This window comes from Papaver somniferum, chromosome 5 (genome assembly GCF_003573695.1).
Source record: "Papaver somniferum cultivar HN1 chromosome 5, ASM357369v1, whole genome shotgun sequence".
In the NCBI taxonomy this organism is placed as follows: domain Eukaryota; kingdom Viridiplantae; phylum Streptophyta; class Magnoliopsida; order Ranunculales; family Papaveraceae; genus Papaver; species Papaver somniferum.
In genome coordinates, this window is record NC_039362.1 from 200,196,118 (window position 1) to 200,268,206 (window position 72,089).

At 36.1% G+C, this 72,089-nt stretch overlaps 5 protein-coding genes across 8 annotated transcripts; 1 reads left to right on the forward strand and 4 right to left on the reverse strand.

The window, feature by feature from the left end:
• Positions 1-15,661: 15,661 nt before the first annotated feature.
• LOC113280555 lies at positions 15,662-16,823 on the reverse strand. The gene is made up of 2 exons (XM_026529168.1): positions 16,141-16,823; positions 15,662-15,982 (listed from the first exon to the last, which is right to left on the reverse strand). Exons 1-2 carry the CDS (start codon positions 16,821-16,823, stop codon positions 15,772-15,774), a joined length of 894 nt encoding a protein of 297 aa, XP_026384953.1. The 3' UTR covers positions 15,662-15,771.
• A 53-nt stretch (positions 16,824-16,876) lies between these two features.
• Positions 16,877-19,859, reverse strand: LOC113280556 (F-box/LRR-repeat protein At4g14103-like). Its single transcript, XM_026529170.1, has 5 exons — positions 19,147-19,859; positions 18,697-18,880; positions 18,401-18,556; positions 17,217-17,331; positions 16,877-17,013 (listed from the first exon to the last, which is right to left on the reverse strand). Exons 1-5 carry the CDS (start codon positions 19,857-19,859, stop codon positions 16,877-16,879), a joined length of 1,305 nt encoding a protein of 434 aa, XP_026384955.1.
• A 1,415-nt stretch (positions 19,860-21,274) lies between these two features.
• Positions 21,275-24,214, forward strand: LOC113280557. Its single transcript, XM_026529171.1, has one exon. The coding sequence runs from the start codon at positions 21,275-21,277 to the stop codon at positions 24,212-24,214; it is 2,940 nt and encodes a 979-aa protein (XP_026384956.1).
• Positions 24,215-28,061: 3,847 nt separating this feature from the next.
• Positions 28,062-32,277, reverse strand: LOC113284265 (U-box domain-containing protein 15-like). Its single transcript, XM_026533682.1, has 3 exons — positions 31,266-32,277; positions 30,050-30,988; positions 28,062-28,303 (listed from the first exon to the last, which is right to left on the reverse strand). The coding sequence occupies exons 1-2, from the start codon at positions 32,024-32,026 to the stop codon at positions 30,064-30,066; spliced, it is 1,686 nt and encodes a 561-aa protein (XP_026389467.1). The 5' UTR covers positions 32,027-32,277; the 3' UTR covers positions 28,062-28,303; positions 30,050-30,063.
• A 3,877-nt stretch (positions 32,278-36,154) lies between these two features.
• On the reverse strand, positions 36,155-40,912 carry LOC113284266. 4 transcript variants are annotated; one of them, XM_026533685.1, is made up of 8 exons: positions 40,863-40,912; positions 40,623-40,703; positions 40,266-40,528; positions 39,071-39,278; positions 38,265-38,842; positions 37,216-37,423; positions 36,724-36,935; positions 36,155-36,449 (listed from the first exon to the last, which is right to left on the reverse strand). In XM_026533685.1, the coding sequence occupies exons 2-7, from the start codon at positions 40,654-40,656 to the stop codon at positions 36,733-36,735; spliced, it is 1,494 nt and encodes a 497-aa protein (XP_026389470.1). In that variant the 5' UTR covers positions 40,657-40,703; positions 40,863-40,912; the 3' UTR covers positions 36,155-36,449; positions 36,724-36,732. The 4 variants fall into 4 exon arrangements, with proteins under 4 accessions (XP_026389470.1, XP_026389469.1, XP_026389471.1 ...); XM_026533684.1 differs by having other exon boundaries at positions 40,623-40,710; positions 40,863-40,908; XM_026533686.1 differs by lacking the exon at positions 40,863-40,912 and having other exon boundaries at positions 40,266-40,359; positions 40,523-40,528; positions 40,623-40,846.
• Positions 40,913-72,089: the final 31,177 nt, after the last annotated feature.

A 72,089-nucleotide genomic window follows, 5' to 3' on the forward strand; every position in this document is an offset into this window, starting at 1 on the left:
TAAGGGTAATTTTGGCGAAGAAAGTCTTCCAGGTGGTAGTAGAGGTGCATGTAGCTCTCGAAGCAAGTTACTAAAGTTACTCTTTTGTTTTTTTGATAAAATTGATGTTATCTATTATATCTTATCCGAAAATGTGTGGAGAAAATGTTTAATATAAAATTATAGTCTCTAAATCTAGAACCGATATTATACCGATATTTCAACGATAATATCCCCGATATAAAATCATACCAGTGTATCGGTCCCGGCCGAGATGAACCGATATCCGATATTAACTACATTGTGTATGACCATTTTACATGGACACAAATCAACGGATGGCTATATTTTACTTGGTAATATTTCACCCAAGATTCATTAGACCGATGACACACTACGTGAGAATGGTTATTAACTTTACGATAATTACCAACGCTTTTTACAAACTCAGTCTTAGTGTCTAATTCTCATTCTCCACCCCTCCCCCTTTGTTGCTCTGACAACTAATTTTCTTATCTTTCTGCTAACAATAACTTGACAGTTCACATGCATCAAGAAATCGAAGGAAGAAATGACCCAACAACAACTTTGCAGCATTGTTTAAGCCGATAAGGCCATATTCTTAGACGTTGATGAAGATGACTATTGCTGATGTTTCCTTTTATTAGAACAAATAGTTGATTTATAATTTAGCATAAGTGTTAGATTCGATTAATAATTTAGCTGTTGATGTCAATGGGTTTTTGATTGAATGGGTGAATTTATATGAATTTTGTAGTTTAATAAGTACCAGATCCAAGAATTCTAATTTTATTTTATTATTTTTTTTTTTTTTCAAAATTGACATGAATTGATTTTGGAGGAGGTTGAGGTAGGTGGTGGTGAAATCAAAATTGGTATGAACGAATCGAAGGTTTTTTTCTTTTTTCTGAAAAAGAATGAACCGAAGGGTGGTGTTGGTGGTCATGGTAATGGTGGTGGCGGTGGAGGAGGGTGGTGGTGCTGACATTCAGGAGAGAGGTGAAACTGAAAGAGGTGGAGGTCGGTGTGATTGAGAATCTTGGGTATAGATTTTTGTTACGGTTTGAAGAAAAAATGGATTCGAGATTTATTGAAATCGAAGAAATGAACACGGAGGGGGTATTTCGTGTCAGTGGTTGTTTGTGTGTGAAACCGGAGGAGGTGAAGGTGGAGGGGAGTGGTGGTGATAACAATCGAAGAAGAAATCCCTGGACAGACAACAAACCTAGAAATAATCTGTATAATGGTGCTGGTTATGGTGGTGATGATGGTGCTGTCGTGACCAGAGGCGGTGGTGAAGGAAGACGTTTTCTGGAGACGAAGAAAGAGATACTTAATATCGAAGGAGATGTTTCTGTGAAGTAAAAGTGTTGTATTTACCCCTGAATTTGTTACAAATTACGAAATTTTAAGTGATGATAGGGAGGGGCAATCTGGTCCTTCCATCGTTGAACCAAAAAAAGTTTGGGACACCAAATAAATCATTTTTTGTTATAGTACGAAGGCTATTATTGGGGCGTCACCCTCCAATAGAGGGGCTTCACTTGGATTCTTAATGTCCAAAACAGTGGTTATGGGATATCCTAACACAAATACAAAATGTCTAAATTACCCTTTAACTAAAAGTGATTTTACGTCCAGGTTTGGATTAATTCCAACCGTAGAATTTTATTTGCATGTAATTTTACGTCCATGTTTGGATTAGTTCCAACCGTAGAAGCTCATTCTACGTCCAGGTTTCTTTTAATTCCAACCGTAGAATCCGATTTTACGTCCAATTTTCTTTTAATTCCAACCGTAGAAGTGATTTTAAGTCCAGGTTTGGATTATTTCCAACCGTAGAAGTGATTTTACGTCTAGGTTTGGATTGATTCCAACTGTAGAATTTTATATGCCCAGGTTTGAATTAGTTCCAACAGTAGAAGCTCATTTTACGTCGAGGTTCCTTTTAATTCCAACCGTATAAGTGATTTTACGTCCAGGTTTGAAATATTTCCAACCGTAGAAGTGATTTTACGTCCAAATTTGGATTATTTCCAACTGTAAAAGTTTATTTTACGGCCAGTTTTTCTTCCCACAAAAACTTTGTCCCAGAATTCACCAAGCATACAACAAAATTCATTAATTTAATTTTTATCTAATTAAATTAAATTAAATTAAAATTAACTAAAAAGGGTTGTTTAGTCATTACAAAATTATTTGAGATAAGGGGTTTTTGATATTACTTATGGATGACCCGTTTTTGTCCTATTAGGTGACGCCCCTCTAATGGAATGTGACGCCCCAATAATAGCCTTCAATAGTATAGATTATCATTTGATCTATAAGTGTTAAGATGAACATAGTTAAGAGAAAAGTGTTCATATGACTAACTTCGGTTAACTGTTATTGAGTCAACTCAATATACACGTTTATGTACGGTTACCCATATGTAAATGAAGGTATATTTCATCTGTGTGTAACAAGCTGAAACCATCCAACGGTAGAAAGATATTAGCTTGAATCTTAAATCAGATTTTCATCCAACGGTGAATATTGATTGTTTTGTTCCAAAGTTATCAAACCCTTATTTGAAGACTATATAAGGGAGAACTCTAGCAACTGGGAAACCTAATCCCTACACCTCCTATGTGATACTAGTTGCGACTAGAGTCAATTCTCCTTTAACCTAGGTTTTTCCTAAAACCGTTATAGGTTAACGACTTAAATACTTCAGTGGGATTCTGATGCCAGACCCAACTATTTTCTCTGTAGTTGCGTGTTCTGATCTTACTTGTTCTATCGTATTGAGTACTATCTTCTCTAAGATTTGCTCGATATTTATCTCTAATAGGTAAGATATAAAAAGTAATCACAAACATCTTCGTCTCATTCTTTTTTATTCCACGATAACTTGTTCTACTACCATATAGTTAAGTTATTATGAGATGATTGATATTTCTAGGTTGTTCTTCGGGAATATAAGACCGGATTATCAATTGGTTCCTGTTCACCTTGATTTATCAAAAGATGGAACAAAAACTTTGTAGGTTTTTCTGTGGGAGACAGATTTATCTATCAGAATGGACTTTTCTGTGAGAGACAGATTTGTTTATCAAGTCTTCGACTTTGGGTCGTAGCAACTCTTAGTTGTGGGTGAGATAAGCTAAGGGAATCAAGTGCGTAGAGTCCTGTTGGGATTCAGATGCGTAAGGAACGCGATTGTACCTTAATCAGTGTGAGATTGGTTAGGGCTCAACTACATTCCAGTTTGAAGTTAACTTGTAGTATGCTAGAGTCTGTAGCGGCTTAATACAGTGTGGTGTTCAAATCTGGACTAGGTCCCGAGGTTTTTCTTCATTTGCGGTTTCCTCGTTAACAAAACTTCTGGTGTCTGTGTTATTTCTTTTCCGCATTATATTTGTTTATATAATTGAAATATCACAGGTTGTGCGTAGTTCAATCAAATCCAACATTTGGTTGTTGATTGAAATTGATTGACACTTGAACATTGGTCTTTGGTACCATTCAAGTTGTTTCTCATAATAATCAAGCTCACGGATTCTATATGTTTAATTTGCTGATTACATTGAGAAACAGAGATATAACTCTTGGATATATTTCCTTGATTGAGTATGACTGTCTAGTTGATCCCCTTGGAATTATATTGGAGTTAGTCCATACAGATTGCCTAACGAAATATTGGGTGTTGTTGTTAGACCCCCGCTTTTTCACAAGCACTAATTTTAAACAGAATGTGAGTATCAAAAAGCAATTAACCCTAAAATTAATATTAGTTTTCTCCTTAATGTTATTCCCAAAATTAATCTGAAGCATATACATTGTCTATTAGTTCGAATATATGCATTTTAATCATTAACGAACCAGATCTATTTGAAACTATAATTTTTAAAAACCCAAATTATGCATGCAAATAGTTGAAAATTTAGTGAAAATGGTAAAACTTATTCAAACATTGTTTATATACCTTTTATGATCTCGACCTAATAGTTCTATAACCGGACGATCATCTTCATCTTCATCAGATTTTCCATGATTAGGGTTTTAGGTTCAAGAACATTCGGGTTTGTAGAAAATTCGGCAATACCTATTTGGGGATCATCATGTGTGGATTTGTAGGAATGACAGTTCAAATCGATATTTGGTTTTTCTGGTTCCTTAAACGAGATGAAAATGAAGCAATGAGAAAGAGCATGTATTAAAGGAAAGTGAATAGTTTTTTAACCTAAGGATAAAGTTGTACAATTTTCGGTAAAAATAAAAATGTAATATTACCAACACAAGGTTAAATCCGGAATTTGGCTTTTTCATGAAACATCCCTTAGCATAAACTTTGTATGGGATTAGTAGGTTTAAGCGCAAACAGGTTTTCATGTAACCCAAACCAATTAAACTCATGAAAAAGAAACTTTCTCTCTTCTCTCTCACTTCTCAAAAATTAGAGAAAAACACATCAACTTCTTCTTCTTCCTTTGCTCAGATCTAGTCCTTTTGGGGTTGGATCTGAGCAAAGTTTTTTTGTTTTTAGTTATTTTTGTTGTTTCCAAAAATTTCTTCGCTATTAGAGCGACTTTAATTTTCGCTATTTGGGCGATTTTATCTACATTTTTATAGTGTTTCTTTCTACCGAGTTGTTCGTGTTTGGTTTTGTTGATAAAAGAATATCGGCGATTTGGCACTGGCGAAAACAGATTTAGGATTTGGGTTAATCGCTGCACATGAAGAATTTTTGGGCATATCACTCCTCTGTCATAGGAGCATCTCTTTTCCAAGAAAAAAATCTATCAAAATGGTCGAATTATAATTTCGAATACCATTTCTCCTCCAATCTCAGAGTACAAGATTTGGGTGCTATCGTGGTAGATCCCTCTTTCTCTTCGCGATTTATTTACGTTTTGTATCTTTTTTTGTATTTGTTTCATGTTATGATGTACTTGTTTTTCTTTAAACCATCATGTAAACATTTTTTGTGGAATGAAATACTTATGGTTTGATGATCAAAAAAAATAAATAAAACCCAAACCAATTGTCTCGGTTTTGACCCAATATAAATAAACACGACTAGCCAGGGTCCAGGACTACAACCCAACTTCTGCAGTTTACCGACTTTACTCTTCAGCTTCTTCTTCTTTTCTTCAACAGAGCAACAATGCTGATTCGTTGTCTTCGCAATGCTGCATTCCAAACAAGAAACATCAATGGAGATCCTTCAAAAAGCACTTCATTTTTGCAGTATTAGTCAATCCCCTCTTCTTCTCATTAGGGTAAGTTTCTTTTTCATCATCTTCTTCTTCAGAAAATAGAGCTATTTCTCTATCCAAAAAATGTAAATTTTTGAAACATCATCTAATCCAAATTATGTTGTAACCTTATTTTCGAATTACGGATTCACAGAAAACCCACATCTCCAAAATCATTGCCAAGTATCCATTACTACTCACATTATCAAATTTTAGAACCTAAATTAGATTTTTTGTGAAGTTTCTGAACAAGTACGAAAATGGATGTTTACAAGAGATGGGGTTGGAGTGAAGAACAAGTTCTTACTCTGTGATGGCTTCTGAGAAGAAGATAATGGCAATAATCGAACATCCTTGTTGACAAAATGGGTTTTAATCCAAGTATTGTCAAACCCCAAAAGAGAATTATTCCTAGGTGTTATGTTATCAACCTTTTATTCTCCAAGGGGTTGAATAAGTATCATATGAATTCACTTTAAACAATGGCAGAGAGGAGTATTTTTCTGAAGAATAAGGAAGAAGTTCCTGAATTGTTGAAGGTATATGAAGGCCAACTGAATCATTGACAACTTCCTATTAAGTAATACATCTGAAAGACTCGGTAAGATAAGTATTTGATTTTACAACTGTAGTTTACATGGTTTCCCCCTTATGTTAAGCTATTTATTTGCATCCTGATAGCATTTTAGCTGACTATTAAAATCGATTATAACCAAACATCTCAAAAAAAAAGAGAAGCATTTCAACTTGTATTCTTTATCTTTGGTTGTGGAAGTGTATTGGTTATCTGAATTTCAGTTATATAGGTAAAAGACCTTTGTTTTAGATTGCAATGTATTCGCATAAATCAACATAAAACTGGGGATCTGATTGTTTGCTCATTTGATCGGTTAAGTACCTACATTCTCTTTTTTGAGAAAGCTTATACTTTTTCAACATCGTTTATAATCAAAACTAGGTATCACCCCGACCTTTTTGTTTGTCTAGCATGTAGGTTTTCTTTAGAAAAAAAATAATTAAACATCATGATTTTTTATTTTTCCCATGGTATATGAAAATTAGTATGCTATGTTTTGTTTAGATAAAACAAATTAAACATCTCAACTTTTAATTTTTTCGGTATGGTGTACGAAGATTAGTACATTTGGGTAAATATAACATTGGACCCCATAAAAATAAGAACATATAGAGTTTCACTTGGAAAAGTAACGGTTAGTTTTAATACATTTGGATAAAAAAAACACATGTAAATAATATGATAAACAAATATTTATTTGGAGATGTTCATAGTATTCATAAGATTTCTACTTCTTTTGTTATGTGTGTAAAAGTAAGGCATGTTTGGTACAATTTGTTGGATAAAATGAGTTTATTGTTTTGTTATATAGTCTTGGTGGGAATGGAACTTAGGACCTTGGGTCTCTAAGGGCACTTACTCATTTTCATATGAGTGAATGAAAGTACCACATTGGGTATAACAAGATAGTTAGTCCACTATATAATTATGTCGACATCTAAGGGTACTTACTCATCACTAAGGCTCGGGCTCGTGCCTCCGTCGCTGACTGGTCAACCAAGACTTATCATTTTTTTGGACGTAATTATTTTGAATTATTTCCTAAAACGTTTTGAAAATCAAATTAAATTCTTTCTTAAATGTGGTGGGGCGTGTGACCCGGGCGGATTTATTCTCTTAATGAAAACAAATTTTCTAACGGATTTATTTGCATGGATGTCGACATTTCTTACCATTTTTTGACTGTTTGAGGACAGAATTATGTCGACATCTTGACAGCATTACTTCGCATGCAGAATTATTTCGCACATTAATGTGCATTGATTTCACCTCCTTGTTCGCCTATAAAAAGAACTCTTCTTCTTCATTTCACTTTGTGTCCAGGAGAGCTACTATCCTCTTCTTTTCGTCTCTCTCCCTCTGTGTGGTATTTTTCATTTCTTCTGTGTCATTGTTGTTAAGTTCGTATGAGTGGGCAAGTATTGTAGTGCTAACAATACTTGCAACGGGCAGTTTTATCCTGGATACAACTTGACCACAGGGTATAGGCATCACTCATTCTTGAGGCGTACCGGTCAACTATTGTGTTAGGGACATCGTGTTGAACACGTGACTCTGTCCTCTGTTTACTATCAATTGAGTGTTTATTTACCTTTCTGAAATTTTATTTCTAACTTCTTCACATCTTCTTTTAGTGTTTTATTGTTACAGTTGCAACACAATTTTCAAAAACAACTTTCAAAAATCATTTATATTGTTTTTCATAACATATCAAATTTTTTTGTTTTCATTTTCCATTAGATTTGAAAATGGTTTTTGGTGTGAAAATTCAAAAAAAAAAATTGAAAAATATATTTTCTAAGAACAAAATTTAATTATAAATTATGATTTTTGTTATAGGGAAAGCTAATTTGTTCAGGGGGGAAAGCTAATATTATTGACATGTGTATAGGGGGAAATATTATAGGGAAAGATAATATTATAGGGAAAGCTTTATAAGGGAAAAGCTAATATTATTGACATGTGTATAGGGGGCTATGTAGTCAATTTCGGCCATCTCGGCCGAAATTCCGTCGAATTTTTCCTTTTCGGCTCATAACATAGCGAAACAATGAATTTCGGCAAGACGGAAAGTTACCGAAATTCCACCGAAATTCTGCAGAGGTTACATGAATTTCCATCCAATTTCCATCTTGAATTGTACTAGCACAGTACATGACCGTTGTGAATTGCCAACGACATTGCAGCTTGAAGGTGCTAAATTCACCCAATGTTCTGTTTTCACTTTGTTCCATCATTTACTAATTATAGATATGGCCCTCCTAAATATAGTGCTAGCTGATACAAAACGTGAGGATTTCCTCCAAAAATTGCTCCATCATTCAATAAAGCAGGGCGTTACTTCCGTCTCTCGTACCTATTGATTTGTCTAAATTTAAAGATGGTTCAACCTAAATCAGAGTGTCAGACCTAGTAAGGCTGGACAGTTAATTCTCTGCCTCCATCTTGAAATCCAATGAAGATGAACTCGATGCCTTTGTTTTTTCTTAATGAATATTTGTTTCGTTTGGATATTATTTCATTATATCTTAACATATCTAGAAAGTATATATATAAAAGTTGGAACCGAAATTACATCGAAATTTGAAAACGGAATTTTCCCGAAACAACGTTGTACCAGTGTCTCGTTCGGGAACGAGATGAACCGGAATCCGAAATTAACTACCTTGATAGGGGGAAATATATACTAAATTGACTTTTACAAATTATTTTGTAATAGCAGATTACCCTTTGATCAAACCCATATCCACTGAGTCGCATTGACCATGAGCTTCACTAGAAGAGCCGACAAAAGATTCTTTTCACCCAAAGAGGGGAAAAAAATACTGGTATTTAGATATTTTTCCTTCAATTCTTCTCATGTTTTTAGATGGCTTAAATTTTTTGTTCTTTGATCAACAAGTTCATTTCATGTTCTATAGCAAGTGCAGCCAAATAATTTTTTAATTCTGATCTATTTCACGAGGTACTAAAACCAACTCCATTTCAAAATTTTACTCTGATTTAATCCATCCAGTAACATATTTTGAAGTTTGGGTTTGAAGGAGATTTGGTTTGTGGAATTTCATTTATATGTATGCACGATGTTTGTTTGACAAAATGTATCACGGATTATAATGGGTGAATTTTTGCAAGACATGTCAGATTACCTACATATCTCTAAAATTAGATCTTACAGTTTGCAACATGTAGAAATCATGGGTGAATAGGGACACTTGGATTATTGTTAATAGATGGTAAAGCATATTAGTTCTTGCAAGGGTTGATTAGAAGTTGTAGAATAAATAAGGCTGGTAGTTGTCCTCTCTTTTGCACAATTTTTATTCTAGTATTTATTGAACTTAATTCAATTTCATATTTAGGTGTCATGACATACTTTAACATATAACACCTACGTTTTTGAAAGAGGAAGTACTTAGGCTGGTGAAGTTCCAGCATTTTCTGCCGATACATGGAGAACTTTTTTTTTTGAAGTGCATCACAAGTCTAAGGATGAACATGTAATAATTGTTAAGGATGAACAACACCTACATGTTAAGGATGAACATGTAATAATTTTCTGGAACAACACCTACATGTTAAGGATGAACATGTAATAATTGTGTTACCGTTACCTCCAATTTTTATTGCAATGACCACATATCATTACATTTTAGGTCCCTGCTAGATCATCAAAATAACAAGGAAAATGCAGTAGTCTATGACAGAATATGAATTGAGCTTACGTGAACTTTTTCATAACAGGTGATAAAATATGAATTGAGCTTACGTGAACTTTCCCAGTTGAGATGCGATATGATTGTATCACGGTGCCTAAGGGAGATGCTTGGAGTCTCAACGAACTGAAGAGTCTTGTCTCAAGGATAAGTGAATGGGCTTATTCTTTTGGAAAAGGAAAATTTGCAGGTCAGTGACATTCTTTGAGGAAGTCTTCTTATTCTTTGTGCAAGATGCTAATACAATCCTATGTGCTGATAGAAACATTAAGAGGCTACTCCTTTGTTCTGTAACTTCTGTTTATAGGAACCTTGGTGACTCCTAACACCAGGTTAAAGAAATCTATATACTAAGAATGGAAAAGGAAGACTCCTAATTGAAATGGCTTAGTCTCTGTATGTCTAATCTTTACTGCTTTTAAGCATTTGTGATTAGAAATATAGATACTAACCCAACTTCATTTAGAAAACTTCGCAGTGTTCGTCAAGGTTTCGATTACACAAATACTCTAACTGCACTGGAGCTCTTCTCATGTGATTGATGTATACTCGCTCCAATTGGCATCTTCGTTATTCATGTTTTTTTTTGTGAAAACTTTATGGATGGAAGAAGGATTAGGGTTTAACCATGAAAATGGTTTAAGGTTTAACCATGAAAATGGTTTAGAGTTAGTAACTCAAATATGGGATTAAGTTAAATTAACTTGAGGACAGAAAGGTAAAGTTCAGTGTTTTGTTAGGGGGAAAGACAATCTTTTACTCCTCCCCTTTAATAACCCAAAGTCAAAAGAGATATATCTTGGTCAAACAATTTTAGCTTTCCCCCTAAACAAATCAGCTTTCCCTATAACAAAAATCTAAATTATAACCAACAACAGTTCATACTTGTTAACTCCATCAAATACTTCAAAACTAATTATAGATTCTGTATAATTAGTGGATCTAATGCAAGATGAATTTTTTTTATAACTATTAATTTTCAATATCCTTTCAGTAATTTTACCAAACAGTTCATGAGCATTACAAATATTCAATTTATTTGATCAGAAAAGTGATTGTTATAATATTATGATCGTAATGTCTCTTAAAAATCTCACAAAACAAATAAAACTCATAATCAATTTGACTTAATTCGTAACAACAACTGAGCAATATCTTATAGGAAACGATTCTGGGTTTAATTCTCTTATCAGTTTCATCCTCTTATATAACATGAAAACAAAGGAACAACATCTTATGTTGGAAATTGAAGTGAATAGAAGATTGAATGTTTGAATAGAGAAATTAACCATGCACCAGAGTTTTGAAGAGATCATACCTCCGGCTCTTTTACCATAGTTCATACCTTTCATTTGAAAGAAGGAAAAAAAAAACACAAAGAAAACGATAATACGTTGTTTTCATTTTTTTCGTTTTTAAAACCTGAAAATATGGATAAAAGTTTCCAGGAAACATGTTTATCAAACGTGTTTCATTCTGTTTTCCGTTTTAAAAACATAAAACGGTTTTTAAAAGTCATATCAAACATGGCCTTAGGTTTTGTTTGTCACAGTTCTTATAAATCATGTTAGTTATAAATGTTGACTAATAAACAAACTTCAACATTTTGGTTCTCAGTTTGATAAATGTTCGAAAAAATTGTATCAACTTTATTAAACCAACTTGTACCACTATACGTCATGAACATTCTAAAGGGAACCAAAAAAAGCTACGCCATGTCATTAGAAAATAACACCAAACTAAGCCATAAAGCAACTACAAAAACACAATGAGAACAAAAGATAGTAATTGGGAGGATGTCTTCTGATATCAGTAAAATACACTTATAGATCCATTTCTTCGTAAATTTAAAATACAAATGTAATTATTGTTAGTGATACAAATATTTTGCATCAAACATGATTGACTTATCAAAAATAGTACACCTTCTATTTCGCCTAGACATAGCTAACGATGCTTGATTGAAATCAAGTTGATTTGTGATGCGTAGGTCATTAACTAGAGCTCACTTCCCAAAAGGTTAAATCAAGTTGACATAACTTAAAACTGTTCACTCAAAGTACAAACACTTGCGTGAAACCAAGATAGTCTTAGTTATACATTAATATTTAAATCTAAGAAGCAAACTACACAAATCAAGAAATAAAATTGGTTTAGCACCCCACATTGAGATAATACTGGGTTGCATGAAATTTTTTGATAAAGAATGCCCAATCACCCTGAGTGATTAAGATGTCACTGTCTCCAACATCATAGTTCGGTTATCATCAATAGTCCAAATCAATACGGGTTCAAGGCAATCATTGGAATAATTTACAGGGAACATGTTCCCATGATACATTAATTAGTCAAATGTAAATATCCTAACAAATCCAATCTAAGGATTATATTTTAAAAGTCAAACAAACATAATCATTATGGTGATACAAGGATCATCATTGTATAACTTTTACATGTCAGAAAGTTATCTTGAAAAGGTATTGAAAGTCAAGTTCCATTAGGTGAGATTATGGTCTGAAAGAAGTTGCTTACACGATATTTATCTCAAAAAATATCTCCATTATAAATCAAACACAATTTCTAACATTTATCTCCATAAAAAGTGTCCATCATGATCTTAATGTTTGGTTATGTTTTAAATTATAAGTTTGAAAAGAGAACTACAAAAGTTACCTTTATAATGGAACTTCATAATCAAATCAATCACCTTATTCGTTTCCCTAATGCTATAAAATCGGTGATACCCCCAACTAACTTCAACTAAATCCCCTAAAATTCAATTAACAGTGAAGTTGTACCTTAACCTCTACTTCGATCTCCTCAATTTTAGCTGGTGAAAGTGCTTTGACGCTTCTACAGGTCTCAAAAGTTAGGGTTTCTTTTAGCGGAGAAAGAATAATGGTCAAAGGAGAAAGAATAGAAGATGAGTGAGAGAGAAGGCAGAGGTTTGAGAGAAAGATTTAATAATTATACAATATCAATGGCATATTTGTATTCAATAACGATTACTGATGATCATGCTTGAAAAAGTAAATATTTTACTAAATATCAATTTAGGAAGAGAACTAGTTTTCAACATTTGGATACATGAGGTCGGAATGGATAGTTGAATAATGCGGACCGAGAGTCCGAGACTAAAGTATAAGGGTCTAGCCGTCCTTCGCCTGAGCATAAGTAGATATGGTTGGGTTGAGTTATCTGGGCTGAGGCATAATCCTGACCGTCCTCCTTGAAAAACCAATTCGGCCAATCTCGACCGTCCTTGTTCGTTGAACACATAGACACCACTTCTTCTTATAATGTAGTCAATTTAGGAAGAGAATTAGTTTTCAACATTTGGATACATGTAGTTGAATAATGCGGATCGAAAGTCCGAGACAATAGTATAACGGTCTAGCCGTCCTTCGCCTGAGCATAAGTAGATATGGTTGGGTTGAGTTGAGTTATCTGGGCTGAGGCATAATCCTGACCGTCCTCCTCAAAAAACCAATTCGGGCAATCTTGACCTCCTTGTTCCCTGGACACATAGACACCACTTCTTCTTATAATTGCTTGTATAATCAAATGCTTAAAATGAATATCATGTAAATCGTGTAGATGCATTGTTCAATATCAATTGGTTGATGTTGCAGTTGAGATTACAGATTAAAGTGAAAGGAAAGGTGCAGTGATGAGAATGGGTGGTGGTGGTAGTAGTGCCTTTCACCGAGTTTAGAAGAGCGAGGAATGGACCAAAGTGCAATCCGAATTTAGATTTTGAAGAGGAATATCTTAACGGCCCTAGTCGACCCCGAGCATCACTGTCCAGTATTTTCTTTCATCCAAAATTCACAACTTAACATTTACTGAAATTTCTTAGCCGTCCAAATCAAAAACTCCATCTGGATGACATAGACTGCCGGATGGACCTTTCGGATCAATCCTGACCGTTCTATGACTTTTTGATCTCAAAGTGAAATGCTAGAAAGTTCGATTTTTTTATTTTTTTTGGAACGTAAAGGCAGGCGCCGGGCGTGCATCTAGACTAGTTATTTAAATAATGTGGATATATAAATAATGCTCTCCTTTTTTCTTTCTTTTCTCCCCAAGTATTTTGGCAGAATTCTTGCCAATGAGCAAGGAGATATGTCACAAACAGACCTGGATCAACTTTTGCATATCATTGACCTTCCAGCTCATGCAGTCATCGATTCAGTCCTTAACTGTTGCCTGATTCCTTTTTTTTCCGGTTAATATCCCACAGTAGTTTCTTTGACATAGTTACGTGTTTGCAGGGTCTACTGGAAGGTGTTGGTCATATTTTACCAAAAAATTTCATTTTATTGACTCGCTTAAAAGTGTATCTTTCTTGTGCTTTGTTGCGGGCATCGGTTTCTCCATCTCCAATTATATTTCAGGTATCTGTATTCATCTTAGTCTTCTATGTTTCCTTCTTGACGTGAACTAACAAAGTTTTCCTTAATGATTTTACGTTCTTTATTTGGCAGTATGCAACTGGAATCGTCGTGGTACTCTTGCTGCGATTCAGGGGAAGTCTTAAAGCATGTATCTTATTTTTTCTTCTTACTCTATCCCCCCAAATTTTCTTATAATTTTTTTCTGCTTTTCTGGTTCCTTACTACATTTTCAGCTATCTCTGCAGGATGAAATAGGTGTCTTCTTCCCTTTGATAGTCTTAAGATCGTTGGAGAGCTCCGATAATCCTCTTAACCAAAGAACCAGTGTTCTCCGGTACAATATGCTTCCCTGGTAAATTTGAATAGTGTTTTTCCTACATGTTCATCCTTACCGTTTCTAATGTAGCCAATTACATTTACAGGATGCTTGAGAAAGTATGCAAGGACCCACAGATGGTTGTTGACATCTCCGTTAACTATGATTGTGATCTTGAGACACCAAGCTTGTTCAGATCCGAATAATGCATCTCAAACAACATCTATTGAAGACTCATCTCTTCAGGTAATCTTTTTTTTTTTTTTTTTTTTTTTTTTTTTTTTTTTGATACAACACAAATAACTTACGTTAGTTGGATAGCTAGTTGTGTATACAGTTGTTTTAATGTTAAATTTTCTATCCAGTGCCTTGTTAGCGTTTTAAAATCACTGATCGATTGGGAGAAGTCGTGTAAAGAAAGCAAAAGGCAAAGTACAAGCTCTGAATCTATGGAAGAAGAAGTTTTGGCAGGGCCGGTCCGAGTCAAGAAGTAGGGAAGATGTACCCAGTATCTAAAGCTCATAAGTGCACCACGGAAGCTGCAATATCTGAGGTGACTGTTCAGAATCCCATGACACAGCTTTTTGTGCCAAGTTATGATGCAAAAAAGTTTATGATTGTTAGAATCGTCATCTCACCTTATTTGAAAGCTGTATTTGTTCTTGTTCGAAAGAAATGCTACTTTCTGAGTATATTTTTTCCTTCTTTGTATAGTTTAATAGATAGACACCCAGGAAACGGAATAGAGTTTTAATTGCCAGTAATCTGGTGGAGAGGACACCCGCGATTCCTTAGGAATACAACAGTTTGGATAAGGTGGATGTTTTGTTCATAAATAAACAAGGGACCAATTTCAAGTGGGGTGATTTTTTTTCCTTCTTACAAAATATTACAACGGTAGGAGTTGGGTTCATGAATATGTCGTTTCTAAGTCTATTGCTATTGCTCTTCCAACTGTAAAGAAAAAGAAAGAAAGAAACAACAAATTCGCACAAGCTTCATAACTTGCCTAAGCTTCAGCACCTTTCGCAGAGTTTTTTACCCTGACTCAGTCCTTAAGAAATGCGAAATCAATCCAAAACCAGCATAAAGGTCTTTTATCAACCCAAGATGTAGTTTCAGTACATACTTGCTTATACAAAATCTTCGGCATTGCTAAGTTAAATGTAATCAACGTCTAGCGCACATAATATGCGCAGTTACCTGCACTTGCTACAGAGTCTATGAACGAGTCAGATACTGCCAAGACATAACACAAAATCATCTACAAATGGAAGGTAATGTTTGTCTATACTATTGTCAAGACATATATACATAATCGGGGAAAGAGTTCCTACAAGATATTACAAAAAGACATTTTCTTTCTTTTCAAATTCACTTCAATAGATTTAGTGAACGACAAAGACTTGGGGACTTTCCCACTCAAAAAGTGCATGACGCCTCGCCATGCATCTCCCTTCTGTGCAGTAGTTTGTTAGAGACACCAACAGCTTAAAGGTAGAACTGTTATCAGTTAGCAATCACCTCAACAGCTTGAGCTCGCAGTTGAAGTAGGAAGAAAAAAAGGATCCTGTTTGTCCTTGTAGATACTGAATAACTGCTCGGAGTAGCAACTAGCTAGCCTCTTGCAGACTTCTAGCTCTGCATCGGTGAACTTCCCCACAAATTCCTCCACAGACTTCTTTAGATCACCTTTTGGGTCCTCTTCCGTCAGAATCTCTGCCAAATTCTTAATCCTGTCGATATAGATACCCGTCATACAAAATGTAAGTAATAATGAAAGAAACATGAGAAGATAATATAATGTAATCTAATAGAGTAGCTTATATGTGTGCATCCAGTTTTCAATTGTAACGAAATGAAGGAGAAGTGCAGTGCATTTTTTAACTCTTACCAATATTGATCCGAGTCATGGAACAAGCCATTTGCAGATTTTTCTTTGAAGGTCGGCTGTCGATAGAGAGCACAAACAGCTTTCATGCAGAGCTCAGGGTCCTCTTCAAAAGAAGAAAGCATATCAGCCTCACTCTCCCACTGCATTCCTTCCTCTTTGATCCTATTATTCCTACGTTTCATCGCCAACTTATCCATAACATCACCACCAAGAGAAATTTTTAAATCAGCATCTTCTAAAAGCCATTTTCCAACATTTTCACCATCTCTATTCTTAGATAATTCAAGTTCAACAACACTATCATCATCACTGTCCACATAAATAACATCAGGTGGGTTCACTGCAGCACTTGTGTTGCCAACCCTGGAAACTTCATCTTCCACTTGACGATGTGTGTCAACTGCATCCTCGTTAGAGACATGGTGCCTCCCTCCACTGAATTCAGCGGCACCATTTTCCTTTTCCCCATTGTTAACACTCTCCATCCTCAACACTCTGGCCTCCAAATCATTGAACTTGTTTCTCCAAAATTCAACCTCATCCTCCTGCGCAATCCTTTTCTCACGTTCCATATCCTTTCCCATCTCTTTCAATTCCCCGCGGTTCTTGAGCTTTTCTAAAACATCTTCAGCAGCAAGCTTCAGAGCTTCCAATTCAGCTAACTTTTCCTGTATCCCTTCCATTGTCTTCTTCTCAAGTTCCACAAGCAATTCAACACACTTTATTTTACAGACCCCTAAAATTTTCTCCAATGATTCCTGGGTTTCTTCTTCCAACAACAATCCCCTTCTTCAAAACTACAATTCCTCAATTGATCATCAGTGTTATCTTTGTTTTCTACTCTTTGCCTCTCACCCTGAACTTCATCAGCGGCTGAAAAACAAAGGCCCCATAGATATTAAGTTTAAGATGGAACTACCAACTCATTTTGTTGATTTCAGGATACACAACTAAAAGAAAAAATCAAACAGAGAAAATGTAGTGAGGGTAATTACTTACAGGAATTGAGTATGTCTGTCAATTTTCTACATTTTTGTTTCTTTATGTTGCCTTTATCTTTTCGATTTCTTTGATACCATCTTTGATACCAAGATGTGTGCTGATCACAGTAATGGCTAGGATCATGAGAATTACTGATGATATTCTTGCATCTCCATTTCTTTCCGTCTGCTCTTCTGCATCTTTTTTCATCTGGAAGAAGAACATCTTCTGATTGATTCTCCATTTCAAAATCAACAAATGCCTAACCCTAACCCTAACTAATAGAAGTGGGTTGGTTGGGGAATTGAGGGCAGAAGTGGGAGATGAGATTGATGGAAACTTCAAGACGCTTTGATGAATACTCTGTATATAGGACGAGTCTGGTCAACTGCTAAAGGGGGGGCCTAATTTTTACTCTCAAATTTTACTTTTTTAATGTTGCATTTTTTTACTTTTTACCCCAAGTCACATACTGCTTGTCTTCTGTAAAACCAATATCACCATACTTGGATATTTTTGTTGTCATGTACTATGGCAATCTCGAATAAGGAAAATAGAAACAAGACGCAACAAAAATGACATGATTACAAAAAGATGAAGAACATGCATAATTACTTGGTATCACTGGATTTGATTGTTAAGAACACACAGTAACTTGGCATCACCCATAACAAAAACTTGCCTGTAGTTAGTTAAAGCATTCATTGGCACTAAAAAATCTTAATAAAAAGCTGTATATTATGAGACCTCAATAACACAACTAGAGGAGCCTATAGGAAATTTTACCAAGTGCTTCGTTACTTTGTTCTGCTTATCTGTTGATAAATTTGAACAGAACTTGATAATCATCTTCTCTAGAACTCTTGCATTCTTCAAAAATGACTTTACAGTTTTGAGCTCTCCCAAGAACCCAGCAAACTCACAAAACTTGACCGACTCGAGGTGCAATAACATACACTGAGGCACCGGTGCGGAACCACTATCAGTGCAGGATAAATGTCCAACAAAGCCCGCAGACAGAATTAAAAATTTAGCGAAATGTCAAAGAGAGAATGAATTGTCATTAAATACAAAATAACTATGTATCTGGTGAAAAGCTAGAAGATTCATGATTCAAGTAAGCTATTTCTTTGGGTAAGAAACAAGTGTTTATTTATACTTGGATGGTTAGGAGTCTGTCATCAGCCTAAGTACGCCTAATAACCACAATCCACACTAATTTCTGAAGATTGATTATGAAATTATTGAACCCGAGAGAAGGTCTAACTTATACACTTACCTTAGCAATAACAATTGTTTCTAAATTGGGCGTGATTCTGAGAAAGTTCAAGAATGATTTATCCTTCACAAAAGAGATCTTCGAGGTCACTTCCAAATGGACCAAGTTATGGAACACGGGCCAATTTGTGAAGAGATCGTCTGGAAATGCGACTGCCTACGATCAAAAGAGCATAAGTTTGTAAAGGTACTGTAATGAAGTAATTACTTCGGAAAACATTGCATTAGTAAGTGAAGACATATATGCCATTAAGGTTGCAGCAGTCATCAGCTAAGTTGGAAAATAAGCAAGCATACCTCAAAAGTTTTACCAGATATCTTTAAAAGTTTTACATTAGAAAGCTTTTCAAGAACTTTGGCTGCAATTGGATCTTTTTCTTGCATATCAAAAGGCATATCAAATCGGTGAAGGTCAATCTCCGCATCAACTAGTGACTCAAAGCGATGCAAAATATAGTCCTCTGCTGGAACGTCGGTGTACCTTGTTCATAATGTAATTCAAAGTTGTAAGATAACAATTTTTTAGAGTTGTATACAATTATATTGAAAGAAGATACAGCTTAATCATGTAATACGGATATTGAGTTTCCTATGCATAGGCATTTGTATTATCCTTTGCAGAACCAAGCAAGTTCAGTTGATTAGTAAAGTTAAGTAAAATTGCCTCTAGCTAGCATCGAGACATATACCGTATCCCCTTAAAAATTCTGCAATAGATTATAAAGCACTTCTAGATTTTCAACATACCTGAGGGACTGTAGATTTGGTGCGAAAATGTTAATCTTAAATTCATAAGAGGGGGAGGAGTCATCGGTATCATCAAAATATTGGCCTGCATTAGGACCAGAAATGAGCAGATATTTCAAAGCGGGAGCTGAAATAAATAGTTCTGGCATGATCGAGTTCCACTGGCAGTCCACCAACTCCAATTCTTCGAGAACAGGGAGGTTAGAAAAGAATTGTTGAGTCAGATCTTCAGAATGCAAATACAAGTCGGTGTTCCAAAGGCGAAAAATCTTGAGCTTTGGAAGATTTATTGCATTAGGAAGATAAACTGGATTAAACGTATCCAACTCCAAAATAATAAGTGATGCAAGTCCCCCACTCGAAGGAAATAAGCCCGTAACTGGCGAACCATCTGCATAGAAAGCAAACTCTTCGAGATTATGCCTCGTTATCAAAGAAGATATCCACTCTTCAACCCGAGAACTTTCATAATATGAACGATCAGGACTGTCGAGATAAAATTTCTTTATATCTCGTGTTTCATGGTGAAGACTTAGCTTTCTGTCAACAAAATCCATAAACCTCTGATACTGCAATAAGTATAATTCCCTGACTCTTCCAGCCTCCTCGACTGTGTTTTCTTGTTCAACAATTGTAGGAAATTCCAATTCCCGAAGATCAATAACAGGTACTGAGGTCCAAATGTACCTCCATCTTTTAGATAAAACGCTCATGGAGACGACACATTTGGTCGGAAGAAAACTGAGAATAAAATTAATAAGGGGGTCTGGTAATTCACTAATTCTATCCTTTCTTCGTGATTCTCCTGGGACCTGGTTTATCAGCACCATGATCTCGAAAAACCTATTCAAAAATGCATGCAGGAGATGACAATTAACACCCTATCTTAACATATTAGATAACTTAATTGCAAAAAATAAAGTGCTTCAAACTTAATTCCAAATGAAATACTTCATACTTTAGTTAAAACTAGTGAAATTGCTCCCGCTATGAGCCTGCCACCTCAACCTGAAGCTTTCCAATTCCAAAACTGCAATGTAACACTAACATTAGTAAATATTGCGGACGTTATTAAATATACTAATTGAAACATTAAAGATTCTGCAGAACATAAGAGTGAATGGATGCTCTTAAGAATCAGACTACACCAAAAACGACATGGCAGAATTACAATGTCAGGGCCTGGACATCCCACGCGGTTCATGTCATGCATCTTTCTCTAATCCACAAAATAATTGAAAAATTGTCTTAACTTTCCGACAACAGGTACTCGAGTGTCTTTGTGGAGGAAGGGTATTCTTCTATGTATGTGTTTCGTTTAAGTTATCACTATTTACTTGCGAAGTTCACCCATCATATGTAAAATCACTTACATCCTCTATACCAATACATAAACACTCAAATGACACCCCCCCTAGAAGTTAGGCGTTTCTTGAAGCATCTAAGGCAACTTGAACAATAAGATTAAAAAGGGAAAATTGCAGGATAATTTCACACTGTGAGATTAACGCTAATTTCATACTGTGAGATTAAGGCTCTGAACACAATAATGCACATAAAAGTTAGAATTTCACTCTCTGAACCAAATTCTCAGTATGTAAATAACAACTAATCCAGCGCCTAATCTAACAAAATGTCCATTACTAAACTCAACATTTTAGCAGAAATTAAAAAAAAAAAATGTAAAAATTGTCAAATTGATGAGATCTAACCTGAAAAGGATGTTAATGAGAATATGCTGTAGAGGAGCAGGAAAGCTTGAATTATTTACTTATTCTTTGTTGTGACTCCATACCTCCTACACGTATTTCCCTTTTTAGATTTTCCTTATTTAGTTTGGTTTCCTTGAATGAACTAAGTTAGCTTGTTCACCAAGCAATAACACTATAAATACTTGAGTCTTGTAACTCAGTTGCTCATGAATACAATTACAACTTCTAAACTTCTCTTCTTTGTCTGCAATTCATTCTTACTTTATCTCTCAATTCTGTTCTTTTCAACTTATTCTTCCTAGTTTAAAATCCCTGTTAGTTATTTAGGTCTAGAACCATAACATCTGTCATCAGAGCTGGTTAGGTCTTTATCTCAAAAACACCCAAATTTTTTTTCTCTCTCACGCTTCCGCATAATGACACTCACAGATGAAGTTCACCATCTTATATCTGCCATACAAACCTTGGATACTTCCGTTCATAATTTTATGGAGACTGTTGTTGAGAATTCTCAAAAGGTGGATCAATCCCGCCAATTTGTTATTGATGAACTTCTTCAGCAAACACAAACTTTGCATAACACCAGTTTGGAATCTATTTTAGCTGCACATCGACGTGAGATGAGTACCTTGCTGCAACAACACACACAAGATACTACCAATCTTGCTGATACTGTCACTCGTAACATGGCATCAATCTTACTTACACGTTTTCCTTTGAATAGCCCTTCTCCTGGTCTGCATAGTGCTCATGGCAGCAGTGTTCCTTCTGGTAACACTCATGGTACCTCTGGTAGCAGTGGTATTCTTGGTTCTCCGATACCTAATAACTTGAAGTTTCCTATCTTTGATGGAACGGATCCTGCTAGTTGGATTTTTCAGGCAGATCAGTATTTTCGGCTTCATCATACAATTGAAGCTGTAAAAATTGACATTGCTACTTCTTCCTTCAAAGGCGACGCTAATGCTTGGTATCGCTGGATTCAACCAAAGCTCACTAATCCTACATGGACACAATTTTGTTCACAGGTTCGTGAACGTTTTGCTGATAAGAAGTTTTCCAACCCACGTCTAGCACTATCCACAATTCGTCAACAAGGTTCAGTGCGTGATCACATTCGAGAATTTGAACAACTTCTAAATTTCGTCACAGATTTACCAGATGATTATGTCATTGATCTCTTTGTTCGATCTCTCAAGAGAGAAATCCGATCTGTTGTGGAAATTTTTGAGCCACCCACATTGGCTATTGCTTTTCAAAAGGCTATTAAACAAGAAGATGTGTTACTGTTTAATCCATCTTTTTACAAATCTATTGCGAGACAAAATCCTTACAGGCAGGCGCCTTCTTCAACCCCTTCTTTTGATACAACTAATACATCCTTTAAGAAGTCTACCATTCCATCTGGCGTTAAACGTTTATCTTTCGAGGAACAACGTATACGACGTGAGCAGGGCCTATGTTTCAATTGTGATGAACAATATAAAGCTGGACATGTGTGTGCAAATCCATTGAACTCTAGATTATTAATTTTAGATATGTCTCCAGAAGTCCATGTTGAAGATGATGAGTATTCACCTGCGTCTCTTACTGACGAAATAATTACTCTTGCGGCTGCAAATCAGACATATTCTGATCCCACAATCTCATTCCATGCTCTCACTGGCACTTCTTTTCCAAACACTATGCGTGTTACTGGTAGAATTGCTGGTCACACACTCACTATTTTACTGGATTCGGGATCAACCCATAATTTCCTACACCCTTCTGTTGCTAAACGATGTGGTGTTCTCCAGAAAACAGCTGCTGATCATATGAATGTTTTGGTGGGTAATGGAGGAATTTTAAAAACACAAGGACTTTGTTCTGATGTTTCCTTAGAATTACAGTCTTACATGTGCACTACTGATTTTTTCTTACTAGAATTGAGTGGTTGTGAGGCAGTGCTTGGGGTGGACTGGCTGAGAACCTTAGGTAATATTTCTTGGGATTTTGATAAATTGCACATGCAGTTTACTGCCAATGGTCGAGAACATATGTTAGTGGGAAACAATTCTACTTCCATTTTATTATTGGATGGCTCTTTCCTGCACAAGGCCTTTCAAGATACTCAACATGGTTTTCTCTTGCAATTGATGTCATCTCCAACTACTCCAGAACTTCACTCTCAGGTATCCACTGCAGTCTCTGACTTGCTTTTACAATTTTCTGATTTGTTTGCTTCACCTACTGCTTTACCACCTCAGAGAAAGTATGATCATTGTATTCCTTTACTGCCTAATACAGCACCAGTTAATGTTAGACCCTATAGATACCCATATTTTCAGAAGGCAGAAATTGAAAAGATTGTTCAAGAACTCTTAGATACAGGTTTGATTCGAACTAGTTCTAGTCCATTTTCTTCTCCAGTGCTCTTGGTTCGAAAAAAGGATGGTTCTTGGCGTATGTGTGTGGATTACAGAGCTCTTAATAAGGTTACTGTCAAGGATAGATTTCCCATTCCAATAGTGGATGAACTTCTGGATGAACTTTGTGGTGCAGTTATATTCTCCAAAATTGATATGCGATCTGGTTACCATCAAATTCGTGTACATCCTGATGATATACATAAAACATCTTTTCGCACACATGATGGACATTATGAATTTTTAGTGATGCCGTTTGGATTGTCTAATGCTCCTGCGACTTTTCAAAGCTTGATGAATGAAATTCTCAGACCTTTTCTTCGAAAGTTTGTGTTGGTATTTTTCGATGACATACTTATCTACAGCAAGTCTGAATCTGAACATATCCACCATATTACTTTAGTCTTTGAGGTTTTACGAGCACATCAAATCTTCCTCAAACAACAAAAGTGTGAATTTGCTCAACAGTCAATCAGTTATTTGGGTCATCGAGTTTCTTCAGATGGTGTTTCTGTAGACTCAGATAAGATATCTTGCATCACTAATTGGCCCATTCCTAATACTGTGAAAGCCTTGAGAGGTTTTTTAGGATTAGCTGGGTACTACCGCAAGTTTGTCAGAAACTATGGCAAGATCAGTGCTCCACTTACACAACTCCTTAAGTTGGATGCCTTTGTCTGGACTCCTGAGGCAACTACGGCCTTTATACATCTTAAGCAAGCTTTTACTAGTACACCTGTTTTGGCATTACCAGATTTTACCAAAGTTTTTTGTTTGGAGTGTGATGCTTCTGGAAATGGCTTAGGAGCAGTTTTACTTCAAGACAAGAGGCCTGTTGCTTACTACAGTAAAGCTCTTTCAGGTAAGAATCTCAATCTCTCCGTTTATGATAAAGAGATGTTGGCCATTGTTACTGCGGTTAATAAATGGCGACCTTACTTACTTGGTTGACATTTTAAGATTTACACCGATCATAAGAGCCTAAAATTCTTTTTAGAACAACGTATTTCTTCCATTGAACAACAGAAATGGTTGTCCAAGTTGCTTGGTTATGATTATGAGATAATCTACAAGTCTGGAGTTTTAAATATGGTGGCTGATGCTTTATCTCGTATTACTGATTGTCAATTATTGGCAATTACTTCTCCAATTTTTTCGGGCATTGTTGACATTGTCCAGGAATGTCATAATGATGCTGCATTAAGTCTGATAATTGAAAAATTGCGTGCACAGCCAGATTGTCTGCCACACTACTCTTATACTGAAGGAATTCTTCGTTATAAAAACCGAATCGTTGTTGTCTCTTCTTCCTTATGGTGCTCAAAACTATTGAGTGAGTTTGATTCCACTCCAACTGGTGGACATGCAGGATACTTACGTACTTATAAGCGTCTTCAACAAAAATTTTATTGGTCTGGCATGAAGAAGACAGTTAAAGACTATATTTCTTCTTGTGACGTTTGTCAACGCAATAAGGCAGAATCAATATCTCCTCCAGGCCTACTACATCCTTTATCCATTCCTACGGATATTTGGTTGGATATATCTATGGATTTCATTAATGGATTACCACCATCAAATAAAAGGACATCTATTTTAGTTGTGGTGGATCGTTTATCTAGATATGCACATTTTGTGCCACTCATACATCCTTATTCAGCTGACACTGTGGCTGAGGTTTTTGTGCGAGAAATAGTTCGTTTGCATGGAATTCCTAAGAGCATCACCAGTGACAGAGATTCACTTTTTATGAGTCAGTTTTGGGAAGCTTTTTTCTCACTACAGCACACTCAGCTTTGTCGAAATTCTGCCTATCATCCTCAGTCTGATGGATTAACTGAGGTTACAAATCGAACTTTGGAATGCTATTTACGTTGTTTTCCTAGTATTAAACCTAGTGAATGGCTCAGATGGTTACCATGGGCTGAATGGTGCTATAATACTAGCTTTCATACTGCCATTAAGATGAGTCCTTATCAGGCAGTTTATAGCAGGCTTCCTCCTACGATTTCAACATATATCTCTAACACTACCATTGTACATGCTGTTGATGTAGTATTGCAAGCTAGAGATCAGGTTTTGGTGATTTTGAAGTCTAACTTACAAGATGCTCAATCCAGAATGAAAGTTTATGCAGATGCCCATAGAACTGAACGAAGTTTTTCAGTTGGAGATTTTGTTTTTCTCAGACTGCAACCATACCGTCAGACAACTGCTGCAACTTCATCTTTTTCCAAGCTTTCACCCAAGTTTTATGGACCATTTAAGGTTCTTGAAAGGATTGGCACCGTAGCTTATAGACTGGAGTTACCTGCTACCAGTAAAATTCATCCTGTGTTTCATGTCTCACTTTTGAAACTCAAACTTGGCACATCTGACATTGTTCAGACTGAACTACCTGTTACAGTAGACTATGACAAATGGGAACCTGAGTCAATCTTGGATCGTAAGATGTATAAAAAGGGTACTGTTGCTGGCACAAAATGGCTCATTCAGTGGAAGAATCGAGCTTCTACAGAAGCCACATGGGAGGATGCTGATGAACTCCTTCTACGTTTTCCAGAATTTCAGACTTGAGGACAAGTCTTCATTCAAGCAGGGTGGGATGTTGTGACTCCACACCTCCTACACGTATTTCCCTTTTTAGATTTTCCTTATTTAGTTTGGTTTCCTTGAATGAACTAAGTTAGCTTGTTCACCAAGCAATAACACTATAAATACTTGAGTCTTGTAACTCAGTTGCTCATGAATACAATTACAACTTCTAAACTTCTCTTCTTTGTCTGCAATTCATTCTTACTTCATCTCTCAATTCTGTTCTTTTCAACTTATTCTTGCTAGTTTAAAATCCCTGTTAGTTATTTAGGTCTAGAACCATAACATTCTTCTTCTTTTTTTTGTAGTATATTTTAGGGGTTTTGGTAAAAGATGAGATGAAAAATGAAGATTTAGTAATACGGAAGAGGAAAGGTAATTGAGGCGGAGGGACCAATGTTCCACGTGTGTTAAAGTGGAGGGGTATTATCCTAAGTAGATTGGGCCTGAAATGGGCCAGATAGACCGTCCGTTGGAAAGTATTTAAGCCACTAGTTGCACCTGAGAAATTTTGGGTTGCCTCCATACCGAGACTAGATGGCTGAGAGGTTTTTAGCTTACCTGAGCCTAGAATTTGTAGGTCGAGTTTGATTTAATATAGAACGATTTTTTGGGACCATGGTTTTTTTGGGATCATGGTTTTATTTTGGGTAAAGACATTATAAGTAAATCTAGGTCACCCTTTATCTAGATATTTATATTAATACCTAAATTACCCTCTTGATTAATTTTTTGGTAATGATTAGTTAGTGTTAATAATAGTTAGCGTAGTGATTAGTAAAATGATTAAGTTAAAGATAATTAATGAGATTAAAAAATCAGATGGCTTTTTTTTTTAAAAAGAAGAAGAATTATTAAGAGAGTAAAGTTGGAGAAGATGAAGAAGGAAAACATGAAAAACAAAGGATTTTACCAACCACAACCGAAGGAACTGTATTTGGGTACCCAGGTATGTTTCAAACTTAGATAATGTTGGTTGAATTGCTCCAAAGTTTCAAGAAACTGTAAATTTTTAGGGTAGATTTGGGCTTGTTCGGTTACCTTATGTGAAGAACAAGTTACCGAACTCATCTGAAAGTGTAGTTCGGTTACCTTTTCCATACACGCAGGTTACCGAACTTTGTTTATAGGACTTACAGAGTAATGTTCGGTTGGTTCGCAAACTTTAACCCAACAACATATCTAACCGAACTCCACATGTATGCAATTAGTGAAGAGTTCGGTTTGTCAAGATTTTTTGCGAACAAACCGAACATAGTGGAACAAGTTCGGTTAAATTGAAACTCAACATAGTAGGCAAAATAACACAGTTCGGTTACATTGGAAAAAAAATTTCTTTTTGGAATATAAGTAGAGTTCGGTTACTAGATAGGTTTAGAAATTTTTGCGAACCAACCGAACAAGGTAGGTAAAGTTCGGTTATATCATAACTCAACATAGTAGGAAAAATAACACAGTTCGGTTACATATTTTTTTATATTTTTTTTGTATTATGGGTAGAGTTCGGTTACTAACTAGTTTTAGAATTTTTTGCGAACCAACCGAACTCGGAGTTCGGTTATGAAAAATTAAATTCGTGATAACCGAAGTGTTCTTCGTGTTCTTGGTTTCAGAATGTTCGGTTACAAAACTAGTTTTTTTTAAAACTATTCCTAACCGAACATGCCACTTTAACATCCATTTAAACCATATTTTGATGATTTCTACTCAATTTTCCTATCCAAAAACGAATTAAAAAGATTGATGGGTTTTTCAATCGAGCGAGGAACGTCAAGGAAAGAGAGAAGAAGAAGAGAATAATTTTTTTTTCAAAACTAAAAATTTTCGATTGCTCTTTTGATTTTGATTTGATTTTGATTAATAAATTCATTTAGATTAGATTTATTTATTAAGTTAGTTTTAATTTAAATTAAAGTAAAGGATAAATGGGTATTTACTTAACTTTGGGACACCCCTTATAAATATAGGGAGGTTGCCCTAATAATATCATGGTCCCCCAAGGAAACCATGGTCCCTACAAAAATCGTTCTTAATATATGACCAAAGACTTACTCCCTCCATTGCTGCAAAAGAGTTACTGTTGTTTTTCCAATTTTGCCTACTTTTAGGCTAAAACGACAGGCCAAATTGAAAACACTAACTCTAGAAATGCAGGGAGTAAAAGTTACACACTAAGCCAATTATCAAACGAAATTACTAATGCTATGACAACAAATTTAAATTAACAAAATCGCTTGTGCACTACAGATTACTTACGCTTTACAAGAGAAAGAGGTCAAATCTAAGACAAGAAAGAAAAAGAAAAATGACAGCCCCAAAAAACACCATAAACTACTGTATGTACAGAGGGAGAAATTCCCCGTATGCTCTTCAGCTGGAAACAGTTAAGAGACTTTGCTTAGTTTCTCCACTCTTTCATTCCCCATCAATTCTGATTAACAGTACCTTAAACACAATTAAACAAAAAAAGAATTTAGTAATCAAAGTCAAAAAGCATTAATGTCGAACGATTTATTAAACTAATTAAAGATTCCAAGATCAAAGCGTAAGCGCAACAACATGATTTTCACAGCAGTAGATCACGTGATATATAACAGCGTAGAGATCCAAAGATTAGGTGCTAAATAACAAAGTGTTCAAGTGAGTGTGTTCAAAGGTGTTTACAACTTTAAGATAATCCTTTTCTTAAACTAATCAACAAAGAAATATGGATGTTAATAACCCAACATAACATAAACATATGCTAATAAACTATTACCGTTACTTTTATCAAGTTGATCATACACAATCCATAGGTGATAAAATCCAAAAATTCTGGTTAGGAACCCTAACCAGTCTCATTCAGAAACACTAAAGAAAGAAAAAAGGCCACTAAAGCAAAATATTCTTAGATGGGAAAAGAGATGCTGAGAGTTTTTCATAGTTTATATGTAAAAAGATGGGAAAATGACTGACACCCATTTCCAACTTGTCTGTATAATTTGATATCTCAATGTCACAAAAAGCAGGGTAAGCATAATTGATAAAAAAAAATATGACGAAAATGACACTATTACAAGAGACTCCAAGAGAAACAACATCAGCTTGTCCTCTGTTCTAGGTTTACTATTTAATCATGGTTCCCTTTATGAGTAGTTGTTGTAGACTAGTACAGCAGTAGTATGATTTAGAGAAAGGCAAAAATCTTCATAGTTTTTGGGAGTTATTCCCATTTGATAACTTTTATAGCTGTCAATATGGCAGAAGAATCCATACATTACTTGCAGAAAGCTTATGGACAGAAATTTCAACCCAACTTCTTCGTAGTATTGTGCATAACTGCATATGCAACTTATTTATACACCAAAATAGGCAGACAAGGGCAAGTCCCTCCCTAGACATTGTTTACTTGCTTAGATGAATTGAATAAGGCAGATAATTCAGTCACTGACATATCTACTTATCATGTATATACATCTCTTAAAACTTAACGAACACTGATAATTCAGTCACTGATATATCTATTTATCATGTATATACATCTCTTAAAACTTAACGAACGGATAAATGTGAAGTCTAGTAAGATACTGAACGAGATCAAATAACCCTTGGGTCATCTCACATCAATCTGGTGAAATATGTAATAATAGTTGAGGCAACTTTTGGTGTACTGAGTAAAAACAAGGATGAACATACATGTCCCCGGAGATCTGAGCAAAACCAGTAAAGAATTTCATTATTTACTGGGAGTTGGGTAGTGAACTAGTGATATGCTTTTAATGTAAAGGCCACGTGAAAGGCTTTTATGGGGTCTGGTGATTATATTGGTGCTTGGTCCACCCAGTAAATGGCCAGAGATGTAAGTGTTTTCTTTCTTTTCTTTTTCTCTGGATCGAGGTGAAAATCAGGTCAAATGAAATGGTTTTAGGAAGTGGGGATTCAAGTTAATTGAACGAGAGCCCATTTTGTGGGTCAGTTTAGGACAATAATTCAATAGTGTTCATGTGCAATGTAGTACTCTAGTGGAAACTTGGGAATTGGGTGGGCATCTGATTCCATGAGAGAACATTAGATTGTCAGGCAAAGGAATCTATCTAACAAACATATGAATCTAAGGTTTTATTTCATCAAAATTTATATCATACTAATTCTCTAGATACATAAAGAGTTAAAATTCATAAATACAATGATTGAGAGAAAATGAGGACTTACTTATGATCCCGTCGTCAAAATGGTAAGCTTTTAGAAGTAGAAGTTGTGGTCATAAGTGACTTGAAATGATCGGAAGGAACAAATTCCTGCGGCAGATTTGCTCTCTTGACAATCCTTCTCAAGTTATTTTGCAAACTCTGCTGGACTAATTGTTTAACTGCTTTTCTTTCTTCACTCATCATATCTTGTTCTTCTTCCTCGAAAACTTGGTCTTGATTATTAAGTCCTGATGAAGACCCACCACAAATTGGTGCCGAAACTGCTCCTACTACTAAACCACTATAATTATTACCCCCGTCTGAAATTTGTTTTCTCTTATCAACTCTTAAGCATTCTAATATCCTCGATGCCCTTTTTTGTGCCAATGTACTACCAAGAAGTGTTAATTCAAGTAAAGATGACGCAATTCCTGCTTCAATCATCGCTTGTCTATCACCATACGCTTTATGAGCCATAACCATCAAAATATAAGTCACTTTCTCTTGACAACCAGGTTCATCAGTCCAGTTCAATACATCGATTAAAATCGGAAACGAATCAGACGAGTTACTTATCGCTTTCCGCCCTTCTGGTGTGGATACTACATTGCTCAGAATTGACAAGACTCTCTCACTAACTTCCATATCTCCAAGTAGATTCAAAATGAAATCAATGAAATCGTTTTCTATGATTTCACTAATGTTTGACGGAGAAATCGACAAATTGTATATTGCTCTCAATGAGTCTTGTTTAGCTTGTGAACTACATTCCAAACTTCTCAAGGTTTTAACTAGAAAAGGAATTGCACCAGAAGTACCAATTACTTGTTTATTTGAATCCAGTGCACTTAATCCAAGGAAATTCGCCACAATTCCTTCTGATACTAATGGATTACCCGATGATTCGCCTAGAGATAACATCTTGTGAACTGCTCCTGCTTTAACAATGGCAGATTTATTCCTGTGATGAAAAAAATAAATAAAAACGTTTCAGAATCAGAGAAGACTTTACTTCATTTCAACAATGTAGATGAAAGGTCAAAAGTAAGAAGAAAAAAAAACCCGAAGTTACAACAAATTAGAGATGAAAACGTGTAATGTGATTAGTAAAGTGTAACAGTAAAAGAAGAAGAAGAGTCTGACATTTTGTTAGAAATAATTTTGACCTAAAATCATAAAAAATCACAGTAAAATTGAACAAAGAAAAATCAGAAAAATGTAGAGGAAGAGATTATTACATGTCGTTACCGATTCCAAGATTGAGAAGAGCATAAAGTGAAGCGATCTGAGAATCATGATTTGTTGAATCAAGCATTCCAATTAGAGGCGGAATAGAACCAATCATTGCTAATGTGATTCTTGCTTCTGAATCATCTTTAGCATATCTTCTAACATCTAATGCTGCTTCCAATTGTTGTTTTGATTTTAATCCATCTTCTAATTCATCCTCTACTACTACTGATTGTAATTTCTTAACTACATTTTGTAATTCTTCAAATACTTTAACCTTCTTAATCGCTTCAATTTCTTCGGTTTCCGTTCTCGTTTCTCTTTCTTCTTCTACTACCTTTTCTTCTTCTAATACAATCTCTGATGATGATGTAGTTGTAGTGGCAGTAGCAGTAGCTGTTTGAGATAAGTTCAAGATATCTGATAATGTCTCTGATCCATTCTTTAAAATCACCACATCTTCTGCTATTTCCTTCCTCTTTAAAATCACTTCCACCTCCTCTGCAACTATTTCCTTCTCCGGCACCATTTTCTTCTTCTCTTCTTCTACTCGCTCTGGTTGTGGTTGTTCTTCAATGTCTGAATCTACTTCATATCTATGGCGGGAAATACCACATCTCATACTATCTAATATTTTCCTTCTAAATGCAACACCAGAAAATGCAGACCATAATTTCCCTCCTCCACCGCCTCCGCCTCCTCCATGTCTATCTGCAACTAAAGATCCGCCAACACTGCTATGACTCCGATGATGAAATAATTTCGCCATTAATTATTCAATCGATGATTCCTTACTACATTGAGTATCAAAAATGTTAATGATGATTCAGATTCATAAAAACAAACTATTAGGGTTTATAATTCCTATGATCTGATCAAACAGAAAAAAGATACAAATAAGAGAGAGAAATGAAAGAAAAAAATGAAAATGAGCTTGTTGAAGAAGCAGCAGCAGGTGTCTATGAGGACTGAGTCTAAAATGGTACAGTACTGAGCGAGCGTGATCCTTATTTACTCCTCCTTCCTCCTCCCTAGAGAGTACAGAGAGGGATTTTTTTTTCCAATTCTTCTTCTTCGATTCTTTCGTTGTTTACAGCTCATCAGAATTGAATACGCTATACTTATTTATTAGTATACTAGTATATTTACATTTATGAATACACTAATTATAGCCGGGAGTATTTTAGTTATTATACTCGCGCTGTTTATGGACCGTTGGTTGGTTATTGATGAGAAAAGATGATGGTGGTGGTGGAGGCGATGATCCCATCATGCGGGGATTAAAATAAGGAAAGAGGGGTTTATGAATAGATTTGATCTGATTTGATGGGGACTTGAGGAGGAAGGAGGATATATTGGAGTTGGTAGATCCGATTTTGGTGTCTTATGCGGTACGAGTACTAATTAAATAGACGGTGGGGATCGTGACCGAAACGTGGAGGAAGGGTGGTGGTGCGTATTTAATGTCTGAATGAGCCATGATGGTGAATGAATGTAACGGCATCGTACCAGATTAGATTTGGATTTGGGCTTTCCGAGCAGTCAAAAGCATAGGATGCTTATCGGCCACCGACACAAGCCCCCAAAATCTTTCGGTAACAGTAGTAGTGTATGTTGCAAGGTCCAGACTCCAGGCTTCCAGACAACTGACAACTAAATTTAGGCATATCAACAGAGCATATTCTGGGCATTCACTGGCATATTTTCTTAGCAATTTGACGAGATGTTTGCATTTTACAAGAATGATTCTTTAGGGATCATGATTTTTTTGAGGAGACCATGGTTTTATTAGATCACTTTCCCTATAGTGATAAGGGGTGTCCTAAAACGTTGAAATGACTAATCTAATCTTAACCTAATTTAATTTAAAACCAACCTAATAACCACCTATATATATAACCACCACCACCTCCTCCCAACACCATCACCAACCACCGTCGATTACCACCACCACCAACCACCGATTACCACCACCGCCCACCACCGCCGATTACCACCACCACCACCTCCGATTATCACCACCACCAACCACCGATTACCATTACCACCTCCTCCCACCACCACCACCACCGCCTATTTAAGAAATGTAACAACATCAATGCAATCACAATTAAGTTCGGTTACATAATAATTTTATCGAGTATAAAAGACGCCAGACGCAACCTGATTCTGCCATGGGACCACTCCGGAGGTATTTTCCAACAAACCCTGCACTTTAATTTGATTTTGATTGCTTCAATCGAATAGAAATCATCAAAATAGGGTTTTAATAGGAGTTACAGAGCCATGTTCGGTTAGGACGATTTTTCAAAAAATCCTAGTTTATTAACCGAACTTCTTAAAAATAAAGAACACGAAGAACAGTTCGGTTCTATTGGATTTAAAACTTAGTCACCGAGCTCTCTGTTCGGTTGTTTCGCAAAAAAAATTTAAACTACAAAGTAACCGAACTCCACCCTTAGAACCGAAAAAAAAACAAATCCAGTCTAACTGAACTGTGTTGTTGTGGCTATTATGTTGAGTTCCAAAATAACCGAACTTAGCCAATAAAGTTCGGTTTGTTCGCAGAAACTTTTAAAACTACAAAGTAACCGAACTTAGCCAATAGACGTTGGAACTTCACATTTTTTTTTCTTTGTTAAGTTCGGTAACTTCACAATTTTATCACAGAAACTGAACTCAGAGTTCGGTTGGTTAGCTGTTAGGTTCAAGTTTGCGAAAGAATGGAACTTTGTAAACTTATATACTCTTATATCACGTAAAGTTCGGTTAGATCAAAAGTGCATGCAGTTTGCGAACCAACCGAACATAACGCTGTAACTCCTAGAAATTCTATTATTTGAGAGTTCGGTAACCTGCGTTTTGGAACAAGTAACCGAACTACACTTTTAGATGAGTTCGGTTACTTGTTCATCTCACGGGGCAACCGAACTACAGCTTCAGATAAGTTCGGTTACTTGTTCTTCATATAAAGTAACCGAACTGTTCAAAATCCAGTTCAAATCCGGATCATTTTGAAGATTAACAAATATTCTAGGAGAGGATGGAGATGAAGAATCAGATGAGTTTTCATCATTTGAATACTCAAACTTAGTGAATTGGAAATTTTTTTTTATTTTCCATGTTTTTCTCTTTCATCTTCTCTAACTCTACTCTCTCAATAATTCTACTCAACTAATAATAAACCCATCTTTTAATTTAATCTCACTAATTGTTTTTAACTAAATCATCCACTAAACATAACCTAAAATTAATTAAGAAGGTAGATTAGGTATTAAATAAATAACTAAATCATTCCCTAGCAACCCTTTTTCTGGGTTTTAAGGTATGAAAAATCGTTGATGTCTAAGGTGTAGGAGAAAACGACCCTTTTTCTGGGTTTTAAGGTTTTTTCCCTAGAATAGAGTCGTCAATGTATTATAGAACCAATTGACGATCCTACTCTGACGACCCTTTTTTTATACACTAACGACTCTATATGACCAAAAACTACCTTTCTGTCTAAGAAAATGGAAGGATAGTTATCTTAATTTAGTAGAATCGTTATTGTGTATTTAAGAATCGTCATTTCATATGACTACATATATGACTACCCTAAGTGTTATACTTTACAGAGAGTTTTAGTTTTAGAGTCGTTCTTGTGTAAACAAAACAACATAACGACTCTAAGTGACCTAGCTAAAAAAGGTCGTTAATGTTTATCACACTACCTAACGATTTTTCATAATTTCGAAAAATTGCAGGTTTGAGTCGTCATTGGTAGTGTCAATAAAATGACGGCATTAGAGAGTCGTTTGGGTATACACCCCCGACTATGACGACCCTTACACTGAGTTGTTCCACAGTGTGGATGATTCGACCACTTTGAGCAACAAACAGATAAATCGAATGGTATAAGATGTTTATCTGATTGTTTTGAGCTTCGGGTTCCTCATTTTGAGGGTTGGTTCCTTCATTTTGAGCAATGAGATCTTCATTTGCACCAATATTCAAGGCTTCCTCTATTAACATCTCTTCGTCAAACATCCAATCCATAGGATTAGTTGAGACAATCTCACCATCAACACAATCATGTTGTTATTTGAAGCTTCAACAACATCATTTCCTCCACTAGAATCACTCATTTCAAATAACCCTAACTTTTTCCCCAAAAACTCAACTTCTCCTTCCCCACAACACAAAAACACAATTTTACTTTTATCATAAAATTTACCCAAAAATATGATTTTAATCTAACTAAACTAATTAACATCTTAATTTACCTAATTAACTTAATTAACACTAATAATTTATGGGTACTTTAGCCATTTCAAAAAAATTGGGATAAGGAATAATCCATAATTGCTATTTCATGTCCCTTTTTGTCCTGTAATGAAGGGCCCCTAATTGTTTTCAGGAGCTCCCAATTTAACCGGGTTTACAAACCTTTCTGGAAAAAAATTACTATCATTTTTTCGATTTGGTCAATTGAAAAATGACCAGAAAGAGAGTTCCAGAAGGCAGAAACAGAGGTAATATTATTATTTTTTTTGACCGGATGTGTTCTTATTTGTAAGTCAGACTTATGCTTCAAAATGTAACAATCTGAATTTGCTGCATATGCACCACATTTTTCACATACCTAACAGATGAGATGATAGACATGACTTGGTCACCGTAGGGAGGTACAATTGTACCAAAAACATTTACTGTAATTTGCTTTGGACCACCATGAAATCAAGTGTAAATGCAGGTGTATGTTTGTTCCCGTGGCATAACTAAGATATTTCCACCCAAAAAAATCGAACATTTTAACTTGCTTCAACAGTGGCATAAACTTACCAAGTACCTGTACCAACACATTTGAAGGATGCAGTAAAAAACTAAAGGCAGAAAGGTTCGAGAAAACACTCGAGTGTGGCACAAAAGTAAAGTTTCCACATTTTCTTATAAGAAGTGTCACATACTGCCTCCTTAAGTTAACCAACAACAGCTGTAACACAAATTAGAACCAGACAACCTAGGACATGATTACATAATGCTATGACATCTTAATATAAACAAAATAAAGATTATATAACACTAGGTGACAACTGATGCCTAATACATACCCTTACCCTTTGAACACGCTAAGATTATAGCACTTATGAACGAGTATGTACGACTCAGGAAAAAAAACTACAGAAGGTTGAGTTGAAAGAGTACTATGTAACCTGCAAATAAAAAGAAAAATAAACAGTTATCACTGAAAAAGCTTTTTGTGCGGAAGCCAGAATACTCGTATGAAAGATGTGTGACTAAGTTGGAGCAGGTAAAAGTAAATGCATTCATTTTTTACTTTTATATAGAAAAAAGTAATTGCATACTAAAAGAAGGAAATTGAAGAACCTGAAAAGCGCTTTACAAATTACAAGACATCTATGCTGGAATAACTCAATTGACTAAAAATGATAAGTATAAGAATGATGCTGAATAATGTTCACTCACCAATCTGTCTTAGCACCCACCAACAGGTTTATCTAATAAGGGTGCTACATTTCCTATTGGACCAGCATTGGTTTCAAATAGAGGTTCTTCTTTCGGTTTCTTGATTTCATGAGAGGGTGAAGGTGTTCCTCCTACATCTTTACGGGGTGCATTAGACAGCCTGCTTTTAAATTTCATAATTTCTGAAAGACAAGTCCCTGGATCAGAAGTACCTGCAAAATACTCTAAATATTAAAAATTATTGCCGTATATTCAAGCTAATGATTCTTCATTCGAAAACATACGAAACCCAGCTGACAATTCTGGATTCAAAAGCAAACCAGTACCAAGAAAATTTCCCTCCATATGATCGTAACAACTAGACCTAAGTTTTATATTCCAGAACACACCAGTGATCTCTGTATTGAACCATAAACTCAACATATATATATACACTATCTAGGAAAGCTACTAGATATACCTATATGCATAATCCAAATATACAGAATATACCTGTTATAGAATGGATAACCGTGCGAGCTGTCAACCGTTCTGCATCTTTCTTGTTTCTGGCAGCAGGACCAGTGTACGTTTTACCGTTAAATACTAAAGAAGAGACGAAGAAGGAATGAGGATCTGCTTGAGTTGTTGTATATGCAAGTACTGGATGATTCATCTTGACTGCGTACTCATTGAGAATGGATTTGTAAGATAGTGTGTCCTGGAAGGAATAAACAAAGGAGAGTAAACTAACACATCTTCGGCAAAACACAACTCGAACTTACTCATTGAGAATTATAGACATGCTCACATGCACATCATATTCTACTTGATGTGCATCTGCAAGGTTAAAAGACTCGCCTTAAATATTTCCTGATAAATAATGCACATTGCTACACCTCAGCGGGAGATGGCTCAGTGAGCTCAGCTCCATGCCCAACTGACCCTAAAATTAAAGTAGTCTTTTGAAACAAAAAACTTCATAAGAGTCTCCTCCAGCCCACATAAAAGATAAGAAAACTTAAAGACTACACAAAATAACTTTTTAAAGCTGCTGATTTGGATGGCATGTGCATGTGCAAAAACAAAATTCAAAAAAGCTGCCCATGAGATTGTACTGACTGTAATGACCCAGCAGAAACGAGCTGTAATCTAACTTCAACTCTAAATGTTGGTTTTCCACAACCTGCCTAGGCCTTGATAGTCCTAACTGAGTCTGACTTACACTATTAATGCCAAGTTCAGGTATGACTGGATTTTAAATCGAGTTCAATGGTTTGTGTCTACTGTTTAGAATTTCATATGCACGAGTTAAACCAACTGCAGCAAGAAAAGAATAAGAAAGTCTAAGTTGAGGTGGAACCCGCAACTTGAGGTTGAAACTTAAACATTTAACTACTCTACTACCAACAAAAACAAATGAAAAAGGACAACCGCACATGAAGTGGAATCCACTCCCCAATTTATCCACTCGACCACTCCCCGATATTTAATCCCTTTCTTTACTTTACACTAGTTAATCTTTAAAAAGAAGAAAAAGAAGCTTTATAGTGTTCACTCACCTTTCTATCTGAGCACCCATCCACAAGTTGATCCAATAAGGATGTCGTGTTTCCTATTCCATTGGAGGGTGTAGGTGTTGCTGTTACAACTTCAACGGGTGTCTGTGAAAATGAAGAGTTCAGAATTTCTTTCCCCTTCATCCTGGAGCCCCCAGAATTACTCCCTGGGCTTGTCACCGTGACCATGCTAGTATCCTGGATAGTCTGAGACTCCTCGACTACACGAGATGCATCAGAAACAGCTCTACAATGTTCACTGATTGACACAGGTTGATCCAGTAAGTGTGCCACATTTCCTATTGGACCAGCACTCGTTTCACAAGAGTTTTCATCTCTAGGTTTCTTACATTCTGAAGGTGGGGGTGTTGATGTTACACCTTCATTAAACGTCTGCGAAGAAGGGTTCAGAATTTGTTTCCTTTTCCTTGTGGAACCCCCACAATTACACCCCGGGGTTGCCACCATTGCAGTGTGACTATCTTGGATAATCTGAGACTCCTCAAGCATACGGGACGCATTAGATAGTCTACTTTTGGATATGATAATCTCTGGAAGAGAAGTCCCTGAACCAGAAGCACCTGCAAGATACTTAAAACATTATATTGGATATCCAGACATGTGTGAACGGGAGATCGATGCTCTTAACATGTTACAGCACAAACAGGCAAACTTACTGAAAGACAATTTGAACTGAAATATTAAGGAGTATCTCCATATTGAATCGTAAACCCAAGCAACAGAAAGCAGAAATATGGGACTATGTATGCAGATATATGTACGCAGATATATTTATTGGGCTCATATACCTATTATAGAATGAATAGCCATGCGAGCTGCCAACCGTTCTGCATCTTTCTTGCTTCTGGCAGCAGGACCAGTGTAAGATTTACCATTAAACTCTAAAGAGGAGTTGAAGATGGGAAGAAGCTCTGGTTGTGTCGTTGTATACATAGGTATTGGCAGATTCAATTTGACTGCATACTCATTGAGAATGGATTTGCAAGATACAGGGTCCTGGAAGGAACAAAGAAAGGAAAACATACTTTCAATCTTCAGCAAAACAAAACTCAGAAGAAATCAGACACTAAAGTTGACATGCAACCCATACTCCACTTGAGCTGCCTGCGCAAGGCTTAGCAAATAAGAAACTCACTTTATTCCTAATAAGGCGAGCTAGATAATGAACACTGTTAGCCACGCTTTATCATGAGATGCAATAGTGAGCTGCATGCCCAACTGACCCTACAAATTAAGTAGTTTTTTGGAAAAAAAAACACTAAACAATCTCCTCCAGTTGCAAGAGATGGAACTTATGAACTCCAGGAAACCATTCAAAACTACTTAGTTGGCCGTCGCATGTTGGAGAAAAAAAAAATCATGTTAGCCATAAGATTCTACAGCTAGACATGCTAAGTTTGAACTGACTGTTATGAGTCAGCGGAAACAAGCTTTGAAGTTTAATCTAATTTTCATTCAAAATGTTGATCTCCATAACTTGGAAAAGCCTTGATATCTTATCACAATCTGACTTGCTTTATATGAGCCCAGCTCAGGCATGTGTGAAATTAGAATCGAGTTCATGGTTTGTGTCGAATGTTCAGAAATTGAGATACTCGCCATAATATGAAAATTAGAAAGTCCTAAGCTGAGACTGAAGTCATGCTCTACGGTGCTCCACCTGCTACCCTGCAACTCATTGTCTCCACAATCATCTCATTGCTTTGCTCCAAAACTAAACCTCCTAACGGACATAACACTTATCGAGCGTGGAATGTAAATTCACAAGGAGTAAGCAGTGTCGATGTTGTCTATCTACTAGAGATAATGAATTGAAACTCGATTCCTCCCTAACGTTTAAAACTAACTACTACACTACTATCAATTATAAAAACAAAAACAAGGAAAAATGCATAACAAAATTGCTTTCCGAACACATAAACATTGGAACATATCAAGGGAATTTGTGTAAATTAAACTTCAAATTAGCATGAAAACACACACCTTGTTAATAATGGCGATACTTTCTTCCTTAATCTTCTTAGCAATAGACTCTAAAGCCAGTTTCGACGCTTCCTGTTCAGCATCTTTAGGATTCCTAAATGTATCAACCGTGGTATAAGCTACTCCATTAACATGGACAGTACATCTATAACCTAAATTAACAGTTTCATAAACAGGTAATGGGATTGCTGATCTCTGTGTATAAGTAATCAAGTGATTCTTATACATTAATGGCTCTGGAGGAGGTGGAGGAACACCTGAACCTGCAGCACATACATTGTGAATATCAGCAGCAAAATCCAGGTGAAATTTTACTCACACTACTAAAAATCATCAAATTGAGATTCATATTATTACCATTTGAAGAGGTGGACTGCTGATTTTGCTCCATTTCTTGGGACAGATCTCTGGCTTTGCATGCAGCAGAGAGATTTACTTCTTCTCACTCCCACAAAACACAAAAATAAGATTCAGGAATATGATTGAAAACAAAATTATCACAAGAAATGAAATGAAATGGAACCCTAGGAGAGGAGAGTGAATGAGAAGGTAAAAAAGAAATTTATTGTAGAAGAAATAAATATTCCTAATTCTTACCTTAGATTAGCAGAAGTTGAAATGACTCAAATGAGGATGAATTTATGGCAGCTATAATTACAAAGAGGAAAATGAGAAAATGTAGGGTCTGATGAGTCATATGCTTGCACTGGATCGGTCGATCCTACCCGATCCAGTAGCGATTTTTATAGCCGATCCGAAAGATCGGCGTCTAGTCTAGGATTGAACTTTCAGATGGATGCTAGTGACACACTGACACCAACATGAAATGTTGTTCAGCCACGCACACCAAATGAGCAAAAAAAAAAATCTCTGACTTGGTAAATATCTTGGATACCAGAAAGCCGAATAAATCCTTGAAATTAGAAGCATCTTGGATACTGAAAGGAGCCGAACCAATCCTTGAAATAAGAAGCAAAGAGAATTTTTTCGTCCTCGTAAAATTAGAAGGCATTTTTGGCATGCCTCCACAAATTGAGGGATATTAAAAAAACAAAAAAAAAATTATGAAGTAATTGAAGTATCCCTTATCCAAATGTGTTTAGGAATACTTTAAATAATATATTTTGATTAGATGAAAAAAAGAAGGATTTTGGAAGATTTGTGTGATATGAGAAAGTGCTTAAATTGATTTTAATGACTCCTAATTGCAACTTGTAGACAATCAAACTTTCATTTATGAAAAAACCCCGAACCAAACCCCAATTCAAACATAAAGTTAATCAAAATGTTCATTTACAGAGCCACGGTCGGTATTGTATTCATCCGACAAAACAATACCGACTGAACTGTCGGTATAGTATTCATCTTGACAAAACAATACCGACTGTAGTGTTTTTATTGTATTCATCCAACAAAACAATACCGACTGTTAACCTGCTACTGAAATTCAAATTCGATTTTTTTTTATTTAAATACAATTTTGACTTTTTTTTTTATAACCTAGATGGTTTTGATTCAAATCATTTTAATTATCATAATTTGCTCGCTACTCAAAATGATTTTTTTGATAACCTAAATCAAAAATCATTCATCATGATTTGTAGAATTTTTTGATGGAGAAGAAAAATGAAAGGGGGATACTAGAAAAAAAAGGTTTTTAGTTTTTCTTTTTAATTTTTATTAGGGTAAGGATAATATGGTTATTTCACACCTAATAAAAGGACCCCTTAACCAAAATACAACCTCAGTTAACTTTGAGTATCCCCCACTTGAAGCTTCTAAAATTATCCTTCCTATATTTTAGAAGAAAAAAGTCACTATAAAATTATACTACCTCCGTTTCTGGAAAAATATTACTTTTAATTTTTTATTTTACCTTAAAAATAGGCCAAATTGAAAGAAAATGAAAGTAACACTTTTCCAAAACGGAGGGAGTGCTTCCAAACTAACTTCCGGATTTTTAATTTAAGTAATTCGAAAAGTTATTTTCTTATTATAAATTTTTATCAAAGCTCCTTTGAAAAGTAGTGGGATTTCCTGGTTAACATTGTTAGTGATAATGTCCGACCACATTCCATTTAAAATGAGCTGCATAGAAAGTCATCCTTCCATGGAGCTGCACTATGGAGTATTATTGATGATTTGGTGTCAAGTTTGCGCTTTTTATATCGTGCCATAGAAGTATAAAAAAGCGGAAATGCTATTCATAGCTCCACTTAGAGCTCTATTCACAGCTCAAATGCTAGGTGTTGCAGGAGTATTGGTTCATGGTTTTCAGCCAGGATCCACCACTGGATAAAAGGGTTCATCATTTTAAAAATGTAAGGTTTAGATGTCCTGAGCCGTGAGTAGTGTGGTGTTTTTATGGTGTGAATAGCACCACCGATAAAAAAATAAAAAAAAACCAAGTCACGTATCAAATCTCAACTTGCCACGTCAAAAATGACCCACGTATGGAAATATGATTAGTTCTGCGTATGACTAACTGAATATAATTGTTAGAGACAATTGTTATAATAGTAATGAAAAGATAGAACATAGATTTTACGTGTTAGATGTATCCTCCTTGATGAAAAAATAAGTGAACCGAGTTGATTTTGTCTTTCAAAAGCTCAAATTTTAGACAGACACAACCTTTAGTAAAAACGTTAGCAATTTGCTCGAGAATATAATACTTGGATTTAACTTATTATCGGGAAAAATAAAATTTAATAACTAAGTGCTTTATTTTGCTGTGATACGCATCATAAGAAAACAATGCAATACCTTATCGTGGGCATAGAAGGGTCACTTATGGCAAACAATCCCTCTGGAGGAAAGTTATATGTCCATAACTCATAACTGAGAAATCAAAAACCGGAGAAAAGCTTTTGGCTACAAAGCATGTTAATGAACCATTTGGATAGAAATTTCCAAAATTAAACATGATTTAGATGAAATCTCTTTTTTTCATGTAATGACAGAGATGTATGTTTCCGACAGGACTAGTGGCTTGGGAGATTTTTTTAAATGAGAAATTAATATCCAAAACGCTACATAATTAGGTTGTATAAGAATGTTTACGTTGTTGATCTTAAGGGTACTACTTGGAATTTGATTTTCAAAAGAGCATCAAATCTAGCAGATATGATAGATCTTTTGGGATATAAATATAACTCGAGAAATTTGGATTTATATATGTCAGAATGAAGAAGATAAGAAATGTGAGAATTTTTATTTTAAGAAATACTATTTAAGCTTGATGGCAGTTATGAAGGATTTTAACTTTGAAGATCTCCTCGAAAATTTAGTTGGTTCCTCTTAAGGTCTCTTTTTGTGGTTTGGGCATCTATGCATGGATCTTTACCTGCTAGGGATATACGTTGCATAACAGAGGTATTAACTTGGCATCAACTGATATCTACAATTGTGGTCTTGTTTTAGCACCTCATACATTTCTTTGCTTTTAAGTGGTGTTTCCTGTCATCCTTTTAACACCTCAAGAGGTCTAAGGCAAGGAGATAGTTTATCTCCTTATATTTTTATCAAATGTATGGATAGATTGTCTCGTTATCTTCTTCATGCTAAAAATAAAAGTTGATTCATGGTGTTTAGCCTTCTGGAAGTGGTCCTTATATCTCGCATTTTTTTTTGTTGATGATGTATTGTTGTATCTGAAAGTTAAAACTTTTGTGATTAAGCATGCACAAGATTTGTTAATTAGATTTAGTAGGACATGACGGGTTATAAATCCTCTTAAAAGTGGTATCACTTTTAGTAAAAAAAAAAATATCTAGAAATAGGCAGCATGAAATAACTTGTAATTCATGAAATAATTTGGCAACTCTCTTGGTGTGCCATTTTTCTTAATATATCTAAAAAAGTTAGTTTTCAACCTCTTACTGCTTCAATGCGGAGAAAGTTTGATTGGTGGAAAGAAAAATTAATCCCACAAACCGATAGAGTTATACAAATCTAAGTTTTTCTTAATTATGTGTCGATGTATCAAATGTCTTGCTTCCCTCTGCCGCCTTTGCTATCAAAAAATTGGATGCTATTCAACGTAGATACTGGTGGGGACATCATCCAAAACAAAAAGGATGAACAGTAAGGCATGGCATAGTTTGTGGTTACCCAAAAGGTTTGGTGGTTAGGTTTTCAAATTTTAAGTAAGTTTAATTAGGTTTTATTAACTAAATGACCCAAACATTCATTGAAATTAGTGAATTACGATATAAGAAGATCTTATAGAATTTGGTTCGAGGAAATGAATCAGTTTATAGTGTTATGTGTACGAGTTCTGAAATATAAATATATATCTAAACAAAAACCTTTGCATGTTTCTTTTAAAAAAATTATAATTGGATATAGGATGAGTTGAAAAAGGGCCTTGATATTGTTAGATTTTTTTTCTGAAAATGTTTATAGGTGAGGATATAAGTATTTGGCAGGATGGATGGATAGAGTCTGATTCTGACCTCTTATGTGAGTTAGTTAAACATCTTAATATCATTTACATGACTATACTCATATTTCTCAACTGATTAATCAGTAAAACAGTGAATGAGAAGATTGAACATTATGTGAATTTTTTAGTGATGATCAGATATAAGAAAATCATAATATAAGAACGCCAAATTCAGGCATGGATTTCATAAGATTGTCTTTGATGAATTCTGGAAATTTCTCTAGTAAATCTACTTATATAGCTTTCCTGCAAGATCAATGTAATGTTTCTCGTCAAAAACGACGATAATGGCTTAGGCTTTTCAACGTGGATATCCTCTCAAAGTTTAAACTCTTCATATGAAGATGTTTGCGAGATATACTGTCTTTGGAAACTTACTTTATTAGATTTGTTGTTGTTTCTGATAAGTTATGTCCTTTGTGTGTTTAACTGCTGAAGCATTTGATCATTTTTTTTTTCATTGTATTTCTGCAAGAGTAGTTTGATTTGAAAAATGTCTAAAGGTTTTGATTATTATTCCTTTGTTACCATGTCTTAGAGGATGAATCATGCATTGACTTCGTATAAAAAATACGCCTCAAATGTTTGAATGGTACAAAGTCTACATCGTTACTGTTTGGCAAATGCGGAAAGCTAGATTTAAGACTCTAGTTTTGATAATCTATTTCAAAACCCTACAAATGTTATTGATTGTATTAAAGATGTAGAATCTTTGTAGCAAACACAAAAGTTATATCATAGTCTCATGCATACATAGTTTTCAGTTGTACCATGTAATAGTAAGTATCTCTTGACTTCTATAATTCTAGATGATAATCAAGATTGTATACTCATGTTTATTGATGCTTCTTTGGGGAATTATCCACAAATGCGTGGAGTAGAGTCGTCTATCGCATATGAAATGGAGACTCCACTGCAGCCGTATGCTGGACAACTAATGCAAACTCATTGATAGAAGAAGAATCTTAGGCTCTCCTTCAAGTCATTAAATGGTCTACTCACAAGCAACTACCACATAAAATCTTCATCTCTGACAACCTCTCATTAGTGGATAACCGTCTAATATCAAATGAACACGTTTTTTTATGTCAATGATTGTATATATAGCTTGTTAGAGCATTGCTCGGTCGAACTCGCATGCGTTGCTATCTCAAGCATGTTTGTTAATGTTAGTGATCAAAACTATAAGTCTTGATTTCTAGCCTATATAGCTAAAGGTCTCGGATTAGGATAGAAAGTGTAGTTGAGCTCAAGGCTCCATGGCAATCATCATACAAGACAAAGGACTACCCAAGGAACTGGTGGATCTTCATCGACTAAAATATATGTGGAGACTTGAACTTATCTATCACTCAAAAGTCTGTTTACTCTATCTCCTACACTTGAGACAAAAGTCGTTTTGGTATAGACTTTCATTATACACATTTGTTATTTAGAGCCGAGTTTATCTCGTATATCTATTTATCGAAATATGTGAAGGTAATCTTTCGCTTTAGCCAAATTCATCTTTTCCTAGTGACGAAAGTCGTGTAATGTTTCAATCACTTTGGAAATTGCTCTGACAAAAAATGGTCTGAGAATAACAGTTATATAACGTTCTCTGAAAATGTTTCAAATGATTGAAATGAGAGTTTAGATTACATAACCATTGGTAGGATATAAGCATTGTTGTGGAAACACATATATGTATAAGTCCTTATTCCTTGAACCAAAGTTTGCGAACTTTGTTGATCAAGAGAAATGGAAGTGGTGTGAATCAAGTTTGCGAACTGGCGAAGTTCCCAAACCCGAGAATTTTTGCTGGAGCTTGTGTACTCCTTCCATGAGCTTAAGTCCGCGAACCTAGTTCGCGAACTTGAGTGGTTATATCTAAAATCGGTTGTTCTTGAACTCATGTTTAAATACACTAAGGACTGCTTTTGCAAACCGTGGCTATAAATTTCATGAACCGATTCGAGTGAATCAAATCGTTTTTGCTTCGATTGTGTCTTGTGTAGTTACATAAGATTTCCTTGCAATTGAACAAATCTCTAACTAGTTCATTTGAGTCACTTGGACTAGTTATGAATATGGTTGATATGAAAGTGATCATATGGCTAACCATTGGTTAACTATTTTTGAACCAAAAAATGTTAATGTTTGGGTACGGTTCATAAATCCAAAATTCGACATTTCATTTGTGTATAACAAGCTAAGTTTTCGATCCAACGATTGAGAAATATTAGCTTGAATCTAATCAGGTTTTCATCTAACGGTGAATATTGAATGCTTTGTTACCAATCTAACATTGATTGCAAACCCTGATTTGAAAGACTTTATAAGGGAGAACTCTAGTAACTGGGAAACCTAATCCCCATACATTCTGAGTGATACTAGTTGTGCTAATCTAGAGTCAATTCTCCTTTAACCTTTGTTTTCTTCTTCTAAACCAGGTTAACGACTTAAAGACTTCATTGGGATTGTGAAGCCAGACCGATACTACTTTTATCGCAGTTGTGTGATCTGATCTTGCTGATTCTATTGTTACGAGTACAATTGAAATAATTGGCTCGAGATATTATATCTCCAATAGGCAAGATAGAAAAGTAATCACAAACACTTCGTCCCATCGTTTGTGATTCCGAAATATCTTTTTCGCTACGTCCATCAACATTATTGTGAGGTAATCAATAATACTAGGCTATTCTTCGGGAATATAAGTCCGGGTTATTGATTGGTTCTTGTTCACCTTAATTTATCAAAAGACGGAACAAAAACTCGTAGGTATATTCGTGGGAGACGGATTTATCTATTACCGTATACTTTTCTGTGTGATACAAATTTGTTTATTAAAGTCTTCGACTTTGGGTCGTAGCAACTCTTAGTAGTGGGTGAGATCATCTAAGGGAATCAAGTACATAGCATCTGGCTGGGATCAGAGGCGTAGGAGCACAAGTGTACCTTGGATCAGTGTGAGATTGATTGGGGTTCAACTACAGTCCAGACCGAAGTTATTTTGGAGTAGGCTAGTGTCTGTAGCGGCTTAATACAGTGTGTGTTCAATCTGGACTAGGTCCCGGAGTTTTTCTGCATTTGTGGTTTCCTCGTCAACAAAATTTTGGTGTCTGTGTTATTTCTATTCCGCATTATATTTGTTTATATAATTGAAATATCACAGGTTGTGCGTTGTTCAATCAATTAGAATATACGACCTTTTGGTTGTTGATTTAAATTGATTGACACTTGGATATTGGTCTTTGGTACCATCCAAGTTATCTCTCTTTGATTAAGACTCGAATATTTCTATTTGCTTGAGTAAAGATCAAATCAAGAGATTGAGATGTAAACTCTTTGATATACTTTTCTCTAGATTGAGTCTGACTGTCTAGTTGATTCTCTAGAAAGTATATTGGAGTTTGTCCATACAGATTGCTAATCGAATTATTGAGTGTGGTTGTTGTACCCCCGCTTTTTCAATTGGTATCAGAGCAGGAAAACACCTTAAACCTAACAAGTTTGTGTTTGATCGTTCCTTAAAAATTGTCTCATGGGAAACTTCTTTGGAAAACTTGCTCTTGGCATCTGTAACGCACGCCAGAATTCCTTAAAGATTGCTCAAACATTATTATGGTTAAAACCTCTGGTTTCTAATGATAATCTCTCTTCATCTAAAGAGAAAGTTTTAGATGATAAGAATCAATCTAAAGGAAAAAATAAAAAGAAGGAAAGATTAAGAAAATGTTTGTCACGCTCAAGGATATGGACCCTCAATAGATTAATCGTAATGGATCAATTGATAAAGATCTATTCAAAGCGTTCGAAGGCGTTTTTAAATTCTTAGAAAAACTTAAGTCTGTTAAGTCTAAGAATCACTCCGAAAAAGGTTCTGTACATAATAATACTGTGCAACCCAGGAATCGGAAGAATTTTCCTTCTAACCAGGCTCAACAAAGAAGAGAAAGCTCTGAATGCCCTGATTATCATCATTATTTTGATTATACAACAGGGACTGTTCACACTTATCAACCAGAAATGCTGCATGAGAATTCCTCTGCACATTTTGCCTCTTGGTAACAAGTTTGGCGCTACCCCATCTGTATATATCTTGGAATGGGGCAAGAAATGGTTTGAACTGTGTACAATTATAGTTATTCTCTTTTAGAATACTAAGAAAAACTTTCATCTGCATCCATCATCTCTTACAAAGTGTGTTGTCACGGGATGCATAATCTTTGTTGTACAAACGACTAAGGAAACCCCACCTTTCTTTTGTGGGTCTCGGTTCACAAACGGGTCCAAGCCCATCTTTGGTCTTATAAAGAAGAAGTTCGCGCACCCTCTTCTTCATCACCCGTCCGCGTACGTGAACCTCTAGGGTTTTGTGTTTTTCCTCCATTGAAGCTTCTTTGGAGAAATTGAAAGAAAGGGTGTTTAAGTTTTCACTCGAAGTAAGTAAATTCCTCTTGTTCCTTTCAATTTCTTATTGATCTCATGATGAACTATAAGGGCTCAAAAAGAAGTTCGAAAAGTTCAAATTCCTCTAGCATGGATTTTCCTTGTGACCAAAATTCTCTTAGGATTAGGTTTGTGGATGATTCTTGTGCTAGAATCTTTGAAAAGATTTCATCTAAAGGTTTTATCCTAGAAAAGAAATTGGATTTTTCTAGTGGACATGAAGAGGATTTAGCTTGCTTCAAAAATTTCAATCTTGGAAACATCTTTGATGGTCATGGTCAAGGTTTTGATTCTCTCACAAGAATTTTCTATGCCAACATTCACGATGTTGATCTTGATAAGATGGAATTCAAATCCATGGTAAATATAGAAAGATCTCTTGTTGATAGAGAATTAATTTCAAGGATTACCAACACTCCATTGGGAAACGTGCGTCTTCCTAGACCAAATGAAGAACGTCCATCATGTGATGAAATCTCTCTTGGGATTTGTGGAAAGAAGGTAGCTTGGAATCAAGGAAAGTTTCATACTAATGATCTTAGTATCCCGTTGTTAGCATTTGGGAAGCTTGGCATCCCCAATCTTTGTCCCTCCACAATTGAGAACTCTTGGTGGAGTCATGAGTTTGCGGAAATAGTCTATTTCCTTGAATCGGGTGTTCAAAGTCTCGGTATTTGTGGATTCATCATTTATCAAATGACTTCGATGACTTCACCTATCAAGATGTTAGGTTACCCTTGCTTGATTGGACAAATTTTCCGTGATCGTGGTCTTGATTCAATTGGAAACTCTCTCAGAGTTCCCAAACTGGTTCTTCCGTGTACCTTCAGACGCATAAGAGAGAATGTGTGCAAAAGACAAAGAGATGCTACACTTAACAATTGTGACCCTACCACGTTGAGTCTTCTTCAAAAAATTCATAAAGGTGTGTGTAAGGTCGATTCAAGGGTGAAGTGTATCCAAGAACAATTTTCTTTGGTTGCAACGAAATTTCCCGAGCTCAAGGAAGAACTGAACACAATTCAAGCATCTTGGAGCATCTCCGATGAGGAAGAAGATGAGTAATTTGTGTTTTTTGGTTGCCTAGTAAATCTTCTATTTTTCTTGTTTTGTTAGAAGAATAACTAGAGTTTGGAATAGTGATAGGCACATTTTTGTGTCTTATATAATCTCAATTGTATATATTATTAGTGCTCGATTTTATATTTATTATGGCTTTTTATGTCCCTGTAGGTATTTTGGAGAAATAAGCTTTTGCGGCAAAATTGGCTCGAAAAGCGGTTTTTGTGCTCGTGGGAGAAAATTACTATACGGACTCTCATTTTGGATAAGGGGTAACCTAATTACTAAGGGGTGACCTATTTCCAGGCAGCTGCTAAAGGGAGAACAACACAGGATAGGGGGACACCCGCCTTCTTCACGTTTCAAATTAGAAATATTGGCGGGAAAAGAGACTTCACGTCTGCAGATTTTGGACGTGAAGCTTTGGGCAGTTTTAAAGAGATTCAACACCGGAAATTGATTGGGCTGGACTTCTCATGGCTATACAAGTTTACTAGAAGTAATTGGATCGATCGAATTGGGATGGAATGGCCGGAAAAGGGAAACAGAGGTGAATAAGGAAATACGGTTATGTGGATTTGTTTTAGGAAATTCAGAGAAAATAAAGACCTAAAATTCGTTCCAAAGGTACATATTCTATCTAAGGAAGAGTTTGATATAAGTGGGAGAGCTCAGAAACGCGTAAAACAATTTCTGGAAGGAATTATTGACGTGACTGCCAAGGAAGGAAAGAAGAGATTTTGATGCGATTTGGGAAAGATTCAATGACCCTTTTATGTATAAATAGGATGCTTAGGTCCCCTAGAAGAAGGAACGGAGAGGTTTGGGGTCGACAAGAGAGCTCAGGAGGCGAGAATCAGAGTTGCAGGAAGTTACGTCTCTGCTGCTGCTGCTGCCATTGAAGAGCATGAAGAACAGACTTCCAAAGACAGTCGTTCTTCTACAGTGAAAAGGACAGACGCTTGGCAGTCTTAAAACAACAGAAACATCACTTCAGTTTTATCGTTCTTTTCTAGACGCCTTCTGTGGATCGCAGATTCACTGATTTTATTCTTTTCACTCTTTTAATCAACTTTTGGGCTATAAACATGTATCTTGAGCAAGTGATTAATATGAGGAGCTAAACCCCAACACTGGGATGACGGAGGAAGCCCTATTTCACGCATGTGGTAATTCTAATAATTCTTTTATGACTATTTGCATTGATTTTTAATCGATTTATGATTTTTATTGAATGGGTGTGATTTCGTTTGATGGTGTATGCTTGGTCTGTGTATTTTTGATACATCATGCTTTTGATTTACAATCATTACTTTTCAAAAATCTACTTTTTGGCAAAGAATAAGAGTCCATATTTTTAATATTTGATATATAATTGATTGGAATTATTATTTGAATCACATGAATGGAATTTGGTGGAATCCTGAGTCTCACTCTCTCTCGATATTCGTGACAACCTTGTGAATATATTTTTAGTATTTTTATTCTTAGTTATTAAAACAAACCTTTACACAATCCGAGTTGAACGAACTTTACTACCACTTTCAAAACTACATCAATTTTTGGCGCCGCTGCCGGGGATTTGTATTAGGTTTTAGGTTTTAGATTTATTTTATTTCTTTTAGAATTTTTGTTCTCTTTTACGGCTTTGGTATTTTTCGATACTTTTCAGATTTGGAGCGAAGCTACAAGGGAAGAAAAAGTGTTATAAAAGGAAAGCATCACCAAAGAAGGAAAGAAAAGAGGAATCCGAAAGGAATGTAGAAGAAGATTTTGTATATAATTATTTTGTTTTATTTTTAGAAACTGTAAATAGGGTATTATTTTTGTAGTTTTTCTTTTCCTTTTTGGACATTTTTATTTTTGGACTTTTTAGACATTCTTGGACATTATTTTTAAACCCTACGGAAGGGTTAAGATTAAATATAAACTGTTTGCAGGGAAGGACGACAGTTACGATACTGTCTCGGCCCCTCGGGTTCGTACACTGACATCGGAGTCGGTGGCCTGAGTCGACTTCAACGGTTCATCGCCCGTCTGGTACGGGAGGTAAGACTCTATCCACCCACGAATCCTCTGTCAGTGGGTTTTATTTTGTGTGACAACTCACACCCCTGCAATAGAATGTCGAACTGGTATCACAATAGCCAATACAACGAATATCCGACTGAGTTTCAAAATGGACGTTACAATCTTAACCATAGTGTGAATAGTGATTGGGAACATCAACCTTTTCAAGGTTACGGCTCATACCATGGTGAGCCCAATTACTATACACACACACACACCGGTCATACAAGCAAGAAAATAAGGATTATTATAGTACTAGTTCCTCGTCTTTGGACAATATAATGAAAATGTTGAAAACTAGTCCCTATTATGATCCTTCTGAACCTGTTCTTCCTCTAGAAGAGTCTCTCAAACAATTAACTGAGAATACAAATAGGTTTGTGTTAGAAATGAATAAACAAAATGCACCTTCTATACACGATACCATAAGGAAGTCATGTGAGTCGACTCAGAAAATGTTGTTAGAGGCCCAGAACAGAACTGCTCAAGATAGTCTTAATTTCCAATATAGTGTTTCCAATAGTACCTCTGAAAATGAGGATAGTTATTTGCATAATCAAGATGCCGAGGTTAGAATTGGTAACACTACTTTTTTAGATGAGGTTCAACCATTTTCATGCTATTATGATGATTATGACGAGGATAGTGTTGAGGAAGAATTTGAAATATGTAGGCATAGTGATCAGGAATTTGTTACTCCAAATGAACTTTATGATGATAGTGTTATTTCTGGTTCAGATCCCGATAATTTTAATGATTATTCACCTATTCAAAAGGACGAGGATTTGACTAGAGATACCCCCGTTTTAAACGATGTAGTATTTCCTTTTGATTACGAAGCCGATAATGGTTTAGAGGAACGAGTTTTTTCTGAGAATATTGTTTTAGAGTCTAGCGATTTAGAAACATTAGTCTTAGACAAAGAAAGTGAACTCGTAGAGATGAGTGAGGATGAACCATACTTAGAAGAATCAATTGACCATTTTCAGGAATCTAATGACCTTGAAATTAGGGACATTGTGACTAGTCTTTCTAGAGACACTGAAAACTCTAAGTTTGGGGGTGATTATCATTCTCCATGTGCTTTAACTATTAGAAAGGTCTCTCACTTGGGACTTGACATATGTGCCTCAACCATTTTACAAGATTATCTTCATACACGTTTTCCTGAACCTAGTGATGTCCATAAGGAAGTTCAGTTGTTAGAAACCCATCCTCTGGTTGATGTGGTTTACCCAGGCTATGATATCCAAATTAAATTTGTTTTCCCACCAAATATTTTTCAACCAATTGTGGGAACGTATAAATTTCAGATGTGTCAATTATTTAGTTTTGAGACTAAACCTAATTACTTTAAGAGATTAGGGTCGATACATTTGCTTAAGATTGACCACCAGTTTCATCATGGTCGATTGTGTGAGTCAAAACTGATTGACTTTAAGGATCCTCAATTATTCAGGTTATTATTATGTGCTTTTAAATTTTTACTTGCGTTTCTTCAGACTCTAATACCTGAACCGGATCTTAGCTTTGAGGAATTCCAACCCATGAAAATATTTTATTTGGACCCAGTTATAGAACCTGAACCTGAACCACAGCTAGATGTAGTTGTCTTAAACAGGAAACTAGACAAGGGTGCACTTTATTTGTTAATTTTCTTGGCAGGTTGCAGATTCCTTTTATTTGTGATAGCTCTATTTTGGTTTTGATGACCCACAGAAATTTCGGCTATTACTTTATGATTTTATGAGGTGACTAATCCTTTCTTAGTCTGGCTGAAAACTTTAAACTTAGCACTTCTTGGGAGGTAACCCAACATTCATGCGACACGGTAATATCTTTCCTTATCTCTTTTGCTTCAAATGGTAACAGTTTCTCCTTGTTCATGCTTTTAATTTCATCTTTAGAACATTGAGGACAATGTTAGATTTAAGTTTGGGGGTATGGGAGAAACTTTTTAGTTGCAGTATGAATAAATAAACTCCAGAACCTAGAAATTTATGCCTATTGAGGATTGCACTAACTAATCTAAGTGGATGGAAGCATTTTGGTTGTAGGAGTTGAGGAACCAATCTGATTAGATGGAAACATCTAAAGAGTCAATTCATAAAAGCACAGAGCTCAGGTGTTAGAAATAACATGATAGTTTCACCATATCTCGTTGAGTCCTTTTCACTTCTATTTTTATTTTATTTTGTTTTTAAACTATGTTTCTCTAAGTGATAGGTGGGGCCCACTATTCAAGTTGTTACCAATGCTATGGTGAATTAGAGTGATTGAGATACCATGAAAGATAAAAAAAAAAAAGTTGAAAAAAAAAAAAAAAAAAAAAAAAAAAAAAAAAAAAAAAAGAGATGAAAAAAAATGGTAGTTACCAAAAAGTTGAAAAAAAAAATTGAGACCAGACCATTTGACCAAAAGGAATAAATTCAATAAAGTCGACCACTGGTACCCTTGTATATGCCATTTGTGTTGACCTAGAGTTAGGTTATCGACCACTGGTTCCCTTGTATATGCCAGTGTGTTGATATTAGTCAGACTAATATCTCAATCCATTAGGATAGGTTCATTTTGGCGGAGGCCTTCAGACAGATATGGGAAACGCCGTTCACTTAGTAAACATCAAAAGCATCTATGTTTTTCTATATCCATCTTCTTGATCTATCCATGTGATTAGTTTTGACTCCGGATATTGATGTCCATAGTGCAACTATTTGAGTAGAGCTCTGTCACTTTATATGAATTTTAGTATGCTTGAGTGCAAACTCGTGTACAACAATTGGAATTTCGCATCAGGGTACTTCTTCCTGTAGTCAATAAGTATGCCAACCAAGGAGATTCTTTAGTGCCTTCCAAGGTTCTGCGTAGATAGCTAAGGTCTGGAGTAAAGGTTTTGTGGGTATATCTCTAGTAAGCCCTCCCGAGACTATAACTCGGCCACTAGGGACACCTAGGGGTTTAAAGGCTTATTGCATACGCTAAATGCAATCGACGATTCCTGCGACAGTGAGTTAGGATTTTATTTTCTATTTAATTTGCTCGAGGACTAGCAAATAATAAGTTTGGGGGTATTTGATAGGCACATTTTTGTGTCTTATATAATATCAATTGTATATATTATTAGTGCTCGATTTTATATTTATTATGGCTTTTTATGTCCCTGTAGGTATTTTGGAGAAATAAGCTTTTGCGGCGAAATTGGCTCGAAAAGCGGTTTTTGTGCTCGTGGGAGAAAATTACTATACGGACTCTCATTTTGGATAAAAGGTAACCTAATTACTAAGGGGTGACCTATTTCCAGGCAGCTGCTAAAGGGAGAACAACACAGGATAGGGGGACACCCACCTTCTTCACGTTTCAAATTAGAAATATTGGCGGGAAAAGAGACTTCACGTCTGCAGATTTTGGACGTGAAGCTTTGGGCAGTTTTAAAGAGATTCAACACCGGAAATTGATTGGGCTGGACTTCTCATGGCTATACAAGTTTACTAGAGGCAATTGGATCCATCGAATTGGGCTGGAATGGCCAGAAAAGGGAAACAAAGGTGAATAAGGAAATACGGCTATGTGGATTTGTTTTAGGAAATTCAGAGAGAATAAAGACCTAAAATTCATTCCAAAGGTACATATTCTATCTAAGGAAGAGTTTGATATAAGTGGGAGAGCTCAGAAACGCGTAAAACAATTTCTGGAAGGAATTATTGCCGTGACTGCCAAGGAAGGAAAGAAGATATTTTGATGCGATTTGGGAAAGATTCAATGACCCTTTTATGTATAAATAGGATGCCTAGGTCCCCTAGAAGAAGGAACAGAGAGGTTTGGGGTCGAGAGGAGAGCTCAGGAGGCGAGAATCAGAGTTGCAGGAAGTTACGTCTCTGCTGCTGCTGCCATTGAAGAGCACGAAGAACAGACTTCCAAAGACAGTCGTTCTTCTACAATGAAAAGGACAGACGCTTGGCAGTCTTAAAACAACAGAAACATCACTTCAGTTTTATCGTTCTTTTCTGGACGCCTTCTGTGGGTCGCAGATTCACTGATTTTATTCTTTTCACTCTTTTAATCAACTTTTGGGCTATAAACATGTATTTTGAGCAAGTGATTAATATGAGGAGCTAAACCCCAACACTGGGATGACGTAGGAAGCCCTATTTCACGCATGTGGTAATTCTAATAATTCTTTTATGACTATTTGCATTGATTTTTAATCGATTTATGATTTTTATTGAATGGGTGTGATTTCGTTTGACGGTGTATGTTTGGTCTATGTATTTTTGATACATCATGCTTTTGATTTACAATCATTACTTTTTGGCAAAGAATAAGAGTCCATATTTATTTGATCTATAATTGATTGGAATTATTGTTTGAATCACATGAATGGAATTTGGTGGAATCCTGAGTCTCAGTCTCTCTCGATATTCGTGACAACCTTGTGAATATATTTTTAGTATTTTTATTCTTAATTCTTAAAACAAACCTTTTCACAATCCGAGTTGAACGAACTTTACTACCACTTTCAAAACTACATCAAATAGCCATTATTGTGATTACACATAGCTATGTCCAAAGTTTTCATCTTCATGTTTTTAGATTTATTAGTTTAAATTCTAAATTTGTTTGAAAGATGATTTTTGCAGTATTAATCTTTATGATTTTATATGTTGCAATTGTTTATGGGATATGTATGTTTGCGTCCGTGAACTATGATTGTCCCATATCTTGTCAAAAGTAAAGTCTTTCGTAAGTCGATATTCTTATATTGATAAAGGAATGAATGGACTTTTGACAAATACAAAAGTTAAGCCTATATTGTCAATTATTGATAGAAGATAGTTTAAAATCTTTTGTTTTTCAAGGATTATGTCTATTGTTTGTCTTTGTGCAAATTGTGATGGAAAATATGATGAATCCTTGTGTATTCCGCAGTAATTGATCTTCCCTGATCCGTAATTTATGTATTACTGTGAGACTCCGTAATGTGTCTTATGTTGAGCATTATAACAACCAAGTTGATTATTTTTGTGATTAGCTTTTTGTTGTTTCGTAAGGTACTTTATGTCGAGTACTTTTGAACTAAATTAATCATCTTGTTTGGTTATTTAGTTATGACTCCATAAGTTTTCTTATGTTTGAGCGTTCTTGACTGGGTTGATTATTTCATGATTAGATTAGTCATTGCTCCATAGATTCTCTTATGCGATTATGGCCAATTAAATTGATTACTTTTTGTGATTAGTTTGGTTGTGTATTTCGATTGAATTAATCATGGGTTCTCTTGTGGTTAATTAAATTGAATATTTTGGATTCAAATTCATACTTGTATGTGATTTGTTATGTCCAAAGAAATCCTTCTTTTCTTTCGTAATTAAGGTCGCTCTTGTTGTTCTTTCGGGAATGACACATTATGGGGGAGAGTTCTTTTTGAACTTGCGCTTAATTGCCATATCTTTCTGGGGAGCGCGGCTGTGGAATATTATAGGGGTTATCTTGTATCTTTAAACTCCTTGATGAATGCATTTAGCTTCGGATTTATGAGTTCATCCGAATAAGATGATGTGTGTTTCTTTCTTTTGGTCATGAAATGTCTCTTTCAGAAATTTCATTAGGATCCTGTTCTTGTACCTTTGCCAATTTTATTGACAAAAAGGGGGAGAATTAATATGTAGTCCACACTACAAATACATATGGTTTTCGGATCATTATGTAAGGGGGAGTGGTTTCCATGTGAGATGGATTATTGACTAAGGGGGAGTGATACATATCACCATAGTATTGTTGTTGAAGTTGTGATACAATTGAACTTTGACGCTGTGTAATGATACTATGACACTGTATAACAATGATTGAGAACTATTGTTTTCTTGTTGTTATAGATACGAATTTTCAACAACGATGATGCTAACCTTAAAACCTTTGGGATCATTGGAGTACTTGGAAGTGACGAAGATTTCGAGTAGTGTTGAAGATTAGGCATGTGGAATAGGAGCTACAAAAGTTAATTTATTTATTTTTTGTATTCCATAGGAATTGATAGTTTTGTCAATAAAATTGACAAAGGGGGAGACTGTTAGAGCATTGCTCGGTCGAACTCGCATGTGTTGCTATCTCAAGCATGTTTGTCAATGTTAGTGATCAAAACTATAAGTCTTGATTTCTAGCCTATATAGCTAAAGGTCTCGGATTAGGATAGAAAGTGTAGTTGAGCTCAAGACTCAATGGCAATCATCATACAAGACGAAGGACTACTCAAGGGACTGGTGGATCTTCATTGACTAAAAGGTATGTGGAGACTTGAACTTATATATCACTCAAAAGTCTGTTTACTCTATCTCCTACTCTTGAGACAAAAGTCATTTTGGTATAGACTTTCATTATACACATTTGCTATTTCGAGCCTAGTTTATCTCGTATATCTATTTATCGAAATATGTGTTGGTAAGCTTTCGCTTTAGCCAAATTCATCTTTTCCTAATGAAGAAAGTCATGTAATGTTTCAATCACTTTGGAAATTGCTCTGACAAAAAATGGTCTGAGAATAACGGCTATATAACGTTCTCTGAGAATGTTTCAAATGATTGAAATGCGAGTTTAGATTACATAACCATTGGTAGGATATAAGAATTGTTGTGGAAACACATATATGTATAAGTCCTTATTCCTTGAACCAAAGTTTGCGAACTTTGTTGATCAAGATAAATGGAAGTGGTGTGAGCCAAGTTTGCGAACTGGCGAAGTTCTCAAACCCGAGAATTTCTGCTAGAGCTTGTGTACTCCTTCCATGAGCTTAAGACCGCGAACCCAGTCCGCGGACTTGAGTGGTTATATCTAAAACCGGTTGTTCTTGAACTCATGTTTAAATACACTAAGGACTGCTTTTGCAAACCGTGGCTATAAATTTCATGAACCGATTCGAGTGAATCAAACCGTTTTTGCTTCGGTTGTGTCTTGTGTAGTTACATAAGATTTTCTTGCAATTGAACAAATCTGTAACTAGTTCGTTTGAGTCACTTGGACTAGTTATGAATATGGTTGATATGAAAGTGATCATATAGCTAACCATTGGTTAACTATTGTTGAACCAACAAATGTTAATGTTTGGGTACGGTTCATAAACCCAAAATTGGACATTTCATTTGTGTGTAACAAGCTAAGTTTTCGATCCAACGGTTGAGAAATATTAACTTAAATCTAATTAGGTTTTCTCATCTAACGGTGAATATTGAATGCTTTATTAACAAGCTAACATTGATTGCAAACCCTGATTTGAAAGACTATATCAAGGAGAACTCTAGCAACTAGGAAACCTAATCCCCACACATTCTGTGTGATACTAGTTGTGCTAAGCTAGAGTCGATTCTCGTTTAACCTTTGGTTTCTTCTTCTAAACCAGGTTAACGACTTAAAGACTTCATTGAGATTGTGAAGCCAGACCGATACTACTTTTATCTCAGTTGTGTGATCTGATCTTGTTGATTCTATTGTTACGAGTACAATTGAAATAATTGGCTCGAGATTTTGTATCTCCGATAGGCAAGATAGAAAAGTAATCACAAACACATCGTCTCATCGTTTGTGATTCCGCAATATCTATTTTCGCTACGTCCATCAACATTATTGTGAGGTGATCAATAATACTAGGCTATTCTTCGGGAATATAAGTCCGGGTTATTGATTGGTTCTTGTTCACCTTAATTTATTAAAAGACGGAACAAAAACTCGTCGGTATATTCGTGGGAGACTGATTTATCTATTACCGTAGACTTTTCTGTGTGATACAGATTTGTTTATTAAAGTACTCGACTTTGGGTCGTAGCAACTCTTAGTAGTGGGTAGCTAAGGGAATCAAGTACGTAGCATCCTGCTGGGATCAGAGGCATAGGAGCATAAGTGTACCTTGGATCAGTGTGAGTTCTATTGGGGTTCAACTACAGTCCAGACCGAAGTTATTTTGGAGTAGGCTAGTGTCTGTAGCGGCTTAATACAGTGTATGTTCAATATGGACTAGGTCCCGGGGGTTTTCTGCATTTGCGGTTTCCTCGTTAACAAAATTTTGGTGTCTGTGTTATTTCCATTCCACATTATATTTGTTTATATAATTGAAATATCACAGGTTGTGCGTTGTTCAATCAATTAGAATATCCGACCTTTTGGTTGTTGATTTAAATTGATTGACAGTTGGATATTGGTCTTTGGTACCATCCAAGTTATCTCTCTTTGATAAAGACTCGCAGATTCTATTTGCTTGAGTAAAGATCAAATCGAGAGATTGAGATGTAAACTCTTTGATATACTTTTCTCTAGATTGAGTATGACTGTCTAGTTGATTTTCTAGAAAGTATATTGGAGTTTGTCCAAACAGATTGCTAATCGGATTATTGAGTGTGGTTGTTGTACCCCCGCTTTTTCAATTGGTATTAGAGCAGGAAAACACCTTAAACCTAACAAGTTTGTGTTTGGTCGTTCCTTAAAAATTGTCTCATGGGAAATTTCTTTGGAAAACTAGCTCTTGGCATCTGTAACACACGCCAGAATTCCTTAAAGATTGCTCAAACATTATTATGGTTAAAACCTCTGGTTTCTAATGATAATCTCTCTTCATCTAAAAAGAAAGTTTTAGATGATAAGAATCAATTTAAAGGAAAAAATAAAAAGAAGGAAAGATTAAAAAAATGTTCGTCACGCTCAAGGATATGGACCCTCAATAGATTAACTCTTGCTCTTTGAGGAATACTATCGTAATGGATCAATTGATAAAGATCTATTCAAAGCGTTCGAAGGCGTTTTTAAATTCTTAGAAAAACTTAAGTTTGTTAAGTCTAAGAATCACCCCGAAAAAGGTTCTGTACATAATAATACTGTGCAACCTAAGAATCGGAAGAATTTTCCTTCTAACCAGGCTCAACAAATAAGAGAAAGCTATGAATGCCCTGATTATCATCATTATTTTGATTATACAACGGGGACTGTTCACACTTATCAACCAGAAATGTTGCATAAGAATTCCTCTGCACATTTTGCTTCTTGTTAACAAGTTTGGCGCTACCCCATCTGTATATATCTTGGAATGGGGCAAGAAATGGTTTGAACTGTGTACAATTTTAGTTATTCTCTTTTAGAATACTAAGAAAAACTTTCATCTGCATCCATCATCTCTTACAAAGTGTGTTGTCACGGGATGCATAATCTTTGTTGTACAAACGACTAAGGAAACCCCACCTTTCTTTTGTGGGTCTCGGTTCACAAACGGGTCCAAGCCCATCTTTGGTCTTATAAAGAAGAAGTTCGCGCACCCTCTTCTTCATCACCCGTCCGCGTACGTGAACCTCTAGGGTTTTGTGTTTTTCCTCCATTGAAGCCTCTTTGGAGAAATTGAAAGAAAGGGTGTTCAAGTTTTCACTCGAAGTAAGTAAATTCCTCTTGTTCCTTTCAATTTCTTATTGATCTCATGATGAACTCTAAGGGCTCAAAAAGAAGTTCCAAAAGTTCAAATTCCTCTAGCTTGGATTTTCCTTGTGACCAAAATTCTCTTAGGATTAGGTTTGTGGATGATTCTTGTGCTAGAATCTTTGAAAAGATTTCATCTAAAGGTTTTATCCTAGAAAAGAAATTGGATTTTTCTAGTGAACATGAAGAGGATTTAGCTTGCTTCAAAAATTTCAATCTTGGAAACATCTTTGATGGTCATGGTCAAGGTTTTGATTCTCTCACAAGAAGTTTTTATGCCAACATTCACGATGTTGATCTTGATAAGATGGAATTCAAATCCATGGTAAATAGAGAAAGATCTCTTGTTGATAGAGAATTAATTTCAAGGATTACCAACATTCCGTTGGGAGACGTGCGTCTTCCTAGACCAGATGAAGAACGTCCATCATGTGATGAAATCTATCTTGGGATTTGTGGCAAGAAGGTAGCTTGGAATCAAGGAAAGTTTCCTAATAATGATCTTAGTATCCCGTTGTTAGCATTTGGGAAGCTTGGCATCCCCAATCTTTGTTCCTCCACAATTGAGAACTCTTGGTGGAGTCATGAGTTTGCGGAAATAGTCTATTTCCTTGAATCGGGCGTTCAAAGTCTCGGTATTTGTGGATTCATCATTTATCAAATGACTTCGATGACTTCACCTATCAAGGTGTTAGGTTACCCTTGCTTGATTGGACAAATTTTCCATGATCGTGGTCTTGATTCAATTGGAAACTCTCTCGGAGTTCCCAAACTGGTTCTTCCGTGTACCTTCATACGCATAAGGGAGAATGTGTGCAAAAGACAAAGAGATGCTTCACTTAACAATTGTGACCCTACCACATTGAGTCTTCTTCAAAAAATTCATAAGGGTGTGTGTAAGGTCGATTCAAGGGTGAAGTGTATCCAAGAACAATTGTCTTTGGTTGCAATGAAATTTCTCGAGCTCAAGGAAGAATTGAACACAATTCAAGCATATTGGAGCATCTCCGATGAGGAAGAAGATGAGTAATTTGTGTCTTTTGGTTGCCTAGTAAATCTTCTATTTTTCTTGTTTTGTTAGAAGAATAACTAGAGTTTGGAATAGCCATTATTGTGATTACACATAGCTATGTCTGAAGTTTTCATCTTCATGTTTTTAGATTTATTGGTTTAAATTCTAAATTTGTTTGAAAGATGATTTTTGCAGTATTAATCTTTATGATTTTATATGTTGCAATTGTTTATGGGATATGTATGTTTGCGTCCGTGAACTATGATTGTCCCATATCTTGTCAAAAGTAAAGTCTTTCGTAAGTCGATATTCTTATATTGATAAAGGAATGAATGGACTTTTGACAAATACAAAAGTTAAGCCTATATTGTCAATTATTGATGGAAGATAGTTTAAAATCTTTTGTTTTTCAAGGATTATATCTATTGTTTGTCTTTGTGCAAATTGTGATGGAAAATATGATGAATCCTTGTGTATTCCGCAGTAATTGATCTTCCCTGATCCGTAATTTATGTATTACTGTGAGACTCCGTAATGTGTCTTATGTTGAGCATTATAACAACCAAGTTGATTATTTTTGTGATTAGCTTTGTTGTTGTTCCGTAAGGTACTTTATGTCGAGTACTTTTGAACTAAATTAATCATCTTGTTTGGTTATTTAGTTATGACTCCATAAGTTTTCTTATGTTTGAGCGTTCTTGACTGGGTTGATTATTTCATGATTAGCTTAGTCATTTCTCCATAGATTCTCTTATGCGAGTATGGCCAATTAAATCGATTACTTTTTGTGATTAGTTTGGTTGTGTATTTCGATTGAATTAATCATGGGTTCTCTTGTGGTTAATTAAATTGAATATTTTGGATTCAAATTCATACTTGTATGTGATTTGTTATGTCCAAAGAAATCCTTCTTTTCTTTCGAAATTAAGGTCGCTCTTGTTGTTCTTTCGGGAATGACACATTATGGGGGAGAGTTCTTTTTGAACTTGCGCTTAATTGCCATATCTTTGTGGGGAGCGTGGCTGTGGAATATTATAGGGGTTATCTTGTATCTTTAAACTCCTTGATGAATGCATTTAGCTTCGGCTTTATGATTGCATCCGAATAAGATGATGTGTGTTTCTTTCTTTTGGTCATGAAATGTCTCTTTCAGAAATTTCATTAGGATCCCGTTCTTGTACCTTTGCCAATTTTATTGAAAAAAAGAGGGAGAATTAATATGTAGTCCACACTACAAATACATATGGTTTTCGGATCATTATGTAAGGGGGAGTGGTTTCCATGTGAGATGGATTATTGACTAAGGGGGAGTGATACATATCACCATAGTATTGTTGTTGAAGTTGTGATACAATTGAACTTTGACGCTGTGTAATGATACTATGACATTGTATAACAATGATTGAGAACTATTGTTTTCTTGTTGTTATAGATACGAATTTTCAACAATGATGATGCTAACCTTACAACCTTTGGGATCATTGGAGTACTTGGAAGTGACGAAGATTTCGAGTAGTGTTGAAGATTAGGCATGTGGAATAGGAGCTACAAAAGTTAATTTATTTATTTTTTGTATTCCATAGGTATTGATAGTTTTGTCACTAAAATTGACAAAGGGGGAGACTGTTAGAGCATTGCTCGGTCGAACTCGCATGTGTTGCTATCTCAAGCATGTTTGTCAATGTTAGTGATCAAAACTATAAGTCTTGATTTCTAGCCTATATAGCTAAATGTCTCGGATTAGGATATAAAGTGTAGTTGAGTTCAAGACTCCATGCCAATCATCATACAAGATGAAGGACTAGTCAAGGAACTGGTGGATCTTCATCGACTAAAAGGTATGTGGAGACTTGAACTTATCTATCAATCAAAAGTCTGTTTACTCTATCTCCTACTCTTGAGACAAAAGTAGTTTTGGTACAGACTTTCATTATACACATTTGTTATTTCGAGCCGAGTTTATCTCGTATATCTATTTATCGAAATATGTGTTGGTAAGCTTTCGCTTTAGCCAAATTCATCTTTTCCTAGTGACGAAAGTCGTGTAATGTTTCAATCACTTTGGAAATTGCTTTGACAAAAAACGGTCTGAGAATAACGGCTATATAACGTTCTCTGAGAATGTTTCAAATGATTGAAATGAGAGTTTAGATTACATAACCATTGGTAGGATATAAGCATTATTGTGGAAACACATATATGTATAAGTCCTTATTCCTTGAACCAAAGTTTGCGAACTTTGTTGATCAAGAGAAATGGAAGTGGTGTGAGCCAAGTTTGCGAACTGATGAAGTTCTCAAACCCGAGAATTTCTGCTGGAGCTTGTGTACTCCTTCCATGAGATTAAGTCCGCGAACCCAGTCCGCGAACTTGAGTGGTTATATCTAAAACCGGTTGTTCTTGAAATTATGTTTAAATACACTAAGGACTGCTTTTGCAAACCGTGACTATAAAATTCATGAACCGTATCGAGTGAATCAAACCGTTTTTGCTTCGACTGTGTCTTGTGTAGTTACATAAGATTTCCTTGAAATTGAACAAATCTCTAACTAGTTCATTTGATTCACTTGGACTCGTTATGAATATGGTTGATATGAAAGTGATCATATGGCTAACCATTGGTTAACTATTTTTGAACCAACAAATGTTAATGTTTGGGTACGGTTCATAAACCCAAAATTGGACATTTCATTTGTGTATAACAAGCTAAGTTTTCGATACAACGGTTGAGAAATATTAGCTTGAATCTAATCAGGTTTTCATCTAACGGTGAATATTGAATGCTTTGTTACCAAGCTAACATTGATTCCAAACCATGATTTGAAAGACTATATAAGGGAGAACTCTAGTAACTGGGAAACCTAATCCCCAAATATTCTGTGTGATACTAGTTGTGCTAAGATAGAGTCGATTCTCCTTTAACATTTGGTTTCTTCTTCTAAACCAGGTTTACGACTTAAAGACTTCATTGGGATTGTGAAGGCAGGACGATACTACTTTTATCGTAGTTGCGTGATCTGATCTTGCTGATTCTATTATTACGAATACAATTGAAATAATTGGCTCGAGTTTTTATATCTCCGATAGGCAAGATAGAAAGGTAATCACAAACACTTCGTCTCATCGTTTGTGATTCCGCAATATCTTTTTTTGTTGCGTCGATTAAGATTATTGTGAGGTGATCAGTAATACTAGATTGTTCTTCGGAAATATAAGTCTGGGTTATTGATTGGTTCCTGTTCACCTTGATTTATCAAAAGACGGAACAAAAACTCGTAGGTATATTCGTGGGAGAAGGATTTATCTATTACCATAGACTTTTATGTGTGATACAGATTTGTTCATTAAAGTATTCGACTTTGGGTCGTAGCAACTCTTAGTTGTGAGTAAGATCAGCTAAGGGAATCAAGTACGTAGTATCCTGCTGGGATCAGAGGCGTAGGAGCATAACTATACCTTGGATCAGTGTGAGATTGATTGGGGTTCAAATACAGTCCAGACCGAAGTTAGTTTGGAGTAGGCTAGTGTGAGTAGCGGCTTAATACAATGTGTGTTCAATCTGGACTAGGTCCCGGGGTTTTTCTGCATTTGCGGTTTCCTCGTTAACAAAATTCTGGTGTCTGTGTTATTTCTATTCCGCATTATATTTGTTTATATGATTGAAACTAGGAGATGACCCGTGCCTGAACAACCGGGGTTTTCGATTGTTATTAGAAATAAGGATTTTTGACGTAGTCGTCTTGTACACTACACCGTAGATAGTGTCAAACAGTTGCACAAAATTGCATTGTGGACATTTCAAGCCCAAACTTTCATCTGATGTATTTTTTTCAAGTCTACTTCAATGAAAACCACACATTGATATCTATAATATATACATGTGCATCAAATATGTAAGCAAAACAATGAAAGAGAGTAAAGTAAATCATCTTACCGTCACTTGAAGTCTGAACCTTGAGATCAATTACTCAAGGAACATCTCCGAAATAAGCATCTTTTGACCCGTTATTGCGAGAAATTGAATGAAATAAATTTCAGTGAAATCATTGGATACCAGTATATAACAATAAAAAAAGATTTTGGAGACTACTTTATGATTGTCACCTGCTCTGGTGCTTTGAAAGCATCACCTTGTCCTAGTCCTTAGGATATCCGCAACTCAAATATTGGAAGGTTCCGTAAAAAGAAGACTCAAAACTAAACAAATAGAGCAGAATCAAATACATGACTACCTATGTACAGGTGCAAACACCGATCTCTCCGGCAACCCTTTTTGCAAACTCAAAGCAGTGCGTGTATCATTCCAAGCCGTTGAAGTGCCGTCGCTGTCATAGTTGATGACAACAAATTTAAGTATACATATATGAGAAAGAAACTGGGGGGGAAAAGAATTAGAGCAGAATCAAATACATGACTGCCTATGTACAGGTGCAAAAACCGATCTCTTTCATAATGAATCCTAAGGCTAGATAGCTAGATGGCATCATTTAGACATAGTGAATCGCTGTATGGGTCCGATCCTACTGCTTGCTCAAATGAAGTGACTATGATTTGCATCGAAAATCCCAAACACAATACTACTGCAAGAACATTTTATAGTTTCTCTAAAGACCTTATGTAACTCAAAACTGATAGAGAGCTCGATTCCTAGTCTTTTTACTGAAGAATGAAATAATAGTTTTTTCTTAATTCTGCAACAATCACAGTTTTATGTTTAAGATTAACAGACAAACCATAGACTCTAGTGAAAGCAACTTACTCCAAAAGTGTTAGACACAAAATCTGACAAACTCAACAACAAAAGATTGGTAGCTTAGTGTTGATTTAAGGAACTTTCTTGATATGGATGGTAGCCCTTTTCTCAATGATTAACAATCTGCAACAATACATCAAAAAAATTAAGAAATCAATCAAATTTAAGAAAAACTGACAAATAAAAACCGTACTTAGAAAATGGGAGTATGGTGAATAAAGAAAATGAGAAGGTTTGGTCTTTGAGGTTTACATAGTTGAGCATCGCCACAGATTGATTATCAAAATCTGCAAAAATACATCCAAAACGTTTAGCAATCCCAATGCCCACAATCAAACTTACGGAATATTTCAGAAAAGATAACAAATCAAAATGCCCACAATCAAACTTACCGAGTATTGTCCGATTAATCTTGAAGAGTACAGTGAAGAAGCAATTGCGAACCTTTGGGAGCTAACCTCTTTTGAGGTTTATGTAGTGGAACATATCTAGAGTTTGAACAATGTAGCAGTTAATGGGGATTTTCTTTTATTCGTAACGTACGAATAATTAGGTCAAGAACTCTCTATTAAGCAATTGAAATGGCAGTTATTTTAGGAAAATTTATTGTTGATGTGCGTAACGTATGCATGAAAATTTAGGACTGTATTTTCGAAGATCGATATAAATGGGATTGCATGGACATTTAAGGGGGTCAAAGTCGAATCTGGAACGTCGGATGAGGGCGTAAGAAGTGGGTGTAGTTTGAGCCACGATTTATCTCTTGCATTTTCTTGCGTTTTGAAAGCACCGGGAGCCGTTGATGGCTCAACAAAGCTTATTCATGACCGTTAGATTGGGAAAAACACATTTGTCTTTATAAGATAGATATCACAGGTTGTGCGTTGTTCAATCAATTAGAATATCCGACCTTTTGGTTGTTGATTTAAACTAATTGACACTTGGATATTGGTCTTTGGTACAATCCAAGTTATCTCTCTTTGATAAAGACTCACAGATTTCTATTTACTTGAGTAAATATCAAATCGAGAGATTGAGATATAAACTCTTTGATATACTTTTCTCTAGATTGAGTCTAACTATCTAGTTGATTCTCTAGAAAGTATATTGGAGTTTGTCCATACAGATTGCAAATCGAATTATTGGGCGTGCTTGTTATATCCCCGCTTTTTCATAGCTTACCGGAACTTCCGAAAACTTTATGTAAGTATGTTCCTAGTAATCTTAATAGAGCAGCTGATGCCATATGAAAACTAGCTCTGAAATCCAATGTAACTAAAACATGGAATTCTCAACCTCCTGATTGTATAACAAGAAAAATATCCCATCTTGTATTGTTTAGTTCTGTTTCAAAGAAAAATAAAAAAATAATTAGTGTAAGTAAGATTGAACTTACGCTTAGTATAGAGCTAGTGAACACTGAATGCAATGTCTTCAACAACGTTGTTCATAGCTGTTAATATAGGGTACCATTTTACTGGGGAGGTGTTGATGGTGGTCTTTAGCTCAGGGTTAAGTTTGTAAAACCTTGCATCTGATGTGTCGTCACTCTGTGAGGAAACGAAGCCATGAGTGTCAATCTCTCCAATAGCACATTTATTGAGCTGTTCAATATATTTACATGAAATTTATCCAGACTGGCGCATGTAGGAACCATCCCTGTAACACCCTGTGTTTTTAGCATGGCGCATGCTAAAAGATGCGTCATGGCCTGAGATGAAGCTTCATCCAAAGCTTCTGTTGCGTAGGAAAAGGAACATTGCCCCTTGGCCAATGCGTTGACAATGTTAAGCCAACATGGCTGGGCATCGAGTTGGAAGTGGAAAACCAACATGGCTGGACATCGTGTTGGCAGAATACAACCAACATGGCTGGACATCGGGTTTCCAGTGGACAACCAACATGGCTGGACATCGGGTTGGCAGAATACAACCAACATGGCTGGACATCGCAGTTGGCCAGAGTGGTAAGGTACAACCATCATGGCCGGGTGAGTTGATGAATGATTTTTGCTCCCCCAATTTAAGTTGTAAAAATGTCAAGTTAACATAGATAGGGAGGGGTAGTTGGTTGAAGGTACATATGCGGGCCATGTACCAAGTAACCTTCATAGCTTAGCCGGAAGAGTATAAATGATGCCTAAGGCTCATTTATAGTTGCGTAGCCTTTCGAAGAGGGCATTTGATGCTTGTGCATCAATATGCCATGTTGCAAACCAAGTATTCATCACTTGGATGCATTTTGACGGAACGACCAATACGGACTAGGCCATTACCATTATTGCTTGGCCACGACCATGCAAATGAGTTGGCTTAAGCTTCTGTCCCTTTAGGATGAACTACGGTCTGTGCTTGATCCCTTTAGAGTAGGGAAGGGTACGTAGGCAGCCGCAATGAGTTGCAGCATTTCCGGTCCAGCACTTTGTCGCTCATATCATATAATTGTGAGATGATTGCGACATTCTGACCTCTCATATCATCTGGCTCGGTAGCTCGACGCAAGAGATGATTGTGGGAAAACTTGATGAGGCAAGTTGCATTCCATTCACTAGATGCTCATACTTCCTATCAAGGCGTTCGACATAGGCTAAAAATCCGAGTGTCATAATTTAGCTCAAGAGGAGTCAATTTTGATGGAAAACGACCCAAAGATCAAGACATGTCGATCTATAGATCCACATGGTCACCATAATTTATCAAAATTCCATCGTTTAGGGCCTCAAAAGGCCGTTTTTGCCGTTTTAGAAAGTTTTTGTTTTCTTAATAAACCCTTCGCGGAACAAGAGTAAGTTGGAACGGTGTGGGAGCTAAGTTAGCTGCATCATGCTCCACGAGCATGCTTGCAAGGGAAAATGGACATGCATTTTCCTAGCTTTGAGGCCCGGATCGTAGCTTCATCAATGACGCACCGGGGGAGATTACGGCCTGCGGGGCAACACGACAAAGGCGTAATTTTTCTGTTCCGTCACAATCCCAGACGTTATGTAAATTTCGGCGCCTTTCCTATATTCACTTAACATAAGTTCATTTGAATGCCTTTTATGCTATATTCCCTGCCTGAACCCTTAATGTTGATATGGCATCACGATTTGTGTTCACTCGCAGCAGAGTAGCACGAATTTCCAAATATCAAGGATAAAGTCTTTTGCATAAGGTATTCAATCAGAAAAGCATGCTGATTTCTGGCAATGAACTTAAAAGAACTCTGTGTCAACACATAAAATTCAATCAACTTCCCTAAATAACTTGCAAAGTTAGGGTTTTGCGCCTCGCGCAGTATATCATACCTTGTTTGTCGAGATTAAGCCTAGGCAAACTAGATAATTAATCTTCCATGGATTAGGAGGTGCAAAACCTTGCCCATAGTCAGAAAATAGGGAGCCGCAGCAGCAAAGGGAGCCGTGGCCATGCCTTGGCGCCACTTGCCATTGTCCACGCCCCATCCTAAAACCGTCCCTATTTCCCTCGACCAATCAGGTCGCTTTAAACTCGCCACACACACATAAGTTGTGGCTGGGACCATACTTGCCGGCCCCATTTCCCATCGACCAATCAGGTCGCTCTAAAGCCGCCACACTCTCACCAGAAGTGTAGCCGTGCCTTAGGTTTGGACGGCCCCTTTTCTTGGTCAATCAAGTCGCTCTAAACTTACCACCATACATTAAAGGCCAAACGCACCCTGCCGCGCCACCATACTAACTGGAAAGCCAAACGCGCCCTGCCACAACAACATATTGATCGACATGCCAACATGGTACTCTGCCACGGTAACATGCCAACATGCCACTCTACCGCGGTAACATGCCAACATGCCACTTCGTGGCAACCTGCCATAAATAGCGCCCTATGTGCTAACCTACCTCCTGTTCGTGGCCAACGCCATGAAAAGCTTAAGATTAGGGTTTTCGGGTCAAAAGCACTCCCATGCATTAACCAAAGCCCTAATTTTCAGTCGTGGAACAAATCATGTCACGTCGACCCTACAACATGCCACGAGCCGTGTGGGACCCGGGAAGCCCTAGGGTTCACACCATATCTTAGCCACCCACGTCAATCCCTACTCCAGTGGTCGTTTCCACACTATGGCCTTGCCATAACTCCTTTGGCATGACTATGGCGCAATTTTCACAAAAGTATCGTCATGCCGCGGCCGCATGCCACACACACTAATTAGGGTTTCGACATGCCAAACCCTAATTTGGGCAAAGTTTCTATGCCAACCAAAGCCAAATAACGTTTCCCGTAGCGATGGGATTGATGTGGCAACATGGCCAATGTTTCCACGCCACATGTGGGTCCAACACCATGTCGCCAAACCCTAGCCTTGACCATGCCTTCAGACCCTAACCTTGGCCACGGCGCCAAACCCTAGCCTTGGCCATGCCACCAAGCCCTAAATTTGGCCACGGAGCCAAATCTTAGCTTTGGCCATGCTACAACGCCACAGGCGTGGCCATGCCACGACGCCACTGGCATGCCGCTATACCACGACTAATAGCATGCCACTATGCCACGGATACTGGCATATGCCGCTATGCCACGGCTACTAGCAGGACACTATGCCACGGCTACTAGCATGCCGCCATGCCACGGCTACACCACT

Excerpts from the sequence above, each read along its gene's own strand:
- LOC113280555 (XM_026529168.1), bottom strand. The coding sequence starts at position 16,823 with ATGGAAGGGATACAGGAAAAGTTAGCTGAATTGGAAGCTCTGAAGCTT. Across the intron at positions 15,983-16,140 it reads CATGACTCGGATCAATATTG|GATTAAGAATTTGGCAGAGA; the intron begins GTAAGAGTTAAA and ends CTATATCGACAG.
- LOC113280556 (XM_026529170.1), bottom strand. The coding sequence starts at position 19,859 with ATGAGCGTTTTATCTAAAAGATGGAGGTACATTTGGACCTCAGTACCT. Across the intron at positions 18,557-18,696 it reads TATCTGGTAAAACTTTTGAG|GCAGTCGCATTTCCAGACGA; the intron begins GTATGCTTGCTT and ends TTTTGATCGTAG. Across the intron at positions 17,014-17,216 it reads ACATCTTGGTATCAAAGATG|CCGCTGATGAAGTTCAGGGT; the intron begins GTATCAAAGAAA and ends TTTGTTTTTCAG.
- LOC113280557 (XM_026529171.1), top strand. The coding sequence starts at position 21,275 with ATGACACTCACAGATGAAGTTCACCATCTTATATCTGCCATACAAACC.
- LOC113284265 (XM_026533682.1), bottom strand. The coding sequence starts at position 32,026 with ATGGCGAAATTATTTCATCATCGGAGTCATAGCAGTGTTGGCGGATCT. Across the intron at positions 30,989-31,265 it reads CTTGGAATCGGTAACGACAT|GAATAAATCTGCCATTGTTA; the intron begins GTAATAATCTCT and ends TTTTCATCACAG.
- LOC113284266 (XM_026533685.1), bottom strand. The coding sequence starts at position 40,656 with ATGGAGCAAAATCAGCAGTCCACCTCTTCAAATG. Across the intron at positions 39,279-40,265 it reads GTATCGCCATTATTAACAAG|GACCCTGTATCTTGCAAATC; the intron begins GTGTGTGTTTTC and ends TGTTCCTTCCAG. Across the intron at positions 37,424-38,264 it reads ATGGGTGCTCAGATAGAAAG|GACACACTATCTTACAAATC; the intron begins GTGAGTGAACAC and ends TATTCCTTCCAG.